General features: G+C 35.5%; 3 protein-coding genes across 4 annotated transcripts; 2 read left to right on the top strand and 1 right to left on the bottom strand.

The window, feature by feature from the left end:
* The first annotated feature begins 861 nt into the window (after positions 1-861).
* LOC142339069 (uncharacterized) lies at positions 862-13,773 on the top strand. Of its 2 annotated transcripts, none has more exons than XM_075388744.1 (5): positions 862-1,080; positions 4,754-5,049; positions 5,439-5,865; positions 8,892-9,122; positions 12,054-13,773. In XM_075388744.1, the coding sequence occupies exons 1-5, from the start codon at positions 1,074-1,076 to the stop codon at positions 13,283-13,285; spliced, it is 2,193 nt and encodes a 730-aa protein (XP_075244859.1). In that variant the 5' UTR covers positions 862-1,073; the 3' UTR covers positions 13,286-13,773. The 2 variants fall into 2 exon arrangements, with proteins under 2 accessions (XP_075244859.1, XP_075244850.1); XM_075388735.1 differs by having other exon boundaries at positions 4,598-5,049.
* Positions 13,774-20,501: 6,728 nt separating this feature from the next.
* Positions 20,502-23,014, top strand: LOC142339046 (uncharacterized). The gene is made up of 3 exons (XM_075388707.1): positions 20,502-21,456; positions 21,809-22,057; positions 22,579-23,014. The coding sequence occupies exons 1-3, from the start codon at positions 20,724-20,726 to the stop codon at positions 22,947-22,949; spliced, it is 1,353 nt and encodes a 450-aa protein (XP_075244822.1). The 5' UTR covers positions 20,502-20,723; the 3' UTR covers positions 22,950-23,014.
* Positions 23,015-23,370: 356 nt separating this feature from the next.
* LOC142340583 (ankyrin repeat domain-containing protein 45-like) lies at positions 23,371-37,961 on the bottom strand. Its single transcript, XM_075391297.1, has 3 exons — positions 37,658-37,961; positions 30,150-30,297; positions 23,371-23,650 (listed from the first exon to the last, which is right to left on the bottom strand). Exons 1-3 carry the CDS (start codon positions 37,959-37,961, stop codon positions 23,371-23,373), a joined length of 732 nt encoding a protein of 243 aa, XP_075247412.1.
* Between the last annotated feature and the right edge of the window lie 22,987 nt (positions 37,962-60,948).

Genomic DNA, 60,948 nt, shown 5'->3' with positions numbered 1-60,948 from the left:
ACTTGGTTTATTTTATCAAAAAAAGTGGTATTTTGTTTAGAGAAGTAAAAACTATGAACTATAGTAGAGCGGTAGAAAATGTCAAAAACTGTTCCATTTTGATAACAGGTTCCGTGATCAACAAAGCAAACTGCAATATAGAAACCAGCAATTTCACATTTAAAATTACAATTAAAGTGAAAACGAATTGCGTTCTATAGACAGAATTTAGAACTAAAGTTCATTGAATCTACTGTCGTTTTGCCGAATCAGCTGAGATATCAATGATTCCTATCGAACAGGACAGCTTCTTTACGACGAAACAGATTTAAAGTGCTGCACATCGTGCTCAAACAGACGAATATCTGCTCAAAGAGTAATTTGCTTTCAGCTCAGAAACTGATGGGAGTTGGAACGCTGCAGGAAGCCGTAAATTATGAAAATAAGGCAGCAAAATTATTATTGGACAAGCGAACAGAGAAAATGAGTGTTGTAGCAATTGAAACAAAATAATCAATCCACGATTAAAATAACCACGCCACTCTATTACCAATATATATGGTGCATCTTATCTTCATAATAAATGATACATCATTAAAATTCATGAGGCCAGAATTGAAACAGTTTTTTATTGGTGTTGTAATCGATGATATGATATGGTTTCCTTCGAACTCTTTCGTTCAAACTTGTTTTGACTTGCATTGCCTTTTTAGCTGTTTTAGCTTTTTTTAGTTCAGCATTGCAAAACATCTATTTTTGGAACAGTTTTTCTCACGATTCTCGTTTTGGATGGTTTTTAATTATAATTTCTAATAGAAATAACTTTAGCTCTGTCGTCATTTCTATTAGAATGTTCTTATATGGAGAGCAATTATGTGAACATTATGTGGTCATTAATCAATTCCGCATGTACGTAAATACACTATCTACATAGTGACCATAAATGATCCAAAAAATTTGAGTGCTCGGTTTATTTTACAATTATTATCTCAAAGCCTTTGGCTAGTCTGTATTTTCTATTGTTATTTTTGTTTGGGGTGATTCAAATCCTGATAACGTTGCAGCTCAAACAAAAGACACTGAGCCAACGCATCATGCCAGGTAACGTTTACCACAATAGTATTCAAATCATGCATGTGGGAAAAAGCCCATGAAACCTATAAATTTACTAGTTCAGAATTTGTTCCTTCTCCGCGTGAATAAAACTTTTGTATTCATTACTAAGTCTGATCAAAAAATCAAAATCTTTTCGGAAAATCTACTGTATTCAAGTTAAACTTTTATCTGCTCTATCTTTAAATCATATTTTGTTTTTTTTTTTGTTTATTTGTTGTGTTTGTTTCAAAGAACTGTCAGCGGGGTTTACAGTAATGTATCAGTACTGTACTGCAATAGTTTTTTAGTAACATCGCCACTTTTGGTCCCAAGACCGGAATGAAAAACTAGGAAGGAAGAATCACAAAAACCATACTGGAATACTCAAGTTATAAAGATTTGAGTATTCCAGTATGGTTTTTGTGATTCTTCCTTCCTAGTTTTTCAATTCGGTCTCGGGACCAAAAGTGGCGATGTTACTAAAAAAAACTATTGCAGTATAGTACTGATACATTACTGTAAACCCTGCTTACAGTTCTTTGAAACAAATACAACAAATGAACAAAGTGACAAAATATGATTTAAAGATACAGCAGATAAAAATTTATTGAAAAATGTTCGCAAAATTCAAACTGAGTTTTTGAACTTTTCCAGAATTTTTTTCAGAAACTTTCCTTTCCAGAACTTCCCCCTCGTTTTTCATTCATGGATTGGGAATGGCAGTGGCGGAGTTACTGAAAAAAAACTATAGGAGAACTAATATAGTATCGTAAAACAAAATCGTGTTTGCATAGTTCTCTGAAACAAACTTAACAAAAAGTTAAACAATAAACCAAGATTTGAAGGTACAGTAGATAAAAGTTTATCAAAAAAAACTCCTGGAGTCAAATTTAAAGTTGTCATTTTTAAATTTTCCAGATTGTTGTCTGTGGCTTTTCCCACTGATTTTTCATTCTGGGCTTGGGACTGGCAGTGCCGGAGTGACTGAAAAAAGTTATCGCAACACTGATATTAGCAGAAAAATCACCATGCTTGTAGAGTTCTCTTATACAAGCAAAACAAATTATACGTTATAAATTAAATGTTATAATTATACAATTATAACGTAGCTAACAATTTGTGGGAAATTGTTCTCGAGTCAAGTTAAAAACATACTATGTGAGATTTTCCAGAATTCTTTAGTTGTTTCAATTCCTCTTTTTTTATCCGGTTTTAGGACGGTCAGTGGCAGAATACTCATGCAATACAATAAAAACATAATGTCCAACAAAGTTCGTGCAAGGTTCCTCATAGGTTTAATTCTTCTAAAAATATTCTGACAAAATGTTTCTTGAATTTTTTTAACTTTCGAAGACTTATATATTGTTTTCAGATGGCTTCCAGTTGTAGTTAACGTCAGAAACAATCAATTCAATTTTCAAGATTTTAAAATCTTGCAACATTTTGAAACCAGTTTAAATTTTTTTATTTGGTTTAGACTTGTGATATGTGTCCGACAAGAATTAAATTGTTGTAACCATGTATGCCGTTTAGGGCATTGAAACTATAAATCATGTTATAACCAGGATTCAAAAGTTCCAAAAATCTCGCAAGATATGAATAATCTTGCAGGAATGTCGCAAGATAAGAATCCGACAATCACTAGGGCATGGACACAATCAAATATTTATGAAGTATCAGAAATGCAGGATCATAGTTTACCGAGTAAAAGAAATTCCATCAAAAAATACCTATCCCTAGACAGACCTCGAATTATTCTGAAAACACATATTGTCCTGATAACCGTTTTTCTGTCGAGATTGGAAGAGCGCATTTAACAACTTTACAAAACAGAAAACAATTGTTTAGTTCATTAATTTAATACCTGTAACACAAACAGAAAACAATTGTTTAGTTTATTTATTTAAGACCTGTAACACCAGCAAAATGAGTCAATTTTTCTGAAAATTGTTTGTGAACACTCTGTGCTTTGGAGACATCATCAATCAAGAAACAACAATTGTCCCGTTTTTAAAAATATTTGAAAAAGAATACATTTTTGTTCTACAAAATTCCGTTTTTTGAACATAAAAACTGTCTATAAAATTACTACTATTTTATTAAGAACTATATTAACGTGTTTATCCGAAAGTGGTGTGTATATGACAACCATTCAGAAACTACAAACCAGATAAAACTTCAAAAAATGAAGAGCCGGCAAATTTTCCTTTAATGTTCGTTTTTATTTGAAATGTATGAATTTTTTATTTGATTCACCCGTCCTTTCATGGTTAACATTGGAATCGTATTAAAAATTGCAGCATCGGCAAACGGTTACTGAGAGAAATCATGGGAATGTGAAAACCTAGGTTGAAATTCTCCTAGGCCATTTGACTCTAAATCCAGCTAATTTGATTTGCAATTTTTTTGCTAGGAACTAAACCTCAAAAAATTACTTTTCCGTGAAAGTTATTCAAAAAATCTATTGTCCGCTGTAATTTTTTGTTGTCCGTATTATGAAGTTGAGTTTATGCAAATGGCCTATTTTTTCTACCCATCAAATTCATCTGGGAACTTAAGTGATATAGTTGGTTGGCATATACTCTTTACGGACTATTAAGAAATCGAACGATCACAAAAAATTGCAAAATGAAATGACTACTGACATTTGAGTAACTAAAATTGCAAAACTGAAAAGAAAAGAAAGACAAAATTGAGTGGCAAATTTGTTAAATAAGAGCAACCACAAATCTGAAAAATGAGGCAAATTGACGTAAATAACATGCTTCCAATTAACCAAAGCAATTAAATTGTTAATAAACAAAAAATTTTACGAAAATGGAGTAAGTAAAAAAAATATGCCCAACTTGAGAGATCCGTGTGATTTTACATGAGATTATATGATGAATTTCGGTTGGCTTCAGATGTAAAACTACAAACTGTTGTAAATGGTCAAAAAACGTACAGGAACATTAAAATTTGCCTCAAATGCTTAACGTATCTTTGTGATAGACTTTAAAGTTTTTAAATCTCTTTCAAGTGAATTTTGTGGAAGTGCTCGCCTTTTCTTGTGCTTCCTTTTTCACTTTTGAGGGTTTTGAACGAATGCCTTTGTATATGGCGGGTTTTCTCTCTCGTTGCGAAACGAGAGAAATCCAATGCCAAAAACTGTACACGAGATTTGATCAAGACTTGTCAAGAATTAAGACTTGATTCAAGGCGTGCCAAGTTTAAAAAGTGACATGATCAGAGCTCTGATACATTAGTGATCCAAGACAGGCAATTTCACTGAATCAGAACTGATTAAGACTTGACGTTCAGTCCGGGTTCATAATTTTTTTTTTGGGGGGGGGGGGGGGTGACAGAAAAAACAAATTTTGATGTTGCCGAAATTTACGCAGGTGCCTGTTCAGTTGCCGTTAGCTGTAAATTTATAGCGCGAAAAAAGACTGGCGAGTTGATTTCCGAATCTGAAAAAATCTTCAATCTATGCGATAGAAACGGAAAAACAGCTTCATTCAACTGACGCTTTTTTATGTTTCAGAACCAACAGGACTCGAATACACAAGAAAATATCGCCTGAACAAAATGCCTGATTTACATCAGGATAGAAACAATACCACTGTTGATTTATTCGAGGCCGATGATAAAATAAGTAATTTTGAAACGAATGTAATCGGAAACTTGGTGTTCTGTTCAGAGGATTCTGCCCACCAACGGAAGTCTGCGAACTTTGTTTCTAAGTTTGACCTGGCATGGCACGACATTAACTACAGTGTGAGAGACGGTAAATTACCATGTGGATTGGGGAGTTGTAGGAGTAGGAAGATGTTGTTGCAATCAGTGACAGGTGTGGCGAGAGGGGGAGAGGTCATGGCTCTCATGGGTCCATCTGGCAGTGGGAAGACCACTCTCCTCAACATCCTATCAGACACTATATCCCCAGAAGCATACTCTGGACACGTCTATGTCAATGGACAAAAACGGAAATCTGCAGTGAGTCGAAATATGGGAAATACAGGCAACTTTAAGGGTCATCAAAGGAAATTTTCTTTTGCAAACCCCTTTTTCGGGCTGATAATAAGTAAGAATAACTAAGATTATGAACAGAACGCAGAACTAAAGATTCAAAATATTTTTTTAAAAATTGCAAAAGACTGCACTTGCAACTTAAGCTAGCTCTCCGTACTTTTGTAGAAAGCAACCTTTTACCAGTAAGTACCCCAAAAAACCATGCAAAACTTGGTGGGTTTTTACACTCACACCAGATCATTTATCATTTGTTTCCTATAGTAGCAATGAAAGCGTCTTTGATAAATAAAAAAAGACATTAGAACTGACTACTTCTATTCGTAGACCATGTAAATTTATGAAGAATCTTTCAGAACTTGCGCAACGTTGCCAGCTACGTTGCAGCCGATAGCAGCTTTCATGAAGTGTTCTCCGTTAAAGAAACACTGACATTCACCGCCCGTATTGCTAACCTACAACAATCCTACAATTGCCATGGTAGTGCTTTCCAGTTTGATCGATTCAACTCGGAGGCAAGTCTCGTCAGCTGTAATAAAAGCAAGAACTCATGGCAGGAAAGGGTTGATAGGGTGATAGATTTGGTGGGTCTGGGTGAGAGCAGAGATGTGTGGGTGGGGGGACAGGTCTACACTGGACTCTCAACTGGGCAGAAGAGAAGACTGAGCATTGCAGAGCAACTGATAAAGGAGCCACACATTCTTCTGTTGGATGAACCTCTCTCTGGACTGGACTCCGCGGCTGCCACAGGAATCATGAACATACTGCAGGAACTATCCAGAGGTATGGTTGCACACGTAAATCTTATAACAGATTGCCTCTGTGTGGCATCTATCCTTCAGCATGGAGCATTTCTATAAACTTGAAAACACGCTTTGATTTTCTATTACTTTTTTCACAAAATACTTCTGTCAAAAAATAGGAATTATTGCTCCGACCCCTCTTCAGGGGGGAGGAACTATATACTCAAATGGGTTTTTTGTTCAGACAATTTTGCCCGATCGATATATTCATCATAGAGAGTTGAGACTGGTATCAATAGACAGCTTGTCCAACGTAGAATATGGAATTAGAAAGATTTTTTTATTTTCGTTTTTAACAGGGTGTTATCGAGGCTTAAACTTTTGAGAAAATAGAGTGAATTCCGTTGATTTTATTCACATTTTCCGAAATTTTATTCACATTTTCCGGAACAAAGTGTTGTTCATTTTATTATTAGAGACAAAAAATTTGTCGGCTACTTTTATTTGATTTTTTTGTTAAAAATTCTTGCTAAATATTTCAAAATTCAGACTTTTTCATCAAAAAATGCACGAAAACAGTTTCTTTAGTTCACTCTGATTAAATTTGCAGAAAGTGCACACCCAAACACCACTAACACAGTCCTTGTAGACTCAAAAGGGGGCTATCTTACTTAAAATTCCGTTGCGAGTGCTCCGTAGTTAAAACTTTGCCGTGTTTTTGCTAACTTTATTCGTTGATTATCAAAAACGCAGCGTTTAATTTTGATTTCTTAAGTGACAAAGCATCTGTATCTATCAGATTCAAAAAATGTGTTCTTAATGGACGAACAGCATTAGCAGAGCTAGTTTTGGACCAATCTTGGACTGTTACAGTCCAAAAATGATTCGGATTGTAATCAGTCGGTGTTTTTTTATTTAACAAAATTCAATCTGATTAAAAAAATATAAAACATTTCAAATCAAACATCACTAATGATAGGTCCCATTCGCTTCCTAATTAGCTAATAAAATCACTGTATCTGGTTTTTTCCTTGAAAACTTATGGTCGTTTTGACTTTTAAAAAAATTTGATTTTAAATAAAAACTGGCTTATTCAACTTTGCCCCATTTTTCTCTTAATTTGGCCAACTTGTAGCACAGTGTCAGCAATCAATGAGTGATTCCTCTTTCTAATGAGTTCAAATTCAATCTTCATTGCTTTTTACACCTTAAATAATGGTTTACTGACTTTGATATTACTAGATTTCACATTTTTTTATTTTCAAGTTTTTGCCCATTTTTCACGTTTTTTAGTTTTGTCACATTATCAGGTTATTGACAGTTCATCTATCACCTTTTTAGCGTTCAAAATGAAGCATAACCGATCATTTTTTTAAATTTTGTTATTAACAGTGGTTTTTACTTTGTCTTTTTAGTCCTATGAAATTGCCTGCACAATGAGCCAGTTTCATTGGCTTTTCACGGAAGAATAGAAAGGCCGATATTCTAATAATAATTGATAGCTGTTGTTCTTTTTGTTACCGCATAAAAATTGAATACTGACAGCTGTTAATGCTCATCTTTAGAAATACTGGTAATCGTAAACCCATGCGATTTTTTGTAGATTTCTAAAGGTCTTAAATACTTTGAAGTTAATTGTTTTTTTAAAAAAAGATGCGAATTTTTCAAATTTACTGGTTTTGTTCTTTATTGTCTAATTATTACCAAGCCTTATTATGGACTGGTCCCATATCTTTTCTGGTGAATTACCATTTATTTTGTTTAGTTTCAGTTTTATCTGACACTATTTTGACTTTGTTATTACGTTTTGATTTTTAAAACGGACATAAATTTTTGATGTAAATATTGTTTGATGTGGTTGTTTGATTTTGCTCTTCGTCTTGACTCGCTTTCCTAATATTGGCATATCTCATCAATCTATTAAACGTCAGACATATTCTGAATAATCACACATCTCACGGGCTTCTGTTGGCCGAATAACTCCCCATTTTTTTCGTTTTGTAGCGAATAGTTTTCATGACTTTGAAAAAAATTGTTTTCGAAAAACACAAAAAAGTATTTCTTAATTTTACACTTTTTTGCCTTTTGTCAAACCCAGTCATAAAAAGGAGAGGTCACATACCAATTTTTTGGCATTCAAATAAGGCGCAATCGAACATATTATTAGGGGTAGAAAATGGCTTTATTGCTTCGACAACGATGTCTCACAAGTTTCATTTGAATTTTTGTTTGTTGTATTTTTTGTAACCGCAAGAAAAATTGAATAGAGAAAGGTCCTAACGCTCTCCTATATAGACATTGGTGATAATAATACGTTTGGACAATTTCAGTTGATATCTAATTTTTCCTTACTTTGAAATTAATTGTTTTTAAAAGTATAAGCGAATCATTGCTGTTCTTTTTTCTTTTTTTGTCTAATTGTAACCGTGCCTTATTATGGACTGGTCAAACATCTTTTAGTAAAGTAGAAGTATTTTTGCTCAGTTTCAATATTATCTGATGCCCTCTTGTCTTTCTTATATGTTCCTTTTTTGAAAAACTGACATAAACTTTTGGATGTAATTAATGTTTGTTGTTGTTTGATTTTGTTGTTCGTCTTTTCTCGCTTTCTCAATAATGGCAAATCTCATCAATCTAATACGGCTTTTTTTACTCCACTGAATTACTTTCATTGGAGGCGATATTTTTGCGCATACACAAATTTTTTGAAAAATACTTGAAGTTTTTGGGTTTTCTATCTGTTCTCAAGTGGATGAGCGGGGTCGGAACTGTATGTGCGAACGCACATTACCGAGCCTCTTTCTTAATATTTGTACTCAGACTGCTCTTTGATCAGAAGTGCTTCACGAACAGGGTAGTTTGTTCAGACGGATGAAATTTTACCGACCTTTTAAAAATATACAAGAAACTTGTTAAATTAACTATTCATTTTTTCTGAAAAAATGGGATGATGTATTTTTGCTTGAGTTAGGATATAAACATATAGTAGCTGGCTTCTTAAAAGTGAATTACACCAGTTTTAGAAGATGTAGAAAAAGAAAATTGGATAACTTTTGCTCATTTCAGATGGAAAAACAATAATATTGTCCATTCACCAGCCATCTATTCGCATTTGGCAATTGATTGACTCCATCACATTGCTCTCTAGTGGAACTCTCGTTTACTGTGGTCCGAGGAAGACTATGCTAGATTTCTTAGAGTCAGCGTCGGGTGCGACAATGATGAATGGCAGTGAAGCTGAGTTTACAAGCGACCTTCTCAGTACGGACTTTGAGGATCCAATTCTACAAAGCGCAGGTATGTGACCTTTCTGTTCTTTAGTGAAAATTTACCCGTGTAGCATTGTTTGGTTTTAAAAATTCAGTTATCAGAAGGGAAACTTTAAAACAGTCGAGCAAAAACCCGGTTGCGGACAGCGGTTAAAAATTGAGGCGTTTGAATCAATTTAGTTAGCCTAGCTAGCAAGTATCTTTAGAGAAGCTGAGTTGATTATTGTTGTTTGATTCAAGTCACAATTGTCGCAACTTTTATTGGAAATTTAGTTCTAATTTATTTGAAACTAATTTGGTTTTTGGTTGATCTTAAAAGAGTTATATACAGTCCATTATATACTTTGTGGTTCAGTAAAAAATAACCGACGTTAAAAAGAGCCAAAGTTAAAAAAGTGAAACCTGAACTAATTCAGGAGCCGAAAACAGAAAATCGCTATCAGTTCCATGGCATGGCCTTAGCTCACATTAATTAAACTACAAATAATTATTCCGATCACTGGATTTCTTTTGTCAGCAAATGGTAAAACTTCAGTTCACAAATACTTTTTTTATTCAGTTGGGGATTTTCTAAACACACTTCATGTAAAATCTGACTGATCAAGTAATTTTTTCAATTATTATCATAAATTTGTTGGTAAATTTGTTAAAACTTAAAACGAAATCTGTTTCAAATTACTATGATTTATGAGGGGAGCAAAAGCTATATTGAAGCTTCCTGAAAGAGGTAGCTAAAAGCTTACTTGAAATTGCGGTAATAAAAAATTACATACATCAAAAAACATAAAGAAAAACCTGAATACTTTGAGAAATCTTCCGACTTTGCTAGAGTGCGCTACCCGAACGTCACCTCGAAATCAATTAACAACAAAATCCAAAGCCCTGTATACTGAAATAAATCGAGAAACCAGTTCTAATCAAAAACCAATTTCCAGTTAGTTCCCTGAGACCCTTGTGCTAGTTTCAAGTATAGCGTACACGCAAACAGAGAGACAACTTGCAAACGATTTTTTTAAACTTTTACAGCAGACAGAGAAACTTTTGAAGTAGATGGGAGCTAGTTTGTATTAAATTTTTTGGATCTGAGAAAAGATCATGCTCGTCTGAATTTGCTCACATAAAGACTTTTGTTGAAGCACTTGCTTTGCCTAAGATATTATGACACAACAAATTTTCACTTTTTCAATTTTTTTTTCATTAGTTTTAATTATTTCATAAGGTCAAAATTGGTTTTAACTAAGTTTAATCTACCTTAACAATATAAAATTTGGACCTGGAATTTTTCACGATTGAAAAAGACTGGTTGTAGCAATTATAGTATGATTAGTGCCTCAATCAATTGTCATTAATTTGTTATTTGTTAAACTTTTTAGATCAAAAATTACTTGCTTTATCATTTTTGTATTCTTTGAAAAAAACAATATTTAATTTTAAGGATTGTAAAAAAAAATCTATTTTCTCCAGATTGAAATTTCGACACTTTTTAAACAAGAAAAGAAAATTTTTTCAAATTGATTCATAGATAGGAGGAGCAAACGCTTCCATAAAAAAGTAGCTAAACATTTACTTGAAATGGCGGAAAATTTTTTTTGTCCTCTAAAATAACTATTTATTACGATGGCTCTAATTAAATTAGAAAAGTTTAATGGAAATCCATAATTTGGTCTTCTGAAATGTCTTCAGAATTCCTATTTGCGTTGAGACTAAAAATGACGCCATATTCCCTTTCAAATATGATAAAGCGTACAGTCCACTATGTGTTAAAAGATTCAAAAATTTTATAGCTCAACATTTTATTCTGTTAACATGAGAGAAATGTTACGGGTTTGGTTCTCTACACTCTAAACAAAGTTCACGTTAATTTACCTGAAAAGCACCCCAATTGATTTGAATCACTTAGGCGATTATTCCCGCCTATACTACGCATAAAGTTTTAACTAGCACCAAAAAAATTGCTGTTTATACTTATCTCACGTTCGGTTGTGATAGTTTCAAATCAAGCCCACACACTGCTGAGGCATGATCTTAGCTCACATTAACTAAACTAAAAAAAATTGTTCCGATCACGTGATTTCTTTTATCAGTAGATGGTAAAAACTTCAGTTCTCAAATACTTTATTTTATTTAGTTGGAGATTTTCTGATCCCATTTCATGTAAAATCTGATTGATCAAATAATTTTTTTCAATTTTCATCAAAAATTCGTTGGTAAATTTAGTAAAGCTCTAAGCAAATAAGTTTCAATTTACTATGAATCATGAGGGGAGCCGAAACTATACTGAAGCTTCCTAAAAGAAGTACCTAAAATTTTACTTGAAATGGCGTTAAGAAAAAAAAATTCACCTTAAGTAACTTTTTTCTTATCACAATGGCTCTAATTAAATTCCAAAAGTTATATGGAAGTTCATATTCTGGTCTTCTGGAACGTCTTCAGAGTTTTTATTTATGTTGAGACTAAAGATGACGCAATATTCATTTTCAGATAAGGTGAAGCGCACAGTCTACTATGTGTTTAAACAGTTCAAGAATTTAGTAGCTCAATATTTTTTCCTTTAACTTGAGAGAAATGTTACGGGTTTGGTGATCTACACTCTAAACAAAGTTCATATAAATTTACCTGAAAAGTACGCGAATTGATCTGAATCGCTCAGGCATTTATGCTAACCTAAACTCTCATAAAGTTACTTGAAATTTATCTGAAATGCATCAAAAAAAATTCAGTTGTATCTTGCTGAAGTTTTACTTGAACTTGAGTGAAAATTGGTATCTGTACCGTTTTGGCATCTGTGCCGTTTTGGCATCTGTACACCGGAAGTTCGCCTGAACTGCAATTAGCTGAACAGAGTTCAGGAAAATTTACCTTTTTAGTATGCAAGCCACGCTCACTGAATTGATTTAATATTGTCTTGCAGATGCATGCACGGGTCTTCAGTTCATTTCCAATTGTGTGTTTACTTTAGCCAGAGCGAAAGTGAAGGCTATTGCCCAAAAATTTGCAAAATCGAATCAGATGTTTACACTTCAAGCAATCATCGAAGAAGCGAGATGTGATTTTGATAGTTTGCAACAACATACAAAACTTGAGAACGAACAGACCAACAAAGCTGGTTTCTGCAAACAATTTGCACTACTGACACACAGGGCTTTTGTTCACAGTTTGAGAAATATCGGAATGGTTTGGGCACGTGTGGCTATTTATTTGCTACTATCGCTTATTATCGGAGGCATCTTTTGCGACACTGATGGAATAGAAGCAGCAAACAAAGCGGGAATGCTTTTCTTTGTACAGTCTTATGTCGTGATTTTAACAGTAGCTGCTTTGCCCTTTTTAATCATAATGATGCCCGTTTTCGTGAAGGAAAGACGAAACGGATCAGTTGATACAATTCCATTCGTTCTCTCGTCGTTCGTTGCCTCCATTCCAGGAATCATCCTCTCCACAACTGTTTCTGTCGTCATAATTCACTTCCTGACCGATTTACACAACTTCGCATGGTTTTTCGCAATAATATTTGCAACTCTTTTGTGTGCAGAAAGCCTTATGAATGTTGTGTCTGCCATGACAAGCAATTTGATTGTGGCTTTAGCCATCGCAGCAGGAGTGTACGGCATATTCATGATAAATGCTGGATTTCTTGTTCCCAAGGAATTAATTCCAAACACCTGGCATACATTGTGGAGATTTTTTCATTACGCCAGCTTTCATTGCTACTCACTGCGGTCAATTTTCTACAATGAATTTAGAGAACGGCCCTACTTTGTTGAGTCCGTTTCAGATGCCGCTTCACTTGTAAAAGGCGATGTAGTCAATGAATTATCGCAGGAATTGACGGTGTTTGATGATACTATTATCGATTCGGTTCCCGACTTTGCTAAGAACTCCGTCATTCCAGTTTCCGAAATTGCTCCACTTGTTGGCGAACTGATCTCCCCAATTTTGCAGAAGTATGGTTTCGAAGACGTAAATTTGACGAAAGATTTCCTGATTCTGATTGTATATGCCCTGTGTTTGCAAATTATTCTACTGGTCCTAGTTTACTTCAAGCATACTGGGCGGAGAGGGCTGGGATTTGACGACATCATTTGTACATTTATCACTGAAAGAGAGACAAATAAAAATGGAAACGATGTGCGTTATTCAAAAGTTAATGAAACTGTTAGTTTGTCTTTACCCGAGGATAAACATATATAATTGTGATTGTGAAAATTGTAAAGAACACTGCGATTGTGAATATAAACCCGAGGATAAACATATATAATTGTGATTGTGAAAGTTGTAAAGAACACTGTGATTGTAGAGTACTTTTATACAAGATGTTATCGCATAAAATTGTGAATGTAAACCGCAGCACACCTCAGGCTCAGGTTTCTGCTCTACGAAACGCAAAAATATGTAAGATTAGCGTTGATTTTTTGCAAGATCAACGCTAGTTGACTTGAAAACCAAAAAGCAAAGTCAATCTTACATAATGTAGGATTAATTTTAGCATTGAACTTACATAACTTAGCGTTGATCTTTCCTGGGTGAAAAAATAGTTTAATTCACGGTTTTGGTGCACGCATTATTATCTTCTATCCTCAAAAAAAAATCCTCACTACACATTTACTTTGTTTCCATTAGTTTAACGTGAATCTTCTAGAAATACGCGTTTAATAAAAACAATGATCTTATATTACTTGTTCCTATATTTTTTCCTACCCACTTTATTGGGGGGAGGAACTATATATTCAAATGGGTTTTTTGTTTCGTCAATTTTGGCCGATCGATAATTTCATCGTATAGAGTTGTGATTGGTAGCATTAAAAATCCTGTACAGCGTAAAATAGGGAATCAAAAAATTTTTTTGGATATCGGTTTTTCTTGGCAGTTATCGAACTTCATAGAGTTGTGAACATTGAAATGATATCCGTTGTTTTTGATCAAATTTTAGGGATTTTTTTGCTCAATTTTGTGTTAAAATTGCTAAAACTTGTTCATTTTGTAAACAATAGGGCTATTGGTTTTGCATAAAGACACAGAGGAGAGTGTCTGACTCTTCGGATCCAAAAATTGTAGCTTAAAAATTGATTTTAATGTTTTCGACTAGGTTTTCTTGCGAAATTTAAAACACTTATTGTTTTCGATTGCTTTTGTTAATTTTGTCAAATTCTGGAAGATGGCAGGCCTCAATAACTTACTATATGGATGTAAATGAACTTATATAATGAATTCAGTTTTTACTCACTGGTTTTCTCAAGAGTAGAACAGTATTTTCAAATTTTAGAACTTTGCCCTGTTTATCTTTTTGTGTACATGTTACCTGTAACCATTAAAACTAAATCCCAAAACTGATCTAGGGGAAAAGATATTTTTCAAAGGTTTTGTTTGTTTTATTGCTATTTTGACCTTAGACTTACTATTTTCATTAAAAAAGAGCAAAAAATTGACATCGAGTTTTGATTGTAATTAATGTTGGTTGTTATTAATTGGTTTTATTGCTTGTTTTATCTCGAAGTCTTATTGCCTTCAATGTGTCATTATTTATTTCATTTTATTTTTTTTATTCAGACGCCAAATAACTTTGAAAAAAAGTGATTTTTTTTATTTCTATCGCTTTATCATTTGGAAGACAAAAAAGTCAAAATTTGGATCACCGGGGTCGGAATATTATATTCCTCCTTATTGAGTTCATATGGAAACATTTATCTGCGTCGAACTCATCTTTGTTAATCTCATTCTGCACTAATTATTGTATTATATGCATATTTGATTATCAACTCAGATTATTGTTCCGACCCTCGTTAGGGGGGATGAACTATATACTCAAATGGGTTCTTTTTTGTTCAGTTTGGCCGATCGACATAATCATCGCAGAGAGTTTGTGGTATTTACAGAAACACCACTCGGCGCAGAATATGTAAATTGTACGATTTTTTTTATTGTAGCTTTCTGCAGGGAGTTATCGAGGTTAAACTTTTGTGAATTGGAGTCCATATTCCCTTGTTTTTATTCACATTTCCGTATTTTTGACCAAGCTTTTATCTTGTTTGCCACAAAAAATAGTATAATTAACTACGATAGTGGCATTGATTTTATCTTTAGAGATAGAGGGAGTTGCTGAACTGTTCGATCCGGTTTTTTTGCTATAAATTATGCTATGTTTCTCAAAATTCAGACTTTTGTCATAAATGGCATCAGATATGTTTATTAGCACACTTTCTTTCAATTTTCCGGAAGTAGACACAAAAAACTGCAAACATACTATTCGCAAGCTTATAAAGAGAATAGTTGTACTCCCGCTTGCTTTAAGAGTCGTCATGAACAAATATTTTGCCAGTTTTTCGCAGATTTAAAATCAATAATTATACAAAATTCATTATTTTGTTTTTATATACTAGAAAAATTTGCTTCAAAAACGATCTGTTTCGCAAACATTTGAATATCTGAGTGTCCTCTTAGATGCACCGCAATATTAAGGCCGGTCTTGTCTCGCCATAGATCCTTACGGAAAAGATAACTTTTAGATTGTAATGGGGCGCGGGCTTTTTTCAAAATTTTTCTACATTTTAAGATTTTATGTAAATTATTAACTAGAAGTTTAAATCAAGACTCAATTATTCACAGATACTATTTACAAAATATCAGGCCCCTCGTGGTTTTTGTGGCTTTTATGAACAATTGTTTCGTAAAAATTTATGGACTACTTGTTTTGCTTTCATTTGCAACAATTTTGTAGTCCAAATACTGAGTCTTCCCAGTCCAAGAGAAAATTGTTTTTTGGGAGTTAAAAAAGAACCAAGAAGATGCTTTCAGTTGTAATCTAATATCTCTTATTACTCTGAATAAATTTGTTTTAAGAAAAAAGCTGTGATTTTTTGAATTTTGCCGAAATTTTCTCTAATTGCTATCAAGAGTTCTAGCGTAGTCTCAGTGCAAATAGGCGCAAACTCATTTCCTGTGAGTTATAGTTCAGCATCGGTAACAATTTTTTATTTCACTATAGGTTTTTTGGTATTGATACTATGAGTTTTTAAATTTAATTCTTTTTTATTTGAGAAGGTAGTTGCATATTCTCAAATAAAAATATAATTCCTTGTCAAGGTAGGTATAATTCCTTGTCAAGTTACGACCTTATTAACAGGTGCAATTGAAAGAAAACATACTAGTAAAAACGTACAGCGTTGAAAAAGGCGTATCTGAATAGTTGAATAGGACTGCTTATATTGAAGAGTTTATGCCTTTGGGCTGAGACAAAGCTCTCTATCAAAATTAAGTTTTTTTTAATTTTTGCTGCTTGTCTTCCTTTTTGCTGCTGTACAACTTATTCCTGATAATAATATGTATCAATCGTTTCCCCAGGACCTATAACTGAACCTATTTAAAGATTTCAATTTAATTATTTTCAAATTGACAATTCTAAAAAAAGATTATTTCAATGTCTTTTTTTGCTCTCATTTTCGTCACTAATTAACTCTAACGCACTAAAAAGAAGTCTCAAAAATTTTTGGTGATTCAAACATTTTTTCTCTGTTTATGTTTTGACTGATAGCTTTGACCATTTAGGCTTCACTGCGATTTTCGCGCAAAATTGAATTGTATTTTTTAAATTTGAAAGGTATTTGTCCTTTTTGTAGTCGTACGACAAACGCTGGATAATGACTGGTCTCAATTGCTTCCTATGGGGATATAAATTAACATTTTAATAATTTCCGTTAACATCTGATGATAATAACGACTTTGAAATTAATTGTTTTCAAAACTAGTAAAATATTTTTATTTTGCACCTTTTTGCTCTTTTTTGTCGTCCTGGTACCCAGTCGATTGAGGTCAGGTCATTTTTCTAGTCTTTTCTAGAAGTCATATTAACAAGTTTCATCGGCGCTCTAACTTGGCATTATTTTATTCCGTTAGTGGTTTATTGAACGATATGTATATTTTGGAATATTTTCTATCTCTTCATCATTTAGGAGCCAATTAAGTCAAGAACGTGGATGAGTGGGGTCGGAACATTAAAGTACGCATATTACCGTACTCACTTTACCGAGCCTCTTTGTCACTTCTGAATTGATTTTTCCTCTGATTATTTCATTGTCGTTGCTTGCTAAGCGTTCACAGAATTTTAGCAACCTCATTCCCGGATGCCAAAACTCAACTTAAGCCAGACCAGCGGATATGACCAGCAAATTCTGTATTAAAAAAAAATAATTCGGTACGCAATTCCGTTACGGTACAGCAATCGCTTACATGCGAGCAATAGCGATTTATATTGTATTTCTCCTTTCACCAAATGAGCAAGTTTGCTATTGCTGTTCCGGTGTGATTAAAAGATGCGTTGCACAACAGAATACCTACACAATACAGTATGGTTTCAATAACTTTTATTAATTTAACTATTGATCACTACTTAGCTGCGTTCATGTAGGCTGGCATATGCAGAAAAAACTTTGTACCATCGCCTAAAAAGTCATAAATCTGCGTTTAGATTTCCCCTGCAGACTTTAAGGAATATGAACATAAACAATGATGATAATTTAAGTTATCCCTAATGACCCGAAATGTTATAGAATTAACAACCAAATTTCTGTTTTTTTCCTAATTCCAGAAATTCTCAAGTGTATTTATTGAGCAATACAAAACTTTCAATTGAACATTGAATCACTTCAAATTTTGGGCGTTTAAAATACGTTGCTTCTCAATTTGCATGTTTTTTAATGGCCAATTTCAATTAACGGAATCGTTGATCATAAACAAGGACAAGGCAATGAACTGTTTTCTCCCTTTTGCATAACTCAAAATTCATATTATCCAATTATGTTGTAACAACAACATTGGGTGCTGTTATGTAGAAATATGACAACCTATTAAGAGGGTTAGAGTAGATTGACAAATTGCTACAACACTGGCTCCTAATTTCTTTTGTTTAATGCAAAACAGTTACATCAACTCGTCATTACAAACTGTCAAATGGAGAGAGGAAGAATCTAAAAATTTTTCCACAGCTTATTAATTGATTTTGAAGATGCTTAAAAGGAACTAAAGTGCTAATGAGCTAAGGCCAATCGATATAACAGAAAGTGCGCAACAAAGCTCTCTTCACTTTCATAAAAAAATAATTACAAAAGAGCGCTTTTCTTTTTAACAAGGTAATTTATGCGTTATTAACTAGTACTTATGAACTCTCAACTTATAACTAAGGTGTACTCCTTAATTTTGGGAAAATATAACCGTGTCATAGAGCGAGAAAAAGATAACAAATTGCATATCATTGTATGATACACCGCTCTAAGCTACATTTTAAAGATTTCTTTTCCGACCAAAATTGAGCAATTTCTCACCCATTTTTGATATTTTGGGCTTATATTGCATACATTTATCAAACGCCTCCCTAAAATTTGCAGCTCACACCCAGATTATAACAGGACAAAATTTTGAAACCCGAAAAGTGCTTTTGAATATGAGAAACTTTTGTGTTGAGCAAAATTGTGGAAACTCGCCGCAAAATCAAAAACAATTGCGTGAAATCATATACAAAAGATTATAGAATAAAAGCGGTTTTCCACAATTGAAACCTTTTGTTTCTGCACTCAAAAAATCCTTAAATGATTATAGAAAAATTTTCGAGGCATCTTTGATATAGACTTTTTGACGCTCTTATTTAACCGTAAAGGCGTGACAACTTTCATCAAACTGAGACCCAAATATCAATTCTGACCTCATTTTTATTGTCCTGTTTACACAGTTATGTTAGCTCACGCGGTGGATACAGACCCCAGGCCTTGAAAGATATAAAAAAGCACAAAAGACTAATTAGTCCCAGTTTCTCCAACTTCTCTTTTTAAAAAATTGAGCTTCGTCGCCAAAATCAGTAACTACAAAACACTACTTTTTTTACATAACTCTATTGAAATGCTGTTGAAATTAGAAACAAAGAAAGGTTGTTAGCGTTTCTGGGTTTAAAAAGTTTGGCTTTTTCTGCCATTTTCATACAATAAAACTGGTTTGAAATATTAACATCACCAAATATCTGTCTCAAATACTGTATATTGCACCCTTATTAGAGCCATATTACAACCAAAATATATGTGCAGCATACAATGAAAACAATTTTGGAATGAAAACAATTTTGGAACATAGCTTTGATAAATTATACTTGCAAAATGATCTTCAAAAAATTCAAAATTTGATGATTTCCGATCTTTTACTGACAGTATGTTTTTTCTGCCCTTATAAAACAAGACTGCTCGGTTGCAATGAGAAACAAACTTGTGAAATTGAGTTGTGAGAAATCTTTTTGAGAGTGTTATAAGTTGAAGTTAAAATGTGTGGAAAACACGTGAGATTGGGAACAGGTGTTGTGTGTTGTTTTGACAGCAGACATCATCAAGGGCTCTTCTGCCGTCTCCACAACTAGTTCAACTACAAGAAACGATGGGATAATTCATACTTAGTACGAGGGCTGGTAAAACGGACGGGGTGAAGGGAGGGGGTGAAATATTCGCGAAAGGTATAAATGTAGTTTTCATTTCAGCTTAAAAGCGCAACTTTTGTGCCTCTGAAAATGATATTCAGAACACTGTAAATTCACATTCCACAGTCAAAAGCTGTCATATTTTTTTTTGTTTTATTTGTTGATGTCATAGTAGCAGTACTTTGTAATGGCCAGTGCCACTTAAAGCTAGGGTCATTGCAATTTGACTTGAAAAAATTTGTAAGTTATGCCATGTGGGATAAAAATAAGTCCGCATAATCTAAGCATTACAACTTTATTGATCCGTAACTGAAGAGCAAGAGTCATAAGCATCGATATCAGTGCTAAAATTTAGCTTCCAACTTCGACAAAACTACAAGAACTCACAAACATGGATCCTTTCTTTCTAGAATCCACGCATATATAAATAGACTTAGATTGATATGAATGAGAAAGGAGCAGTGCAATATTTTACATTTTAACGACTCCCATCAATTAAATTGTCTCATTTTTCCAAATTGGGTCCAAATCTGTTCGACTCAGTTAAAGGGCGTCATAACCATAGTCAATAAACTACCTCATCAGGTATTCGAGAGAAATCAAACTTAGATTAAATTAAATACCTTAAGTGGCAGAATAGTTTTAAAATAGCTAAGGGCGGTTTAATTTCATTCAGGCGACATTTTACTCAGCAGGCATAGAGCGATGTTTCACGTTGGAAACTATCAAAGTAGCGCCAAAAAGCAGCTTGGATCTATAACAACACAGTGCGAGCTTTAATTCTTCATACTTATAGTCTGAATGTTCATGCGTTTGTTTCCAATATGTCACAGGTAATTAGACGTAGTATGCATATTCAATTAACTACATAGCTAGCGAGCACCAGTCAATAATTCCCCTTCAAATTATTCCGCGTGATTGTCAATAATTCAATTCGCACTCAGGCTGTTGCGTAAACGATTTCTATTGGCTGAGCCAATTGACTAATCAAATTGCAGATTCGTCCCCCTCTCGCTTTCCAATTTTTTCATCTTTCCTCTCTCATTCAAATCCGTCAGCGCTCCAAGTCGAGTTTTGATCCAGTAAAGATAAATCAAAACAGCTTCGATAAATTTTCTTCAAAGTCTAGAACTTGGCTCTATCTATAACTGCAGTTTCATACACAGTGCGCAAAGACAAAGTATGGATCTGATCTCAGACATCAATTTCGCATCCTCTGCGACGCTAGCTGGCGACGGTTTAGTAGGCAATGCCATAGCAAACAACGGTGTTAATAATACTGCCGCCGCCTCGCCCATTGGAGCGAAAAACGCCAATTTTCTCAATATTGATCATTTGACCAGTTGCAACACAGCCACTGCTGCCGAGATCCCCAATTTGGGTGCCATCGCTACTCCAGTTTCAAAACAGGACACAATTCCAAATGGCAATCAAGCAGCTAACTCCGCTATTTGTGATTCCACAAGGTTCACTAACTTCCTCATGTGCCCCGACATTGGATCCCAGTTCTCGACAGTTGCCCAAAATTCCTTCAACCCTTGGATTCCTAACCCCGGTTCTGAGAAGACGACACCAGGAATCAACTTCGGATCTTCACCACTGCAAGCTAATGTATCGTCAACTGCGTTGTACAGTAATCCCTGCGCTGCAGGCTCCAGCGCAAAGTTTGACTTCAACACTCCAGCATTCGATTTCAATTGCTACAACCCCGCCGCAGGCTGGGCTCCTCTGGACGTGTACAGTAACTCAAATATGGCAGCTTCGTATCAATCCCAACGCAATCTGTCAGCCACCGCACTGAGTGCATGTTCTCCAGCTAAATTCGCAGCCACATATCCCAGCATCAACGTCAATGGAATCTACTACCCATCCTCATACGCAACACCATACACCAGATACTCTCGAAATTTGCTAAGTAAGTTATACCTTTAATTCTCTCGTCTAATAGTCAAATTCTCACTATTTCTGTCAAAAAATTTATGGAATTGATAACATTAAAATCACTATTAGGACATGACTTTGCCTAGATTCTCTAGGCATTCGTTCAGAAAATTGCACTTTTTAGTTGTCTCAAAATCTCAATACGGTTCTATATAAAATATCAGTCGATCAATTTTATTTGTTAATACCAAGTGTTGTAAGCAAAAACTGCATTTGAAATAAGCTATCTATATGCTTGCAACATTATTTCTGAACCTTGCGTACAAGTCAATGAATAGCACAACTGTTGAAATGGGGTTAAAAAAATCAATCCTGCTCTATTGCAGGCAAAGACGGGGAAGAGTTAGATACACGGGACATTGCGCAGAGAATCACTACAGAACTGAAGAGGTACAGCATTCCACAGGCAGTGTTCGCAGAGAAGGTGCTCTGTCGCTCCCAAGGAACTCTTTCCGACCTCCTACGCAACCCAAAGCCATGGAGCAAGCTAAAGAGCGGAAGGGAGACCTTCAGACGCATGGGCAAGTGGCTAGAGGAGCCAGAGTTCCAACGAATGGCCGCACTCAGAATTGCAGGTAAACATCAAATCTAAATTCATTAAAAATTGTTCTCTTTTAAGGCTGAAAATGAGCTGCATCCAGAATCTAATGCCGGCGAAAAACATTAACATTGCAGATGATTAGGATCCATCATATGAAATCGTCGCAAAAAATAACTTGTCTAGTTTTTATAAAAAAAAACAAATAATTGGAATTCAAGGTAGGCTAAATATTTGTTTCAAACCATAAACCTATTTCGATCAAAATTACATCACCCAGATTTTATTACGAATTACCAACAATTTTATAGACCTCACTCCCTAAAACCAATTGTTGAGAATGAATAATTATCCCTGTAAATATTTCCATGCCAATACAAAGGGGCAATTATTATTCGCTCAAGAAGAGTACTTCTTCACATACGCTTAAGCTATTGGCTTCTAAATCAATCAATTTGCACTGAGAAATTTATTTCAAAGCCCAAAACTACAAACGAAATCATTTCGGACTCAATTTACTCTCGACTCAATCGAAACATATTTTCTGTGTTACTTTAGCCTGCAAAAAGAAGGAAGAAGAACAACACGTGATAGCAAAGCCCAAAATGAGCAAAAAATCCCGTCTGGTTTTCACTGACATCCAAAGACGCACTTTGAGAGCCATCTTCCAGGAGACCCAGCGACCTTCCAAGGAATCCCAGGCCCAGATTGCCAAGCAACTGGGACTCGAGGTATCAACAGTGAGCAACTTTTTCATGAACGCAAGACGGAGGTGTGGCGATCGTTGGAAAATGGAGGACAGCTGTGCTAAAACGTCCTCTGTGGTCAGACCGGTGCCAACATTGCAGCATGCTTCAGCTATTAACATCACAGCTGCTAACAATTTGAATGTCATCACCGGTTTAAATTGCCCGCCTATTCCACTTTGAGAATTAAAAACTGATAATTCAAACATTGGAAACTGTTTCCTTTCCCCGTGTTTACACCTTTTGTTTTCTCAAGCCTGTGTGAAAAAACGCATACGGGTTTCTGCATTGATAAATGCTCGATTCCCCCAATAAAAGATGCCACTAGAAATTACAATTGATATAGCATAATGGTGTAAAATGTGAATTATTGGGGGGAAAATCTGGGGAAAGATTCAGTTTCTATCATTGAAAACAAGGTGCTTTATCTGCACAGCTAAGTTATCACTCATCACAAACTTGACACAGAAACAACCTTTTGTATCTAAATTTCTAAATTATTTCAATAGACGGGGCTATTTATAATATGTACATATGAACAGATGATTTACAAAACCTCATTTAACGATGAGGACTTTATGAAAAGTTTGGATTTGTTGCTGCTCTACTTTCTCTGAACTTTGTCAGCCGGCGGCTCATTCAATTTATGCACTACATGTTCTAAAAAGTTTTCTATTTCACGTCTTTTCTCTCTGATCTCTTCACTAGTGACGTCATGAGCATTCTCAGCCCAGTCTATTTTCTCCTGACACACAGCCAGAGTTTGGTTCTTGTCGTCTTTTGTGAGCCTCCCAAGGATCCTGTCCGGTTCCATTACTGTATCTCGCATGTCTTTCAGGTATCTGATCAGGTCCTGTTTAACTTCAGCCCATTCTAGGTACCACCTATTTAATAAAATCTCGACACTTAACAGGCGATATAGATAAAATACATGCATGCACTTCATATACCAATTGCTTAAGATTACACAACGCGTTCATATGTGAAAGCCAATTATATAAAACTCCAAGGGTTGCAAAGCAGCTCTTTGCAACTAGCTGTCCTTTTTGTCATCAAAATTTTTGGCCCAGCATCATTTTTGTTCCAGCATTAGGCTAGTAGATACGAAACCGAACAACGGTTGTGAATCCCCCAAAGTGTCCTTACAGTGAAAACTTCCTGCCAAATCACATAGTGTCCTTACAGTGAAAACTTCCTGCCAAATCACATAGAAATCGTTGCTTAGAAGTAATTCCAACTCGACAGCTATTACCACAATTTTGAGCTCATTGCAAAGACAATTTGTAAACACGTTTCTGGGCAAAAAAAATAACCAAACGTACTGGTTCAGTAAAACATAACCAACTAACGTTGGGCGAATTGCTCTCAAACGACCGGCAACCGGTTGGCTTTGTCAGTAGCTAGCCACGGTTGAGTTAGGCTAGCTTTAGCTTGATTGGACTCTGCAACTTTTAGTTTTAAATCAACTTTTTAGTTTCAACTGTTAGTAAATAAATCAAATAAACTGATATTGTAAAAATTTGCAAAATATTGCAAAACTTAAAAGAAAAGCTTTCAGATTTCGCAGTGAAATGTTCAAAGCTACTTTTTGTTTTTGCACTTTTGTCAAGTAAACCATCTGCAAGACTTGAAAAGCGTCTTTGGCCAGTAATGATCGTTAAACTCAGAAAAGGACAAAAATACTCCAAAATTTTGAAAACAATCGCAAATTTTAACAAAATCTTGCTAAAATTCAAGATATTAAAATCTTCAAAACCATTTCATTGTCTCATGAGACTATCCAGTATCCCTATTTTAAGCTTTAAATATTTTTACTGGCTCAGAGATCCATAAACTTGAACAAAATAATTTTCCGGAAATTTGAAAAAATTAAACTTTATCAAAAAATTGCCAGAGCTGGAGTCATCAAAATATTGATAACTATTTTATTAACTCTAGAAACTATGCGACAGCCTATCATCAAACCTTGGAGGAGGTCCCTAGGACCCTGGTGCCGGAAAAAATGATAAAAAAAAATTTAAAAGATTCAAAAAACTTACAAATATTTTTTAAAAAATTGCTGATATTAAAATCTTGAAAAACATTCCAATACATCTAGAAGCTATGCAGTAACCTATAATCAAACCCCAGAGGAGGTTATGTTGCTCTTGAGGCTGGAGAAACCTAAAAAAATGACAAAACTTCAAAAAAAACTTGAAAAATGCAAGATGCACAAAAAACTGCTAAAATTTGTGATAAAAGTTGAAAACTAATCCATGGCCAAAAAATAATTTTCAGTAACTTATTGACAAACACTAACGGAGATTTTCGGTTAGGCTGAAAAACCTGAATGACAACAAATGTCAAAAAAACGAAAAAAAATAGCAAGTTTTGTAAAAAAAAAATGCTGAAATTCGTGGTGTTGAAATCTTGAAAATCCATTAAATTTAGAAAATATACAATAACCTATTGTCAAACCCTAGAGAAGGTTCCTCGGCTCTTGAGGCTGTAGAAACCCCAAAACCGACAAAAATTTTCAAAAAACTTGAAAAATTGCAAGTTTTATCAAAAACATTGCTAAAATTTGTCATATTAAAAAACTGAAAGCTATTCCAAGGCAAATAAAAAACTTTCAGTAACTTATTATCAAACCCTTAAGAACTTTTTCTGGATCCTGCGTCTTAAAAGACGTGAATAATGAAAAATAAATGTCAAAAAAATTGAAAAAATTTGCACGTTTTGTCAAAAAAATGCTAAAAAGCGTTAAAAATGTTAAGTTGAAACCATCCCACGACCACTAGAAACTATGCAGTCACCTTTTATAAAACCCTAGAGGAGCTTTCTTGACACCTAGGGCTGAAAAAACTCAAAAAATGACAAACATTTTCAAAACGCTTGAAAAAAATTGTGAAAATTAGTATAAAATTGCGTGTCATTAGTATAAAATTAGTATTAAATGGGGGTGTCTTCAACAGTGGGGGTGTCTTCAACCTCTAAGAACCGCCCTTCACACCATAAGTATAAGTCTCCAAAACAGTTTGAGCTGAAACAGACGAAAAATCGGTCAAGCGAAAAATCGCATAAAAAAGACCGACAAGACTAATATAATTGCTACAAACTTTGTTCGAGAGCAATTAAAAAAACAATACACCACCAGTTTTCTCTAATTTAGGCCCGAAGAAATAGTTTGATAAATCATTTTATTAAGAGCTATTTATTTGGATCACATCATCAAATCAGAAGGCGCTAACACTCTAAAATGCTACTTCACTGATGATTAACGTAGGTTTAAGCATAGCTGGCCGATTTACGGTTTAAATAGCTTCATAGACTTGTAGTCTAATACATCTTCAAACTTATACCCTTAAACTTTAACCTCGTTATAACGTTCTTATAAAAATTGTTATAATGTCTAAAATTGATTTTAATATGTACTGTAAAGCTACCCTCAAAATTGAGATATTGTCACCTGACTTATGCTCCTCAATTAAAGTGAGCAAAAATTAATTTGATATTTTTGAGTGAGGTAATTTTTGAAATTTGAAAACATCTGAAGAATCGAGAGTCTGGTTCTTGTCTTGTGTGAGCCTCCCCAGATCCTGTCCGGTGACCAAACGCGAATGACCAAAAACTCCCTGCGAGAAGGGTGAAAATGGCGTCACGCACGCAATTCAGTAAAAAATCTGCAGGAATGAGCAAAAGCGTATTTGAAATGAGCGTGACGTCATCTGGTCATGACAAAAATCCTGTCAACGATAAAAGATTCCCAAGAGAAGGCCAATAAAAGCTCCGCTCAGCTATCGCAGCTATTTGTAATAATAAAATTACAATTTTTCCACCAATTTTTTTTTTCAAATTCTAACAGAAGATATAGGGCTAAGACGATAAAAATTGCAATAAAATTTTCAATGCAATAGAGACAAAACGCAGTTCTATTTCCCAATTTTTTTTTTTGAAAAAATGAAAATCTGTCACTGCAATGAGTAATAGTCGATTCCCTTCAAATGACTTAAAATCGAATTATCAGAACTTTGGATTACAACACCTTTCATCTACAAAAAGAAAGTAGTCTTTTAAAAATGTCACATAATTTTAATGTGAATTCACTTATTTGGTTAATTTTTACAAAGTCTAAGAACTTTTATGATGACAGTCTAAATATAGGGATCCTATTTCCGGGAAAATATACGAAAACTGTTATCAATTTTTGCAGCGGTGTTGACAACCTTGCAACATTTTCCAGTAGCAAAAAAGGCTCTATCAAGGAAACCATTTCAGGTCACCGGGAAAATTTCAAAATTCAGCTAACAAGAACCGTTATCTAAGCTAACCAAGAAACCGTTCAGTAAAAAATTACAAATCCAACAAATCCAACATGCAATACAAAGTTTGGAAAAACAAATATAACCGGCTAGCGTCGGAAGAATTGCTCTCGAACGACTAGTGGCAGCTCGAATCTATTGCAACCTGCTTTAGTTGGGGAGGGGGGTAACTAAAATCACTAAGGGGGCTGCAAACGACGTCATTAGAGGTTATTATATAAAACACCACTAATACAATTTTTAAAAATACTCAAAATTTGGCGCTTTTTTCATTTGACTTTTAGTAGTGATCTGCCACCACTTGAGTTCAGCTGCTGACACTTGTAAATGAGAGCGAAATTTAAAACACGCAAAACAAAAAAGTCAAGGGCGTAAAAGTCACTCGAAAAGTCAAAACGGTCATGCAAAATTTTTGCATAAAAAGACCAACACGTTCACTTTGTTCGATAGCAAATAAAAGCGAAGCAACATCACAACACCAGGACAGAAATTAGGAAAAAATATCTGAAGCTTGTCAAAAAACAGCACTAAAGTAAAATTAGAGGAATTTTCGGAGACGAAATGTATTGCACCAACCGCCAAAAAAATCAACCAACAAGACTTGGAATTGATAGTATTGACAAAGGTCAGAAACAAGAAAGCCCAGCTGTCAGTGCTTTCACACAGCTAGTTCCATTTGGATTGATAGAATTCTGCAAACAATTAAAAGTGGCTATCGAAATCTTAAGCATGGTAGTCTAAATGCCAGCATTAATACATTAATTTGCGTCACCCATAATGCTAAGGCGAAGCTGGATGCTTTAATTATTCAAGTGAGCAACCGTTCCCGAAAAAAGATTTGCCACAAAAACTAATTGCCGGTAACTTGAACAGCAAAGCTGGCAGATTTCATTGCTCTACAGACCTGCAGTGCAACAAAAACGAGATTATATCAATTATCCTAAGAGCTCAAAACTAAAATCGACTTGAAACTTAAAAATGTGAAACTTGGTGATATCTACAAAAATTATATCACGCAAAAAAAAACAAATTTAGAACGAAAATGTGATGTTTTCAATTGACCATCAGCTCTTCCTTTCACAAATCTAAAATCGATAATGATTTGTGATAAAAAAATTCCCACGAATAACTAAAAAACTAATACCAATGAGAGCAATAATGATGTCACGAAAATAATTCAACTTCAGAACATCCTGAATTAATGAAAACTCCTGCGCTGTTCTGGACAAGACGAGAACAGTCATAACTAAAACTTATGCGACACTGACTGCAAAATAGCAGGACAAATCCTGATTTACAATCAATTGAATTGAACAAACGGAAAACCCGACGGTCTATCTCATTGCAGTTTCAATCTTCATACTTCATAATGGGCGAAAAGGAAGAACAAAAACTCAGTTTTATGACAACCAGTGGTGGTGTCAAAGACATTAAAACTAAATATAACCTCTTAACGTTTACATGGTCAGAAATTTCACTTTTTGTTAATAAAACTGAGTAACAGCACATCCAATCAGACATATAACCCACTAACGTTAGGTGGATTAAATGAGGGGAGGGTTGCAGTGGATCGAGGAGTCCAGCGCCCGGGGTTGAGAGTCGAATTAATGGAGTGGGGATGGGTGCAGTGCCCTGAATGTCTGCTCAACGGTTTCGATGCATCGCATATTTTGAGACTAGTAAGGCTCTAAGAGAACTGCATAGCGACTGAGAAGTTCGTGTCTAGAAACCCGTTATCTGTCCCCTCCAATGCAACATGATATTGTGCAGTAAATTGTTCCCTTTTCAGTGCAGAAATTAATTCTTTCTTTTTAAATGGTAAACGAAAGGTGGGCAGCACAAAAATAGAAAAAAGACCAGCATGACTCATATAAAGCTACAAACTTTTTTCACGCCGCAAAACCACTCGCTTTTTCACTCCATTTCCTGTTTCGGCGTGACCAAAATCACTACTCAAATTTGACTTCAAAAATCATGAAAATGTGTGAACAGATCTTTAAAAAAAGACAGCGCCCCATTACAATTCAAATTCTTTGAATTGTAAAAAACCAAGAGCACCACAATATAGCTTCGCTCAGCTTACAGCTTCGCAGCTATAATAAATGTTTCAGAAATTAATGGCGCGTGACTCAATTTAATCAAACATAACCGACTAACGTCGGAGCGAATTGCTATCAAACGACGGCGAGCGGTTGTCTTCCTCAGTGGCTAGCTATGGTTTAGTGCGGCTAGCTTTAGCTTAATTGAAGGGGTGTGAGGTGAGCGCAGCGGGGCGTGCACCGCGGGGCGTGCACCGCGGGGTGGTTGTGCGGGGGGGGGGGGTCAACCTCTAAGATCCGCCCTTCACACCATAAGTATAAGTCTCCAAAAATTTCTGTGAATCGCATACTTTGAGACTAGTGAGCTGAAGGGCTCTAAGAGCACTAAATGCCCGCTGGGTGCTACCTGTTTATTATCCCGTTTTGAGGACGAAAAGTCCAATTGGTCAGACGAAAAATCGGTCAAGCTAAAAATCGCATTTAAAAAATGACCAACAGGACTTCGTTTGAGAGCAATTAATAATTACCAATCTATACAGTTTACTTATGTTCAACTACTTATGTTCAATGCAACATCTCATTAGTGCGACTGAGACGTAAATTAACAAAAAATACGGATCAATCTCATTGTTATTTCAAAGTCTTTGAACAGATTGAAGTATTTACTTGATATCTATTTCTAAAATATCACATTGTTGTTTGTTTATTCTCATCACCGACTTCTGGTTTTCATTTACAAGCTTTCACATTGAGTTAACCTTGAACTGTCAAGTCGTTAATTGACCATGATTGAGGTGCCTCGGATTGTAGTCAGACAAATTTCCAAAAATGTTGAAATACTCTATCAAGAAACTTTGAGAAAGCTTACAATTTGCCACGTTCAGATTAATTTTTATCGAGAATCTGGCAAGAATTTGAAAGCTCAAAAACCGAGTTCAAAAAATCTAGTCTGCATGAGATTACAAATGACGGGCCTAATTAACAGTGCCTTCCGCGCTTTCACAATTGTCTTGAATAACTGATAGCGCCTTCTGACAACGTACCTGCACTCATTATTGTGATATCTATCTGCAATATCTTTTGGCCGCTCTTTATTAACTGTCACTGCGTTAATATTGGCATCATTCTGAACCAAGTATTTCACACAGTCCAGACGATTCCAAGCCGCGGCCCTATGAAGAGGTGTATAGCCTGAAACAGCAATGAGAATTTAGAGCCACAATGAGCCCCACATCCGATCCGACAAAAAATTTGCGTATGTTACGCTTAAATCTACTGATCCCTTTCGACTTCTCAACTGAAACCCGTCAAATTCTAAACGCTTTTGACTTTTATTTAAAAAACGACATTGAATAATTGTCCTGCGCACAACTATCATAGGATCTCAACTTGAGTGGAACAAAATGACGAGAATAAATGTTTCACCGAAAGATATTGTTGCACAAATTGACCAGCATTAGCATAAAACGGTGTCAGGATACCCAATTCCAAAATACCCAATGCCAAAATACCCTAGATGTAATTTATTCGTTATAATCTTAGTGCTCAAGTACAGAGTGTTGTCGGATCCTAACTTAATCCTAACAAACCCCTTGGCCCTATAACAATTCCAGCCTGGGCTCTAAAAAATGTTCGAAATTCCGATTCCGGGTACTACATCTTACAATGCCTGTGAACCAGTGTATATACCAAAATCCGTTTCCATCGGAACTTAAAGCTTTTGTTTCCGCCCTTTATAAGAATGGAAAAAGAGAGAACCCTGAAAACTATAGACCAATCTGTTACAAGCGTACTCTCCAAAGTTCTTGAAAAGCTAATTTTAAGCCAAATAAATTCACAGCTAATTTTAAGCCATATAAATGTTTCAGGAGATCCACCTCAACACAGGAAGCTCTTAATTTTTTCAGAGACGATATGCTCCAAAACGGAAAACAATGAATTTGTCTCAAGTGCTTCGCTAAATCTATCTAACGCTTTTGACTCTCCGTCGAACATGATATACTGTACCAGAAACTGCACTCAATGGGTTCTTAAAAGCAGCGTTCTTAAGTTGATACAGGCATTTACTTAACAACGAATGTAGAAAGTTTTGCTCAAAATGAAACGTTCACATCAATAATCAAAGAAACGTTCAATACGCAGATTGTACCTTAATTTATGCTTCCAATATAGATCTTGACATAGCAAAGGAAAACCTCAAAGACTGTGGATACATTAGCCTGTTACTTTGATAGAAATAGTCAAAATCTGAGAACATCAAAAACAAATTTCATTCCTTATTGCAAAGTCCAAAATTATTTAAACAACACATGTTCTATAACTGCTTCTGGCAAAAAGTTAACAATGAAAACTGCAGTGAAACACTTAGGCGGTTTTTTTCGACATGAAATCGAAACTACCAAGATGAGGTGAAAAATCTACTGCGGAAAATGGCGCGTGGAATAAGAACAGTTTACTCAATCAAGAGCTCCTTCCCAGTTCATATCAGAACTAAGCTTAGCAAGTAGTTTTTTAGACACTTTCAAAATAGTGCTGTCCTATAGAGTGGCATTAAGCACTCTATTCTAAATTCACTTGAGAAATAACTAAACAGGGCGATAAAGTCTTGCGTTAACAGAAAAAATACGACACATCTCATGATTTGAAGTTAAAGTATGAAACACTTCCATTTCAATACCTTTTGAGGATTAAAGGAGCTAATTACGGGCACAAATTTTTTATTAATAGAGCTGTAGCTTTCATGAAATTAGTGGTTCCTACACTGCAGTAACAAAAACTACGAACCAATTTCCTCCACTTGGACGTCAAATACACATCACATTACCTTAAGAACTGCTTTTTCGCCAGAGCCATAGAATCTTGGATGACTTCATCATATCTAATCAAATTAGCAATAATCTTTAAGTTTCAAACTGTGAAAAAAATGAACGCCTATTTCTTCAAATTCAATCTTCTCATCAAGCAAATTCAAATTTCTCATAACCTATGCTATGGGAGCCTATCATGGAGAGAAATCAAGCTAATTAATATTGATATAATTGATACGTTGTTTCCACAATTAAAAGATTTTTAAATTGTAACTGTACCCTACACTCCCATCGGAATGGTAATGATCTGTATTTGGAATTCCGATGTTCTTTAATCTTACATTGACGTTGCGAATGATTCCAGCACTCGGTTTTGTTCCTAAACCAATGGTATCTGCGCTGCCTCTTTCGATCTCATAATAATTCAGGAAATACAAGATATCTTTAAAATTATGAGCACTCTAAATCAAATTTAGCATCGAAGTTGAGTATTGTTGTTAGTGAAATTGGGTATAATGGCATTGGGTATTTTCAAATTGGGTATATCGTCTTCTTACCCATAAAACATCCAACACTGAGAACAAGCAATGCCATTCAACTTGCAACTCAGAGTTATGTAATACATTGGTGTTACGAAAGAAAAATTATTACTTCTTTTCTCCATCTCAAATCAATCGAATTCTGCCTTCAATTAGTTACAATGATGCCAAAAACACTTTGTAAATCTGAATATTTGATAATGAAACTTACGAAAAGACAATTACCCAAAAAGTCAATTTGACAAACTTCAAGTTTGATTATATATGCTGTTGATTTTTCCTATATAGGATAAAATTTACTTCCACTAATTCATTCGGATCAGCTCAATTTCAGTATTAATTGTTACTATCTAAGAAATAGCACGCGGACGTCCTCCTGCATGGGGGCATAAAAGTTATATGTCTACTAAGCTGGGTGAGGGGGTAGTCTGCTCTCATATTGTGATTAATTTAGCGGCCTGTTAAAACACTATAAAATAACAGGGCTGGCAGATTGCGGCTATGAAATAGCCACAATAGCTACGTAGATCTGCAAAAAGACAGTAAAAGAAACACACAAAAAAACAATGTTATTTCGATTAGGAATGACTTTAACTTATTGCTGCTTTTATTAGCTGCCCTCAAGTACCCTTCAATTAGAGTGACATGCACTCACTTGACCATCCCTCTTTGAATGAAAGTAAAGAAAAGTCAATTTCAGAGTGAGAAGTTATTTTGATAGTAAAAAGGCACGTTTGATCAAAAATTTAATCACGCAAATGAACAGAAAAACTCCATTGGGAGCGAAAAATCATGTCCGTTTAAATTGCAAGAGCGAGTGAATAAAAAGAAGATTTGAAGTGATTGTGACGTCATATGGTCGCAGAAAATTCCTGTTGACGAAATAGAAATTAAAACAGGACAATTCCCGAAATACAATAAAAGAATTGATTGAAAAATCTTAGAAAAACGTTGATCTTACCTGACAAGCAGATCAATTGAACAATGATGGCCAAAAAGAAGAACAATTTCAAAAGTAGAGAAACCAAAATCAAAATAAGCAAAAATATAATTATTACTAAAAGTTTTAAAGCTTTTACACTGAAGGCCAAATTTGATCCCTTTTAATATACCTATTCACCCACACAGCAGCCTTGAGAGAAATTTATTGGCCAATGAAGTTAGAAAACATCTGACAGACTTAAATGAAATTTGCAAAATTCAAAAAGGTTTCTTAATTTATCAAAATTAAAGTGTTCAACACCCATTTTATCTCGGGAACCTGCATAGAAACCCATTTGCAAGACTGAAAAATTGAAATTGTCATTGGCCGTTAAAATCGATAAACTTCGAAAAAAACAATTGCAAATTTTAATAAATTGTTGCAAAAATTTGTGATTATTTTCTTCAGAACAATTTCATTGTTTCCAGCGGCTATCCAGGAACCATTTCCAAGCCCTAAAAAATTTCATTGTCCTCTGAAGATCAATAAATCAGGATATCGACAATAACTTTCCGAAAATTTAAATAAAAATTTAAATATTTTAATTTTTCTAAAAATTGCAAAAATTCGTGACAATGAAAAGTTGAAAACCATTCCATTGACCCTGGAAACTATGCCGTAACATACTATCAAAGAGGACCTTATCTTGGTCGCTGAGGCTGGAAGAACAACGAAAAAATTTAAAATCATGAATTGCAAAAAATATCACTTTTCGTGTTTATCTTTGCAATACCAAAACATATAGCTCATAAAATGTCGAAAACAATACATATCTTGCAGAAGACCTTTATCAACTTTAACTTTGACAAAGGTCAATTCAAGACAAAAACTCCAAGAGTGACAAACATGAAAAATGAAACATTGTGGCTCAAAACCTCCTTAAAATGATCTTTTAATTTTGAATTGAGGCCTTCCCAGCAGCTACACCACTCCAAACCTTTTCAGGACTACTAAAGCCAGCGTTGGGCCTCTAATGATGAAACTTAATGCCCACGGGGCCTTACCTGTCATCCTGTTCTGAAAGATTAAAGTCATTGAAAAATGCTTGAAACATCTTGCAAAAAAAAACATACCAAGATATCCTGATTTCCAATACAAAGAATTGAAATAAAAAAGATCTGACAATTAATATTTTTACAGCAACATAAAACTACGACAAACAACAAAGCCCCTGACCCTAAAATGAACAAAATCTAAACACAATGAGACAATTTTTTTAAGATCAGGAGTTTTAAGAATTCCCAAACATAAGTATTTTTTGGCAATATTGACTTTATGCGTAGAATGAGTACATAACACAATAACCTTGTGGGAATCAATGACAGAAAAAGCAAAACAGAAGCAAAAACTGAAAATTCAAAAACTCTGAAAACCACTGCGGCGAAACTAAGAAAACCTCATAAGTACAAGCCGCAACTGTTAATCACAGCACATCATTAAATTTTAAAATTCAAAAAAAGCTTTTTCAAAGGGGGTGCATCCTTGAGAAAAATTTTGGGGCGCAAAATTTTCGGCAACGCAGAGGTTCAAACCACAATCCCCGACGTAAAAATCTGAAGCAATGCCCACTAGGCTGTCCAGCCCTTGTCAACTCTTGTCTGAAAATTAATATTGTTTTAGCGACAGACAGAATTTCCATGCCAGCAATAAAGGTCACGCAAAAAAAGCAAGAAATCAAGCGTGAAAAAATCAAGCGTAACAAAGATAGCAGGACAAGGCCTGAATTACAATTCAAAAAATGAATTGAAAAATGACCCGAGAATAAATATATTACAACAACATCAAACTAAGGCAGTCAACAAAGCCCTTGACCTTCATTCTAAGATTTAGGGTTTTAAGAATCCCTAAACAACACTTAAAAATTTACTCTAAATTAAAATACTCTACGCCTCCTTAAAATGAGTACATATAACAAAACACAAAAGGGAATCAATGACAGAAAGCAAAAACTGAATTGCAAAAATCAGAAGCTTGGCAAAAATCAAATTTTGAAAACCAGTGTGGCCAAACTAAGAGAACCTCATAAGTACAGGCCAAAACCGTTAAAAACAGCATATCATTAACCTCTGACAGTCAAAACTTTTTACCCATTCTAACGGCTGAAGAAGGACGACTGAACTACAAATGAAGGCAAGATTCACCTAACTTTTCAAAAACAAATGGTATCTCTTGGCATCAATGAAAACGTTTGTTGAAAGTAGTAGCCAATACATTGACTGAAATTAGAACAAGAAGGTCAAGATTAACTTAGTTTTTAAGACCAAATGAGAATAAGAGATCAGACCATATGAAAAACAAAAACAATTCAGACAGAAAAATCGACTTTTACTTTTCGAAAAGCAGATGTCAGAACATAAAAAACTATCACATTTAACTAAAGCGACTAATTTGATTTATCTATTACATGTTAGCAACCGATGAAATCTGGCATTACTGAGATTATGTGATAAAACAGCCATCAATAGGTAAAACAAATACTAGCAAAACTCAAAAAATCAGAATTTTTTTTGCAAACGAAAAACGTATCAATCAAAAAACAAACCACTATAAACTGAAACAACCTATTCGATAAATATAGCCATCCTTAACACCCGATTAGACTTTTCATGAAGCAGCCTAAGAAATAAGACCACAAAGTGCGCCATAAAAACACAAAAACCTCAAAGGTAAACATTTCTTGTAAAGAACGAATGTCCAACAATGCTAAGCAAACGAAAAGTAAGACAGATACTCTCAAAAACTCAAAAATCATTAAAATATTTTGTAAACAGTTAGTGTCTAAGCGAGAAAAAAAACAAGCACCAACTCAAACACTTAACTCTCATTAATACAGGTGATAAGAAAACAGATTTAATAAAAAAAAAGGACTTAAGTCAAAATATTAAAAAATATTTTATGACAAATAGCGTCAGAGTTTAAAATAAAAAAATACTTTGACAAAAAATGAGCTCAATCGATTGCAAATAGGCGCCATTAGAGCATCCATGTATCATATAAATAGCACTCAAGAGAAGAAATATTGAATACAGCAGTCAGATTGCCGCACGTAAAATCGATCAAAAGGGAATAGTTAAAGTACAAAACCTAAAAAGTCTTAAAATTTTTTATAGTCCTCACTGAAAATTGTAAAATCAAAACGAAGCTCTCAACAAAACCCTAAGAATTCCTTCTGACTCATTTCTCACCTACGAGACATCCAAGCGCACTGTAAAATACATAAAACATGAGCAGGAACTAAAATTTAAAAAAACTCCAGAACATTAATTTATTTCATCAAAAATATATGCCGGAATCTTCAATTGTTTCCATAACCCTGTAATCAACTCTAGGTAAACATTTAAACAAGAAAAAAAGTATTCTTAAAGCCAGAACCAACGGAAGAATAAGACATAAAACCGTGCAAAAAGGAAAACTAAATTTAGCCTATTTAAGTTTGTCAAAACAAACTTAAACTGATATTGCCGATACCAAAAACTCCACAAAAACCAACACAGCTGCTAGGATCAACCACAAATGTAATCCCCTATACCAAAACATGAAAAAGAGAATAAAAACCGTTTAAAAGGCGTCTAAAAAGGGCGAAATCACAAAAAGAGCTCAAGATTGAATATAAAACACCCGCATATAATTCACATGGTCAAAAACGCTCCCAATCGCATAGTAACTTGTTAAAATGGTTTAGAAAGACCACTTTTTCCAAAAAAAAAGTGAAGTAAAAACTAAAAAAAAACTGCTTCGAAGAAGCCGCAAGTTATCAAAAAATTTCGTTCGCTTAGCAAAATTTTTTTACACCTACGTTTTCGCTCTCTTAAAAACGCGATTTCACGTGAAAATTACTGTCTCTTCTCTTCAATTAGTTCGGCCGTTTAACCCAAACGCTTAGTTTTCACGTGCGGCATTAACTTTTACATCCTGTTTTGAATACACTCCAAAAAATTATCGATCATAAAAAAAGACGCTTCACCAATACTCCCCTTCGAGTCGTAAAAGATAGCACACCAATACAATCCAAATACTTTGGATTGTAAAAAGACAGGGCCCCAATACAATCCAATTCTTGGATTGCAAAAACCAAGAGGAAGCCTATAATAGCCTGAGCTATCGCTTTGCGGCTATCAATAAAAGCAACCAGCCGTCTGATACATAAATAGTAGAACATCATATTTTAATTCGGATTTTCAGCCGATAAGAACTTGCCCTAAAAGCTTTTGGCGGTCACGTACCTGTTTCTGTAGCATCATTTATAGAAGCTCCACGCTTATGTAGCTCTTGCAGGATCTCATGTCTTCCCAAACACGCAGCAAGATCTACAGGACTTTTTCCTTCAGCGTCGAAGGTTTTCAACTCATTCTGCATTTCATTGTACACAGGATGTTCTGCATTTTCAAAAGCGTCGTAGATTTCTTTGGCATTTCCTTCTCGGATTTTTTGCAGCAAAAAGCCCTCATACTGTTCTTGGTCTACGGTTTCGCCTGTGAGTTCGGTTCCTGTCGGCTCGTTTTGCATAGAATCCAGAAGAGCTGCCATCTGCTAGCCTGAAATTATAAGAACGAAATTGTCTTTTGTGCCAAAAAATTTAGTAATGAGTTCGTAATTAGTTCATTTTATTACGAGTTCAATGTATTAAAACTATAATGAATGACCTAAACTGCTTCATGAATGGCCCCAAACCGAAAATCAAAAACAAGAAAGTGCAACGATGGTTTGCTTCAGTGTAATGTTTGACTCGCCGGCTTGCTCAGGTGTACAAGTCAGTGCTTCAAATTTAGTAGCCAAGGTTTAAGGACTCATATATTAGATAACGAGTTCAACCACGCCCTACTACTATCCGGTATAGACGGATTAAGTTCCCTCACCTAAGTAGCGGTCAAAATGACCAGAGATAGACGAAAAACGCATCAGTTAGTGAAGACAAAGCTCAATCATGAACATGTAATCTGTGTAAAAGCTTTGGAAACCCGGATGACAAAATAATAGAATGTGACCGATGCCGAGAAAACTTCTGCACAAAGTACCCGAAAATGCCAATCAGTATACAAGTACAAGGCATCTACTCTATTTGGTGCTGCAATTCCTGTACACCGGAAGCCAGAGATTCTCTCAAACAAGGAACACGAACAAAATTCGATAAAAATTGAAGAGAAAATGTTGTGCATGAGAAACGACCGGGATTCTACGTTTCCATTAAAACTATAATGAATGACCTACACTGTTTCGGCCTGAAAGAGCGCGAAATCGTCAGAGCATTTGTTCAAAAGACCTGAATGCACAGAAAGAAGGAGATAACGTTCATATCGTCAGAATCAAACAATTACTAAAAGTGACCAAAACAAGAAAGCCAGTAGACCCAAAATGGCAATCTGGTTCAGCTATCTAAACACATTGAAAATGGAAAAGAACCAAAAATATCCATTTTGTTCTGGAACCATCCCTGGAATTCAAAACCATGCTTCCTTTTTGCATGGTAGTAATATGAACCCAGCTGATGTCGGCAGGGAAATTCTAGTTCACATGAAAGACAACGTGGAAGGTTGCTTGAAAACGAAGTCCCAAGAAATAAAAATCTACGACCCAACAATGAGAAGGAAAAACGTTTTTGAAGTTGATTATCGGAGTTGAAATTCGACTGATAGCATGAATATCGGAATGAATTCTCTTGTTAGTCTATTTGGAAAACAAAAGGAGAAAAACCCTTCTGACTTTTGGAGATTTCATCTACCTAGGATCCAACTGGCCCAATGTTACATACAATACGGAGGAAAACAGTAAAGAAAATATGTTCCTGGACTGATTTTTGATACAACTCATTCAAGAAATGACAGGATTCTCAAACTATCAAAACCGTCCATCCTCAATCTTAAGCTTACAGATAGTTAAACAGAAAAAAAATAAACGCTGAAAACAGCCATCCATTTGGCAAAAAAGACCATGTTTCAAATAAGGCCACTTTGAAAATCCAACAATCACCTACAACAACTAAAACGGGGCCAAACTATCGGAGAACGTATTACAACGGAATTTCTAACATGTTGGTAGTGAAATGGCAAAGTGAATTGAGAGGGTCACTAAACCAAAATTGAAATTGTTTTGCAGCACATCAAAAATTTTCAGCACATCACTGACGCAATTAAGCAATGTGTGCTTTTTGTTGAAATTACAAGAAGTAAAATGCTAAATTCCTTTCAATGGGAGAACTTTTCGACAGAACTTCAACAAACATCCAAAACTATAAGGGCCTGCGAAAAAACCAAAAGCTGCTTAGACAAGGAACTGGAGCCAAGCTTTCACAATAAACAAAATCAAATTCAAAAAATTCTGGAACTATGTTAACCAATGGACTAAACGTTAGTTCTCAGTTCCGCACTAACGAAAATTAGAAAGATCACTGACGAACACAGATCAGGAAACGGCAGAAGTATTGTCAGTTCTTCAGTTGTTTTCACCCAAGAAACGGAAGTAATTGAAAACTTCCCGTACAAATCGAAAGCACTATTAACATCAACTTCAAAATTGAGTAAAACCTAAAACCTGTGCCCCAACTAGGCCCAACTAAATCTCCTGGTGCGGATAGAAAATAAACTCAAGTACTGATAGAAAAGAGACCAAGTAACTGAATCTTTGAACACCACCTTCATACAATCGTTTGAATGGGGTGAAATTCCCGAGGATTGGAAACAAGCAGATATTACTGCACTTTTTAAATCCGGCTCACAAACTGAACCCAACAATTAACAGGTTGAAATCAAGATTACGGTAACTGTAATCAGTCAAAAAATTCTCCTTTTTTCTAAGATAAGAAAATTAATCAGCAACAGTCAATTTGGGTTTCTACTAGACAGGTCGGCTTTACTCCAGCTCTTGGATGTGGTGGATGACCTTGTTTGAAGTCAATTTCGAACAAACTAATTAACATTCTAAAACAATACAACTCTACCGGCAAGATCCTGCTTTGGATCCAAAATTTTTTAATACAAAGAATAACCGTAAACGGATCAAAGTCAATCAGGATGGAGGCGAGAAGTGCAATCCCCAAGGATCAGTTCTCGGTCCTTATATCATGGCCCTCTACATCAACAGCATGCCCAAATTTAAACAATCCGCGCTATTCCCCTTCCGGATGATGCCAAACTTTATCGGACAATCTGCGGACCAAACCTTTTGAAAAACTGGACAAGCAATCCAAATTCTCATCAAAATGAAAGTGGCCAGTCAGAAACCACATTCAAGCAATTTTAACGGTGAAACACTAGAGGATTGAGTTCGAAAAATATATTGGTGTAACAATTGACAAAAATCTTAGATTCGACCAACATACTGCAGCAAAGGTGAAAAAGGCAGATAGCTGACTGGCAGTTATCAAGAAAATTCTCACAAAATCCAGTCAAGTCTAATGTTTTGAAAGCTCATTAGACCAGATTTGAAATACTGCAATCAAATTTGAATTCCAATTTTTATACTACCGAAGACACTGATAGATGACGTACAGCGCTGGGCAACGCGACCTAAAACCTCGTTGAGAAAACTAAATTATTTTGAGCAGCGTAAAGTACTAGACTTGCCCGCGTTGAAGATGGCAGGGAGCAATGATTGAAATGTACAAATAGCAAACGTTCTGAAGACAAAGAAAGGGGAACATCGTGGTAAAAAATTTAAAACCCCCCTTTCGAAGTTGAAAAATAGCAAGATATCTGATAGTAGACGAATTTGGAAAAACAGAGGACAATAAAGTAAAAAAGTATTTGGAAGCTCATATAAAAATTCGCGTAGATGAAAAAAAATATTATATTAGATCGAGCACATGGTTTCATTGGCACAAAGGTTAGAATCTCGTAAAAACTAATAACAAAATTAATCTCATCGCCTGTAAATTTTGTTGTTGTTGGGGATTTACAGTTTTCACTGAGGGGATTTTCGTCCCAGTCGTCGTCTTAGAAAATTATCCTATTATTTCTGCAGATCTGACAGTCACAGCATAGATGCCAGCTACATATGTTATTTTCGTCGAATCGCTCGTTTACAAACTTCCACATGAAATTTAAAACTCGATTTTTAAGGCCTTTTTTCGTATTAAATTCAATGTATTTTTCTATTCGATTTGCTAGTCTGCATGTACGGAAAAAGAAATCATTTCTAGCATTTTCAGTTCTGGTTTTCGGGAGCTTGAATAATTCATTTGTTCTCCCTTTTTCTGAATTTTGTTTCAGCATTGGTAAAAAGCTATCTGTCAATTTCGATAAAAGTAGAATGTCATTTAGTTGCATGAACATTGGTAGTGGTAGTATGCTAAGAAGTCTCACTTGATTTGGATACGGCATGAATTTTTGTCCAAGGATCCATTTGACTACTTTCTTTTGAAATCTTTCAAGCTGTTGTAGCTCACCTCGGTTCGGATTTGTGCATGCAGAGCCATATAAGAGTACTGGCAAAATTAGTGACTTGTAGAGTCCGAGCTTGATCTCTTGTCTTACTTGAAGAGCTATGTTTCGTCGAAGTAGGTAGAGTAGGTAAATGGCGATAGATCAATTGAAAATTCAATTCAAACGTTAAAAAGATGCTTAAAATGAGAGAAATTAGCATGTTAAGATAAGACACTAAGAGAAAAAACTCAATCGGCAATACCAATCATCCGATTTTCAGGCATATTTCGGAAGATCACTAATTAAAATTCTTAGTAACACTAGCTTGCAAGCAAAGAGTTTAAACCTCACAAACAAAGGTATTTCAAATCACTATCTTGACAAAGAAATACTATCTGTATTAAGGTAAAAAAAAACGTGAAGTGAAAGCTGATCGCAGTGAAAATCTCATTGTAGACGCCTGGAATTGAGGAAGAACAGCAATTTATGGACATCAACAACCATTCCTTGTCCAAGATTGTATATACCCACACCAAAAAAAACCTATTACCCGAAGCAAAAAGAGCTCAAATCAATTTGCTCAAGACGCCATTCTAAAGAAACTTACAAAAAACTGACACTAGGATCAACAGTTGGAAAGACTTCGCTGGCTACATATTTGACTAAAGAACCCAACCCTTCCGCCATAAACATTATTAAAGCTAAAATTGGCACGAAGGCAAGAAGAAAATAAACCTCTGGACATATGAGCAACGTTGCCTTTTGCCATACCAGGACGGAGAAGATCGCTCACAAAAAATTGGGGTTAATTAGGATCACACATTGTCATACTGTCAATGTTTTTCGAGTCTCTTTGGAGAAATCAATGATATCCAATTTCAAGAATACAGAGAAGCCATAGACACTACAAACACGCCATGTTCTCGTCGATATACCACAACTTTGTTCAAGCACTAGCATTCCAGCCTCCTCAGCCTCAACAAGTAAAGTCACTATGAAAACCCCCTGAATATTACGGATATTCGAAGCAAAGTCCTTCGACTTTACAGTCCTTCAAAAGAAAATGTTTGTAGGCCAGTCCAGGAAACAGATTTTTCCCTATGTTAGTCCACCTGACCTCGAAAAATACGCTCTAAGCAATCTTTCTAAAACAATATAACTTTACCGGCAAGATCCTGCTTTGGATCCAAACTCTTAAAACAAAGAATAATAGTAAACGGATCAAAGTCAATCATGATCGAGGCGGGAAGTGCAATCCCCAAGGATCAGTTCTCGGTCCTTATATCATGGCCCTCTACATCAACAGCATGCCTAAATTTAAACAATCCGCGCTATTCCCCTCCCGGATGACGCCAAACTTTATCGGACAACCTGCGGACCAAACAACAGAAAGTGCCATCAAAAAGATATAGGTTTTTTGAAAAACTGGACAAGCCATCCAAATTCTCATCAAAATGAAAGTTGCCAGTGAGAAACCACATTCAAGCAAAGCACTTTTAAAGGTTAAACACTAGAGGATTGAGTTCAAAAAATATATTGGTGTAACAATTGACCAAAATCTTAGATTCGACCAACATATTGCAGCAAAGGTGAAAAAGGCAGATAACTGACTGGCAGTTATCAAGAAAATTCTCACAAAATCCAGTCAAGTCTAATGTTCTTAAAAGCTCATTACACCAGATTTGAAAAACTGCAATCAAATTTGAATTCCAATTTTTATACTACAGAGGACACTGATGGATGACGTACAGCGCTGAGCAACGCCACCTAAAACCTCGTTGAGAAAACTAAATTATTTTGACCAGCGTAAAGTACAAGACTTACCCGCGCTCGAAGATGGCAGGGAGCGATGATTGAAACGTACAAATAACAAGCGTTCTGAAGACAAAGAAAGGGGAACATCGTGGTAACAATTTACAGATTAAAACCCCCCTTTCGAAGTTGAAGATTAGCAAGATATCTGACAGTAGAAGAATTTGGAAAAGCAAAGGGCAATAAAGTTAAAAAAAATTGGAAGCTCATATAAAAATTCGCGTAGATGAAAAAATTATTATATTAGATCGAGCACATGGTTTCATTGGCACAAAGGTTGGAATCTCGTAAAAACTAATAACAAAATTAATCTCATCGCTTGTGAATGGCGATAGATCAATAGAAAATTCAATTCAAACGTTGAAAAGACGCTTAAGACAAGAGAAATTAGCACGTTCAGATAAGACATTAAGAGAAAAAACTCAATCGGCAAAACCAATCATCCTATTTTCAGGCACATTTCGGAGGATCACTAATTAAAATTCTAAGCAACACTAGATTGCAAGCAGAGAGTATAAACCTCACATAAGAAAGTATTTCAAATCACTATCTTGACAAAGAAATACTATCTGTATTAAGGTAAGAAAACGTAAAATAAAAGCTGATCGCAGTGAAATTCTCATTGTAGACGCCTGGAATTGAGCCTAAACAACAATTTATAGACATCAACAACCTTTTCTTGTCCAAGATTGTATATACCCACACCAAAAAAATCCTATTACCCGAAGCAAAAGGAGCTCAAATCAATTGGCTCAAGACGCCATTTGAAAGACAATTACAAAACACTGACACTAGGATCAACAGTTGTAAAGACTTTGCTGGCTACATATTTGACTAAGGAACCCAACCCTTCCGCCATAAACATTATTAAAGCTAAAATTGGCACGAAGGCTAGAAGAAAGTAAACCTCTGGACAAATGAGCAACGTTGCCTTTTGCCATACCAGGACGGAGAAGATCGCTCACAAACAATTAGAGTACATTAGGATCACACATTGCCATACTGTCAATGTTTTTCGAGTCTTTTTGGAGAAATAAATTATATCCAATTTCTAGAATACAGAGAACCCATAGACACAACAAACACGCCATGTTCTCGTCGATATACCACAACTTTGTTGAAGCACTAGCATTGCAGCCTCCTCTCCCTCAACAAGTAAAGTCACTATGAGAACCCCCTGAAATTTACGGATATTCGAAGCAAAGTCCTTCGACTTTACAGTCTTTCAAAAGGAAAATGTCCGTAGGCCAGTCCAGGAAACAGATTTTTCCCTATAATAGTCCGCTTGACCTCGAAAAATATGCTCTAAGCAATCTTTCTAAAACAATACAACTCTACCGGCAAGATCTTGCTTTGGATCCCAAATTTTCTAAAACAAAGAATAATAGTAAACGGATCAAAGTCAATCAGGACGGAGGCGAGAAGTCCAATCCCCAAGGATCAGTCCTCGGTCCTTATATCATGGCCCTCTACATCAACAGCATGCACAAATTTAAACAATCCGCGCTATTCTCCTTCCGGATGATGCCAAACTTTATCGGACAATCTGCGGACCAAACAACAGGAAGTGCCTTCAAAAAGATATAGGCCTTTTGAAAAACTGTACAAGCCAACCAAATTCTCATCAAAATGAAAGTGGCTAGTGAGAAAATACATTCAAGCAATTTTAACGGTGAAACACTAGAGGATTGAGTTCGAAAATATACTGGTCTAACAACTGACCAAATCTTAGATTCGACCAACGTATTGCAGCAAAGGTGAAAAACGCATATAGCTGACTGGCTGTTATCAAGAAAATTCTCACAAAATCCAGTCAAGTCTAATGTTTTTAAAAAGCTGATTACACTAGATTTGAAATACTTCAATCAAATTTGAACCCCAATTTTTATACTACAGAAGACACTGATAGATGACGTACAGCGCTGGGCAACGCGACCTAAAACCTCGTTGAGAAAACTAAATTATTTTGAGCAGCGTAAAGTACTTGACTTGCCCGCGCTTGAAGATGGCAGGGAGCGATGATTGAAACGTACAAATAGCAAGCGTTCTGAAGACAAAGAAAGGGGAACATCGTGGTAAAAAATTACAGATTAAAACCCCACTTTCGAAGTTGAAAAATAGCAAGATATCTGATAGTAGAAGAATTTGTAAAAACAGAGACCCATAAAGTAAAAAAAATATTTGGAAACTCATATAAAAATTCGCGTAGACGAAAAAAAAATATTATATTAGATCGAGCACATGGTTTCATTGGCACAAGTTTAGAATATCGTAAAAACTAATTAAAAAAATTAATCTCATCGCATGTAAATGGCGATAGACCAATAGAAAATTCAGTTCAAACGTTGAAAAGACGCTTAAGACAAGAGAAATTAGCATGTTCAGATAAGACATTAGGAAAAAAACTCAATCGGCAATACCAATCATCCTATTTTCAGGCATATTTCGGAAGATCACTAATTAAAATTCTTAGTAACACTAGCTTGCAAGCAAAGAGTATAAACCTCACATACGAAGGTATTTCAAATCACTATCTTGACAAAGAAGTACTATCTGTATAAAGGTAAAACAAACGTAAAGTAAAAGCTGATCGCAGTGAAATTCTCATTGTAGACGCCTGGAATTGAGGCAGAGCAACAATTTATCGACATCAACAACCTTTCCTTGTTCACGATTGTATATAACCACACCAAAAAAATCCTATTACCCGAAGCAAAAGGAGCTCAAATCAATTGACTCAAGACGCCATTCGAAAGACACTTACAAAACACTGACACTAGGATCAACAGTTGGAAAGACTTCGCTGGCTACATATTTGACTAAAGAACCCAACCCTTCCGCCATAAACATTATTAAAGCTAAAATTGGCACGAAGGCAAGAAGAAAATAAACCTCTGGACATATGAGCAACGTTGCCTTTTGCCATACCAGGACGGAGAAGATCGCTCACAAAAAATTGGGGTTAATTAGGATCACACATTGTCATACTGTCAATGTTTTTCGAGTCTCTTTGGAGAAATCAATTATATCCAATTTCAAGAATACAGAGAAGACAGACACTACAAACACGCCATGTTCTCGTCGATATACCACAACTTTGTTCAAGCACTAGCATTCCAGCCTGCTCTCCCTCAACAAGTAAAGTCACTATGACAACCCCCTGAAGTTTACGGATATTCGAAGCAAAGTCCTTCGACTTTACAGTCTTTCAAAAGAAAAATGTTCGTAGGCCAGTCCAAGAAACAGATTTTTCCCTATGTTAGTCCGCCTGACCTCGAAAAATATGCTCTAAGCAATCTTTCTAAAACAATACAACTCTAAATGCAAGATCCTGTTTTGGATCCAAAATTTTCTAAAAACAAAGAATAATAGTAAACGGATCAAAGTCAATCAGGATGGAGGCAAGAAGTGCAATCCCCAAAGATCAGTTCTCGGTCCTTAAATCATGGCCCTCTACATCAACAGCATGCCCAAATTTAAAAAATCAGCGCTATTCCCCTTCCGGATGATGCCAAACTTTATCGGACAATCTGCAGACCAAACAACAGAAAGTGCCTTCAAAAAGATATAGGCCTTTTGAAAAACTGGACAAGCCATCCAAATTCTCATCAAAATGAAAGTGGCCAGTGAGAAACCACATTCAAGCAATTTTCACGGTGAAAGACTAGAGGATTGAGTTCGAAAAATGTATTGATGTAACAATTGACCAAAATCTTAGATTCGACCAACATATTGCAGCGAACGTGAGAAATGCAGATAGCTGCCTGGCAGTTATCGAGAAAATTCTCACAAAATCCAGTCAAGTCTATTGTTTTTGAAAACTCATTAGACCAGATTTGAAACACTGCAATCAAATTTGAATTCCAATTTTTATTCTACAGAAGACACTGATGGATGACGTACAGCGCTGGGCAACGCGACCTAAAACCTCGTTGAGAAAACTAAATTATTTTGACCAGCGTAAAGTATACAAGACTTGCCCGCGCTCGAAGATGGCAGGGACCGATGATTGAAACGTACAAATAGCAAAAGTTCTGAAGACAAAGAAAGGGGAACATCGTGGTAACAATTTACAGATTAAAACCCCCCTTTCGAAGTTGAATATTAGCAAGACATCTAACAGTAGAAGAATTTGGAAAAGCAAAGGGCAATAAAGTAAACAAAAAATTTGGAAGCTCATAAAAAAATTCGCGTAGATGAAAAAAATATTATATTAGATCCAGCCCATGGTTTCATTGGCAAAGGTTAGAAACTCTTAAAAACTAATAACAAAATTAATCTCATCGCCTGTAAATGGCGATAGATCAATTGAAAATTCAATTCAAACGTTAAAAAGACGCTTAAAATGAGAGAAATTAGCATGTTCAGATAAGACATTAAAAAAACTCAATCGGCAATGCCAATTATCCGATTTTCAGGCAGATTTTGGAAGATCACTAATCAAAATTCTTAGTAACACTAGCTTGCAAGCAAAGAGTTCAAACCTCACAAAGGAAGGTATTTCAAATGACTATCTTGACAAAGAAGTACTATCTGTATTAAGGTAAAAAAAATGTAAAGTAAACGCAGATCGCAGTGAAATTCTCATTGTGGACACCTGGAATTGAGGCACAACAATTTATGGACACCAACAACTTTTCCTTGTCCAAGATTAAATATACCCACACCAAAAAAATCCTTTTACCCGAAGCGAAAAGAGCTCAAATCAATTTGCTCAATACGCCATTCAAAAGACACTTACAAAACACTGACAATAGGATCAACAGTTGGAAAGACTTCGCTGGCTACATATTTGACTAAAGAACCCAACCCTTCCGCCATAAACATTATTAAAGCTAAAATTGGCACGAAGGCAAGAAGAAAATAAACCTCTGGACATATGAGCAACGTTGCCTTTTGCCATACCAGGACGGAGAAGATCGCTCACAAAAAATTGGGGTTAATTAGGATCACACATTGTCATACTGTCAATGTTTTTCGAGTCTCTTTGGAGAAATCAATGATATCCAATTTCAAGAATACAGAGAAGCCATAGACACTACAAACACGCCATGTTCTCGTCGATATACCACAACTTTGTTCAAGCACTAGCATTCCAGCCTCCTCAGCCTCAACAAGTAAAGTCACTATGAGAACCCCCTGAATTTTACGGATATTCGAAGCAAAGTCCTTCGACTTTACAGTCCTTCAAAAGGAAAATGTTCGTAGGCCAGTCCAGGAAACAGATTTTTCCCTATGTTAGTCCGTCTGACCTCGAAAAATATGCTCTAAGCAATCTTTTGCCAATCTATGGATTTTACGAAAAGTAAAAAAAAAACTGTCTTTGAATGAAGAGAAACCAAACTCATTTTTAATCCTGAACAAACAATAGTGTCAAATGTATGAACACTTTACAAATGTTATCCACTTCTTGTAATTCCCAACCCAGCGTGTTCATTTGTCTGTCCGCCAGAATTGTTCACAGAGCATTGGTTGCCCTATCATGTGAAGCATGTCTTTATCAAAAACTGATCTTCCGTTTTCATAAAGTGAAGTGGTATGGAAGGATTAAAATAAAAATGAAGTATCAAGGAATAAGCAAAGGGAAAAATTTAAGCAGCCAAACACTCAGTGCAGCCCTCCCTCCTCCACGACCGCGCTAATGGAAGTCTCACTGAGAACACGAGGCTTGAGGGCGCGACATCCCCTCAAGCAGATAACGCAGCTAATCAGAAGTGCAAAGCTGATTTTCGTTCGGATGTAGCTTATAGTGACGGCGTACGGCTCTCCGCTTTTTTCGCTGATCTTGGTTGCGATTTGTTTTATCACACCCCATGCTGGTGGCCCAGCACCGCACGAGCAAGCCAAAAACAGTGTGTTGAAGCGGCTGTGTTCGGTTTCGAGGATTCGCTCTTCGTACTTATTTCGCTTGATGCTCTCGTGATATTTGTATGGATCTTTTATTTGTATGCATTCTCAACAATTCATGAGCCTCGACAAAAGTTAGAAGCTAACTCAAAAATACATTTTCATGGGTCTGTCAACTCAAACGCATGCTGACAAAGAAACTATATTCAAAATAATTTGTTCTCACAACTTCAAAGGAGGACGAAATTCAATCTGCAAGGCCCTTGAAACAACAGTACTAAGATTAACAATTGTGAAGTCCTCGCTGACTACATAATTGATTAGAAGAACCCAATTGTCCCAATTGTGAAGAACCCGAAGTTCACGAAGTCTGCGCCATAAACAGCCTATAAGCTAAAATTGGCGCAAAATGCAAGAAAAATCTCTGGACATCTGCGTAACATTGTCCTATGCCATACCAGGACGTAGACGATTACTCACAATAGACATAGCCGACTAACATCAGGAAAATTACTCTCAAGCAACCGACGATCGGTTTGCTTTGTCAGTAGCTAGCCACAGTTTAGTCAGGCTAACTTGAGCCTGCTTCGACTCTGCAACTTTTAGTTTTCCAGCCGTGTCAGTAAATAAATCAAATAGAAAAAAAACTATTTTAAAAATTGCTAAATATTGCCAAATTTGAAAATTTCCTTATTTCGCATTTTCAAAACCAGTTTTTGTCTCTGAAGTTTTGTCAACTAAAACATCTACTAGACTTTAAAAAATTAATTGGCCAGTAATTATCGTTTCAGACCTTCAAATACAAAAATTCTGTGCGTCGTAGATGTTAATATTTTCAGCAAAAAATTTATTCCATCAGAGATATGGTCCACAAAGTCGTTGATCGAGATAGCTCGGATAATGATTCTCTCTTGACTAGATTACTGCAACTCACTGTAATATGGAAGACCACCTGTGTGAATTATACATAAATTACAGCGTAAAATGAACTCATGTCGTCTCATTTTCAGGCAATCACCTGCTTCAAGAGCAGTGAAATAAATCAAAGACCTTCATTGGCTATCCATGAAACAACGTGTCTGAACCAAAATTCTACTTGGTTCGATATCCCTGGAAAATTCCTGTTTTTCGAAGCGCATTTGTTTTCAGAATTGATAACGTGACTAGACGCCAATATGCGTACAGTTTGAAAGTTGCTAAAGTCAGGACTGCATTTGTACGAAGATCAGTGAGTTCAGTTGTTCCTTTGGAATGGCATTAGTTGCCTTTTGAAATGAAACAATTACCCTATGCGTTTGATTAGCGAAAAATGGCATATTTTTTATTTAATCTCTGATTTTGAACGCATTTTTGAGTTTGCAAATGGTGCTTAAACCTATAATAAAAATACAATAAAAAACAATAGCAAACTTTTACAAGATCCTGCTGAAATTCGAGATACTAAAATCTTCAAAACCATTTCATGGTTTCAAGAGACTGTCCGGTATGCCTATTTCACGCTCTAAAACGTTTCACTGGCTCAAAGATCCATAAGCTTGGAGTATGATAAAAAATTTTCTGCACATTTGAAAAATAACAAATTTTTCAAAAATTACTGAATCTCGAGCCATCAAAATATTGATACTGATTCTAATAACTCTAGAAACTATGCATAAGCTTATTATCAAACCTTGGAGGAGGTCCCTAGGAGCCTGGTGACACAAAATTGCGAATTTCGAATTTTTTCTTTCAAACAAAACTGCCAATATTCGTGATATTAAAACCTTGAAAAACATTCCATTACATCTGGAAACTTTACAGTAAGCAATTGTTTAACGCCAGATGAAGATTCTCTGCTCTTGAGGCTAGAGAAATTTTAAGAAAGACAAAAAAATTGCATGTTTTATCAGAAAGCAGCTGAAATTTGTAATATTTGAAAAATGAACTACTCCATGGCAAATGCGGTATCTTACCATCAAACCCTTAAGGTGGTTTTCTGGACCCTGCGTCTGGAAAAACTTGACTAATGACTATAAATGTCACAAATAATTTTTAAAAAAATGAGAGTGTTGTTAAAAAAAAGGTCTAAATTTTGTCACAATCTTTTGCTAAAAAAATCTCGAAAGACATTCCATTACATCTAGAATCTTTACAGTAACCTAGTGTCAAACCCTAGAGGAGGTGCTTTGGTTGTTGAGGGTGGAAAAGCCAGAAACACGTAGAAAATTTTCAAAAAAACTTGAAAAAATTTCAAGTTCAATAAAAAAAAAGTTAAAAATTTGTGATATTAAAAAGTTGAAAACTAAACAATGGCCCACAATTATTCGTCAGTAATTTATTATCAAAGCTCTAAAGACGTCCTCTGGCCCCCGGATATAGAAAAACCTGAATAAGGAAAAATAGTTGTCAAAAAAACTTGCAAATTATTGCATGTACTGTCATGAAATGCTAATTTTCGTGATGTTAAAATGTTGAATTTAGTCCACTCTCACTAGAAACTATGCTGTTACCTAATATAAAACTTTAGAGGATGGTATTTGACACCTTGGTGTGATAAAATTCCAAAAATGACAAAAAAAATCAAAAACTTTTATAGTGTAATTTTTCCGTGTATTAAGCGAGCGGTTGTTTTTGGCGAGCGGTTGGTAGCCACGTGGGGTGATGCGCAACGGGGTCTGAGAAGGGGCATCAGGAGTTTAAGAGAGAGCAACATTGCGGTGGGTGGTGTTGGCAATAGTGAGAGGATCAAGAGTGGGGGTGTCTTCAACCTCCATGAACTGCCCTTCACACCATAAGTTTGAGTCTCCAAAACAATTTGAGCTGAAACAGAGCTGAATGGATCTAAGAGCACTTAGTGACCGCTGAGCGCTACCTGTTTAACCTATTATAGAGGACGAAAGCAAGTGGTTCAGACAATAAGTCGGTCAATCAAAAAGTCATATTAAAAAATACCGACATGACTAATATAATTGCCAACAAACTCCGTTTGAAAGCAACTAAAAAATAAATGCGGATATATAAGGATCACATATGAAGGTGCTGGCTAATTTTTCTCAAGTCTACTTGGAGAAATCAGATGTACCAAAGTCCATGAATACGGGGAATCCGCAGAAGCCGAAGCGGCTACAAATTTAAAGCGTCTATATTTTGGTAAAACAGTAACTTTACCCAAAAAACTTCTCGAGAGGAGCTAACAGCCAACTTCACTCAACAGAAAGCAGACTTGCTTAATAGATAGTTTCAGTAGTGGTTTCTGAAAATATTGAATATTGAAACTATGGTAGCCAAGGCTCTCCGAACCCCAACTTGAAAGATTCTGATGTCAGGTCGAAAACTTTAAAGATATTCCTAATGAATCTCGACGTTACAAATCCCGAGATCCAGACAACTTCTCTACCGATTTTCTCAGACGTTGAACCACGTAGCGTTTTCTAACATTTTTGGAACATCACAATTCCGAATTGTTGGAATATTGAAGCTGCGTCGCCAATTCATAAAAAAGGCTGCAAGCTAAATGTCAAAAATTACAGAACAGTAACGTTGTTGTCCACTGATACCAGCGTGTTTGAGTGATACATGATCCGCATGAAAAACAGTCCACTGATAGCTTGTATAGCAGTCAACACGGATTATAAAAAAGAAATGTTGTGTCAAACATGCTTCGTTTCTTGATATATCATCAAGTGGTGTCAGAGGGTCAAACATATGTCGGTGTCTGCTTTATACGTTTCGTTATAAAAACGTTCGAAAGGAATCCGTATGCTCATTTGTTGACAAAAATCGGGAGATATGGAGTGTGTGGATGTATATTTCATTTTCTCGTTTTTTGTTTACGTAAACGATTCTTTAGATGCGATATTGTCAATTCGGAACTTCTTGAAGTATCCATTGTTTTTAGGGCGAAGTATATAGGCCCTTTACTTCTGCATCTTTATAAGCTATTTGCCAACTTTTTTAAAGGTTAGTGAACCTTATCTGTGCGCAGATGACGTAAATTTCTACTTGTAAACAAGGGTGACTAAGAACGAAATTAACGGACTGTTACCGCTGGTAGCTCGAAAAAAAAATATTACTTGCTATAAAATTTTGTTTCATAGCATTTAAAGGATGGCACCTTAGCCTTACTTTGAAACGAATCAACAATCGAGAAATCGACAAAGGTGACATACTTGGGGTGCAGCTTATAGGTACCGTGCATGTAACCGAGAATCCATAGTCCAGTATTGCGAAATCAAACCGGGCCTGTGGTTTTTTTGGAGTGAAATCTGTCGAAGAATATTGCAAGGAAATTAAAAACAACATAAATTTACAAATATTTGTTTCTAATATTGACAACGTTTGCTTGGCACCACAAGAAAGTATGAAAAACATAGAGATCTTTCCGGAAAGAGCTCTGAATTGGGTTACTGTTTACAGGAACACTTTGTATTTGGAAATTTTTATATCACTAAGATTTTTTCCAGTTCTTAGGTTTTTGTAGTTGAATGGCGTACTTGTGTTATCTTAATTCTATCAAGATAAATAGCATGTTCCATCATTGAGGGAATAATTTGAAAACGAATATGCCAGAGTAGAAAGCAGATAAATCGAAATGTCAAAACCGGGAACCGATAATTTTAGAGAAACCTGTTATTTACGAATTTTGAAAGTGGGCAAAGTTTTGTATGAAGAAAATTTCCAGTGGTACCCCAGTGGTACCCGCCTTTGTGATCCAATAGACCTATTCGGTTGTTTATATGGGGCCACTTGGTGCTGAGTCTGAACAACAGAGTGTTACGTTATTGGATCAATTTTTTTGCTGGCAAAAGATAGTGGAATAGAAACGAAACTTAAATCACCTGGGCTTGATGCTAAAAAAGCACTATCAACAACAACAATTGTTTGATCGTTTGCTTGTTTTTTTTAAAGTTCATGGTGTTTCCTCAGAAAGTGATTTGTGACTAACTTTCTTAGAAGTAAAGGCTGCCACGTAGTCCAGTTTTGTTGGGAAAGTCTTTTTTCAGAAAAACATTTGATTGAACATCAGTATATAATAGTCAACGTGCGTTCCAGTTTCTAAAACAGAATGATACGAAGATTAGGAATCCCGTTGAACTCAAAATTGTGTTGCTGGAATAATGTTTTCTTCCTCTGACATTTAGCTTTTGGCAATTTGGTTTGTAAAGTTTTTCCTTAATTGCAATCGTTTCTGATGAAATTATGTTGTTCATATTATTTCGCAAAAAATGAATTAAGATAAAGAAACTCTAAAATTGCCATGATTATATGATTAGCATGGACCTGATAACCTATATTTTGTCGCAGTTCACGTTTTTCGATTCCTTAACTGTTTGGTATGTCCTATGTGTGCAAAAGAAAAAGTCTGGGTAGCGCAATTTTCAGCTTTTTTAAGAGCGTCTAGGCCTGTTCTTACTGTCTCCTCTGAAAAGTAACAGAATAAGGTTCTAATTGAATTGCTCAATTGGACGTTGCAAATTTAAAATGTGCGTCAGCATCTTCTTTTATTGGTTATGGTAAATTTTCATTGCAAATTTTAAATTTGGTACATCAGATGTACCAAAGTCCATGAATACGGGGAATCCGCAGAAGCCGAAGCGGCTACAAATTTAAAGCGTCTATATTTTGGTAAAACAGTAATTTTACCCAAAAAACTTCTCGAGAGGAGCTAACAGCCAACTTCACTCAACAGAAAGCAGACTTGCTTAATAGATAGTTTCAGTCGTGGTTTCTGAAAATATTGAATATTGAAACTATGGTAGCCAAGGCTCTCCGAACCCCAACTTGAACGATTCTGATGTCAGGTCGAAAACTTTAAAGATATTCCTAATGAATCTCGACGTTACAAATCCCGAGATCCAGACAACTTCTCTACCGATTTTCTCAGACGTTGAACCACGTAGCGTTTTCTAACAATTTTGGAACATCAAAATTCCGAATTGTTGGAATATTGAAGCTGCGTCGCCAATTCATAAAAAAGGCTGCAAGCTAAATGTCAAAAATTACAGAACAGTAGCGTTGTTGTCCACTGATACCAGCGTGTTTGAGTGATACATGATCCGCATGAAAAACAGTCCTCTGATAGCTTGTATAGCAGTCAACACGGATTTTAAAAAAAGAAATGTTGTGTCAAACATGCTTCGTTTCTTGATATATCATCAAGTGGTGTCAGAGGGTCAAACATATGTCGGTGTCTGCTTTATACTTTTCGTTATAAAAACGTTCGAAAGGAATCCGTATGCTCATTTGTTGACAAAAGTCGGGAGATATGGAGTGTGTGGATGTATATTTCACTTTCTCGTTTTTTGTTTACGTAAACGATTCTTTAGATGCGATATTGTCAATTCGGAACTTCTTGAAGTATCCATTGTTTTTAGGGCGAAGTATGTAGGCCCTTTACTTCTGCATCTTTATAAGCTATTCGCCAACTTTTTTAAACGTTAGTGAACCTTATCTGTGCGCAGATGACGTAAATTTCTACTTGTAAACAAGGGTGACTAAGAACGAAATTAACGGACTGTTACCGCTGGTAGCTCGAAAAAAAATATTACTTGCTATAAAATTTTGTTTCATAGCATTTAAAGGATGGCACCTTAGCCTTACTTTGAAACGAATCAACAATCGAGAAATCGACAAAGGTGACATACTTGGGGTGCAGCTAATAGGTACCGTGCATGTAACCGAGAATCCATAGTCCAGTATTGCGAAATCAAACCGGGCCTGTGGTTTTTTTGGAGTGAAATCTATCGAAGAATATTGCAAGGAAATTAAAAACAACATAAATTTAAAAATATTTGTTTCTCATATTGACAACGTTTGCTTGGCACCACAAGAAAGTATGAAAAACATAGAGATTTTTCCGGAAAGAGCTCTGAATTGGGTTACTGTTTACAGGAACACTTTGTATTTGGAAATTTTTATATCACTAAGATTTTTTCCAGTTCTTAGGTTTTTGTAGTTGAATGGCGTACTTGTGTTGTCTTAATTCTATCAAGATAAATAGCATGTTCCATCATTGAGGGAAACATTTGAAAACGAATATGCCAGAGTAGAAAGTAGATAAATCGAAATGTCAAAACCGGGAACCGATAATTTTAGAGAAACCTGTTATTTACGAATTTTGAAAGTGGGCAAAGTTTTGTATGAAGAAAATTTCCAGTGGTACCCCAGTGGTACCCGCCTTTGGGATCCAATAGACTTATTCGGTTGTTTATATGGGGCCACTTGGTGCTGAGTCTGAACAACAGAGTGTTATGTTATTGGATCAATTTTTTTGCTGGCAAAAGATAGTGGAATAGAAACGAAACTTAAATCACCTGGGCTTGATGCTAAAAAGCACTATCAGCAACAACAATTGTTTGATCGTTTGCTTGTTTTTTTTAAAGTTCATGGTGTTTCCTCAGAAAGTGATTTGTGACTAACTTTCTTAGAAGTAAAGACTGCCACGTAGTCCAGTTTTGTTGGGAAAATCTTTTTTCAGAAAAACATTTGATTGTTGAACATCAGTATATAATAGTCAACGTGCGTTCCAATTTCTGAAACAGAATGAGACGAAGATTAGGAATCCCGTTGAACTCAAAACTGTGTTGCTGGAATAATGTTTTCTTCCTCTGACATTTAGCTTTTGGCAATTTGGTTTGAAAAGTTTTTCGTTAATTGCAATCGTTTCTGATGAAATTATATTGTTCATATTATTTCGCAAAAAATGAATTAAGATAAAGATACTCTAAAATTGCCATGATTATATGATTAGCATGGACCTGATAACCTATATTTTGTCGCAGTTCACGTTTTTCGATTCCTTAACTGTTTGGTATGTCCTATGTGTGCAAAAGAAAAAGTCTGGGTAGCGCAATTTTCAGCTTTTTTAAGAGCGTCTAGGCCTGTTCTTACTGTCTCCTCTGGAAGGTAACAGAATAAGGTTCTAATTGAATTGCTCAATTGGACGTTGCAAATTTAAAATGTGCGTCAGCATCTTCTTTTATTGGTTATGGTAAATTTTCATTGCAAATTTTAATGGCGTTTTTTTATGTAGCTGACCTCGGACTTCAATAGAAATAAAAATGACTGACTCCATACCCACATTTTTGCAGCAGCATGAAATCTTTGTTCTTCCTCAGCCGTCGAGTTTATCCGAATAGTTCTAGCTGAAAGCATTTAAAATGTGAAAGTCCCACCCGTTGGTACAATATTTGAGCACAGTTTTTAACATGACCAGAGTAAAAATCAGAGTAACTGCAGTTTTTGCTTATTCTTCATGATAAAAAAATTCAAGGTTATCATCTTGAAATAACTTGGGCTTTTATTGGCCGCAAAGCAATAGCTGGGGCTTTTATTGGCCTTTTTCGTTTTTTGATTTTGTCAAAATTTTGTTTCAATTGTGTGACGTCAAAATCACATCCCAACTGCTTTTTGCTTATCCTATAATGCGGTTTCAACTCAAAAAGATGGAGCAAATTTTTTGGTTCAATTGCGTGACAAAATTTTTGGGGGCTCACTTTGCTCTCAAAAATGACCCCCTGGCTCTCAAGTTGACTTACCCTTCTATAACTCAAGGAGATAAAGTCAAAATGTTTTGTGTCACTCTAATTAAAAGTTATTTAATAGTATATAAGATCTGTATAATTAATTGCAATTTCTGATAGTTGCATCAGAAATTTGGAATTAATTAAACACATTTGTAATCAAAATGTAGCATTTAATAAGAAGAAATATTTCGGGTCGGTTTCGAACTATGTTTTGGAGAGTACAGGTTTCCTTGTTTATGTTTTTTTAATAGATATAAACCAATAATTGAAGCTATTATCAGCCTTTTCGTTTTTTTTTCGGACAACCAAATTTTGATGCGACCATATTCACTTAAAACCTGCTTTTTGTTCATTTGTTTATGCAAATTCCAATCAATTACGTGCGTGAGGTTATTTTTCAATCTTAGCGGAGCGTGTGTTTTTGTTCTTTTGTGTGATTAAAATTTGATCTAATCTGTCTTACTTCACTCTCCGCAAATAATTTTCTCACTTTGAAATTTGGTTTTGGTGGTGGTCAAAAGAAAAAAAGTCCCATGAATTGATAGGTATTTGAGGGCAACTATTAGCCGAAGCAATAAATTAAACAGAATCTTAATCGAAAAATAACATCATGGCTTTCTTGTGCTTGTTTGTATCATTTTTTTGCTCTCTAGATCTACAAAGCTGTCTCGCTGATTTTTAGTTAATCTGTCTGCTACTTTTGTTCAAAGGCATATCTATCGACCAACAAATATTATTCAAAGAATGAGGATGTAATTGTTTTTTGTGCTTTAATCGTTTTTCAAGTGTCTTGTTTTGCTTGTTTGTATCATTTTCTTGTTCTCTAGATCTACAAAGCTGTGATTTTTAGCCAATCTGTCTGCTACTTTTGTTCAAAGGTTGATTTATCGACCAACAAGTAATGTGAAGTAATTGTTTCTTTGTGCTTTGATCTTTTTTCCTGTTTTGTGATTTTAGAATATGCAGTAATTTATTTCTCTGTAATAGTAATTATTTACCTCCGTAATACAAAAAATGGCTATAGTTAAAAAAGCTTCAATTCAGAAATTTACTGAAAGTAATGAATAAGAAAAGGTTATGGTCAACATAATTGAGGGAACAATGAGCCCCAATGTGAAACGATAGATCAGTGTATTTAAACTAACCATAAAATTTCATTGGGTTTTGAGTCTACAGCATTACGCTACCCTCGAGGAGACACGTCAAAAGGTTGAATACTGTCGTTATCAGGTGCCAAGTTTTCTCTCCCACATATAAAAACAACGGGTATTTTTGTCCTCAGTTGCACGTTTTTATTGCGGCAGCCGCTGAGACAGAAAATATGCCTGCGTTTAGAAAGCAACATTTATCCTTGTTTGAAATTATGTTATTGACTCCGAGTATGAGTCTTCTTTCTTCCTAGAAAATTTTGTTGCCGGTTAATTTTTGTTTTGTGTAAGAGAAGGCCCTGCGCCTCACTTGCTGGAAAACACGAGTGATTCAAAACTGCGTTTCCCAATTCCAAGAAGCGTTGTTTGTTTTTTAGATTTTCAGTTGCCAACAAGCGTTGTTTGTTTTTCAGAGTTTCAGTCATAATATTCATAGGACATGGTTTGGCCAAGAGATTCAAAATTTGCGCGTCGAAGAAACACTTAATGATTGTAGACCTCCATAAGCCTTTTGTCCAGCGACCGTTTTTATTACTGCCAAAAAAGTTTTGTAAAAAAATTTTGCATTCGAGCATCTGAAAAGCTGATTCACCTTCGACGTCAAAGATACGTCGTGCATTATATTTGCAAACGTGTTCCTAGTTTCGTTATACCGCATATAGATTTGAGCACATACCAAGTTTTCAAAGGCTTCAAAGGTCTACAATTTACAAATTTGTAAGCGTTTTAGTGGCCAGGCAGTTACTCATTTCGGGTAGTTTTAATTCCATTCCAACAACGTGAGTGTCTTCAGGGTATGTTTGCAGGATCTGTTTTTTGCGGGTTTTTGTCCTCTTTAATCAATTGTTACGTTCATCTTGGTTTATCTTTTCCTGTACGAGATGGATTTTTCTCAGATTTTGTTCTCAAGAACCGTCACATCGGCGACAGACCCAACGTGGTATCCGTTGTTTTCTAAGGCTTTCTAATGTTGATGCCTTCTTCCTGAATTGGTAGCTAATACATCTAGCATTTGTCTTCGTTGAAGGATAACCATTGCATCAAAATTTTTGAAAACTTTTCTCTGCGTCAAATCATGAGTTCTGAGCGTTAGGAAATGATTGAGTAAGAACCACAATTTTCGGTTGAACACAACTTGTGAAACACGAGCAGTGGTTTTTTTGCATTTTTTCCAATATTCTGATGCATTGGAAAAATTTTTGCGATGTGTTTGCTTGGATGAGCTCACGACACTCTTCCTGCCAAGGATCGATGATCAGATACGGTAGTTGTATACAATATCTACCTCAGTCACAGATCTGATAACCAATTCTAACTTCAGTAACTTCATTAAATCTTAATAGTAATAGCAAAAATAGTATTAGAACCCTAAAATTTCTGTTTTTTGCCTTTTTTGGTAGCAGTAGTAGTAGTAGTAATAGTAGTATTAGTAGTAGTAGTAGTAGTAGTAGTAGTAGTAGTAGTAGTAGTAGTAGTAGTAGTAGTAGTAGTAGTAGTAGTAGTAGTAGTAGTAGTAGTAGTAGTAGTAGTAGTAGTAGTAGCCTTTTCTGAATTTGGGCAATTTCTTCGACCATTTTCACAATAGCCGTGAAAAACATTTTACCCAAATTAAGAAGACCATTTTACGAAAAACTTCCGCCTCCCAAATTCAGAAGAGGGTTGCCCAAATTCAGAAATGGATTTTTTGACCAATTTTGGAATTGGCCCGGTGCCCATTTTCCTACTCCACTCCTACTACTCCTCGGAATTTGGGTAAGTGTTATGGGGATGATGGCCGAATCAGAAATTGGGCTAAAAAGGGTTGTGAAACTACGACAAAAGAAAGACACTTCTCATTTTCAAGACT

Source organism: Convolutriloba macropyga, chromosome 1, assembly GCF_964194025.1.
Source record: "Convolutriloba macropyga chromosome 1, txConMacr16.3, whole genome shotgun sequence".
Lineage (NCBI taxonomy): Eukaryota > Metazoa > Xenacoelomorpha > Acoela > Convolutidae > Convolutriloba > Convolutriloba macropyga.
This window is presented reverse-complemented; position numbering and strand designations above follow the sequence as displayed.

Bases quoted from the DNA above. Each gene is read 5' to 3' on its own strand.
- LOC142339069 (XM_075388735.1), top strand. The intron at 5,866-8,891 runs GTATGGTTGCAC...TGCTCATTTCAG, and splicing joins ACTGCAGGAACTATCCAGAG to ATGGAAAAACAATAATATTG. The intron at 9,123-12,053 runs GTATGTGACCTT...TGTTTACTTTAG, and splicing joins TCCAATTCTACAAAGCGCAG to CCAGAGCGAAAGTGAAGGCT.
- LOC142340583 (XM_075391297.1), bottom strand. From the start codon at position 37,961: ATGGCAGCTCTTCTGGATTCTATGCAAAACGAGCCGACAGGAACCGAA. The intron at 30,298-37,657 runs GTACGTGACCGC...TTGCTGTTTCAG, and splicing joins AAATGATGCTACAGAAACAG to GCTATACACCTCTTCATAGG. The intron at 23,651-30,149 runs GTACGTTGTCAG...TTTATTAAATAG, and splicing joins TATCACAATAATGAGTGCAG to GTGGTACCTAGAATGGGCTG.
- LOC142339046 (XM_075388707.1), top strand. From the start codon at position 20,724: ATGGATCTGATCTCAGACATCAATTTCGCATCCTCTGCGACGCTAGCT. The intron at 21,457-21,808 runs GTAAGTTATACC...GCTCTATTGCAG, and splicing joins ATACTCTCGAAATTTGCTAA to GCAAAGACGGGGAAGAGTTA. The intron at 22,058-22,578 runs GTAAACATCAAA...GTGTTACTTTAG, and splicing joins GGCCGCACTCAGAATTGCAG to CCTGCAAAAAGAAGGAAGAA.